At 37.2% G+C, this 72,089-nt stretch overlaps 1 protein-coding gene, 2 long non-coding RNA genes and 1 other non-coding gene across 5 annotated transcripts; all 4 read left to right on the forward strand.

The window, feature by feature from the left end:
* The first annotated feature begins 5,853 nt into the window (after window positions 1-5,853).
* On the forward strand, window positions 5,854-32,657 carry LOC141623833 (uncharacterized). The gene is made up of 3 exons (XR_012533668.1): window positions 5,854-6,217; window positions 32,170-32,224; window positions 32,627-32,657. It is a non-coding gene; the product is annotated as an uncharacterized LOC141623833 (long non-coding RNA).
* On the forward strand, window positions 28,042-28,148 carry LOC141624135 (small nucleolar RNA R71). The gene has a single exon (XR_012533946.1). It is a non-coding gene; the product is annotated as a small nucleolar RNA R71 (small nucleolar RNA).
* Window positions 32,658-32,671: 14 nt separating the features above from the next.
* LOC141623832 (uncharacterized) lies at window positions 32,672-36,174 on the forward strand. Of its 2 annotated transcripts, XR_012533667.1 has the most exons (3): window positions 32,672-32,710; window positions 35,686-35,771; window positions 35,869-36,174. It is a non-coding gene; the product is annotated as an uncharacterized LOC141623832 (long non-coding RNA). The 2 variants fall into 2 exon arrangements; XR_012533666.1 differs by lacking the exon at window positions 32,672-32,710 and having other exon boundaries at window positions 35,657-35,771.
* A 22,046-nt stretch (window positions 36,175-58,220) lies between these two features.
* Window positions 58,221-59,120, forward strand: LOC141619555 (uncharacterized). The gene has a single exon (XM_074436571.1). It carries the CDS (start codon window positions 58,221-58,223, stop codon window positions 59,118-59,120), a length of 900 nt encoding a protein of 299 aa, XP_074292672.1.
* Window positions 59,121-72,089: the final 12,969 nt, after the last annotated feature.

A 72,089-nucleotide genomic window follows, 5' to 3' on the forward strand; every position in this document is an offset into this window, starting at 1 on the left:
CTCAGCATTGTCCAGTTTTCGTAAAACAGTCATAACTCACTCATTTCTTGGTCGTTTTGGGCGTGTGACCTATCGTTAGAATCGTAAAAGAACAAGCTATCACCTCCAATTAGAATCATATTAAAATTATTTATGCATCTCAAGTTATAACAGTTTAAAGACAACTTTGCTTTAATCAAACGACATAGCTATTTGATTTTCTCTTTCAAACAACTTAAACATCAACGAGGTGAACAAAAGCGACTCGATATTTATAAAACCACCATCCATAACCACATGCTACTACCTACCAAAACTAAACAATAATATCTATCATGCTCATATAACATTCAACTTATCAAACATGTACTACCCGCATGCTTTAACTTTATAACTTTCATAACACAAATCATACCCATACATTACAAATCCTATTTCCATGTTACTAACACAACAATATTACAAATCCACTTCATCACATAAACATGTTCATAATCAAGGAATTCATATTCTCATGTAATTGCCACTTCATCTTTTCCAATCAATTCATCTAGTTCAATCACATTCTTTATCTAACAAGCGCATATGATACAACAAAGAGACAAGTATAAGAAATCATTATATAAAATTACACAAACAAAATTATGTATAATCATATCACATATGAACTACTTCCTTTTTCCACCACATTACTCATCATTCTCATACACTTTTCCAACGATTCCAACCAACATGTAAACCAACTATCATGCAACATGCTTTCAACCAACAACATAACAAAAATCACATCATCACCATCTTTCTTACATATTCCCCATTCTCCACACACATACATCCACCGATTTATACCACACTTTGCTACAAAGATACACAATTCATAAGATAAACACATAGCGATCCCAACTCATATCCCATGGTGACCGGTTCAAAATTGTAGGGCGAGTTCACGACTTTAGGACGTCTCCCAAGTCTTTGCATTAGCTCCTACAACTTCTACCCCGGGTTCATTTTATTTTGACTCCCTATGTTCATTAGGTTCATTGGTTACAGGTTTCAGGACCGTCTCTCTGATACCATTTTGTAACACCCCCATACTCCAAGTGCCTTACCAGGACCACTCAGGTATAAAAATGTTACCATCTCGGTTACCCGAGGCAATGAATATCATAAGACAATAAAGAAACGTACTTTAAAAGTAATTATAGTTTAAGTGATTACATGTTCAAAACCAAAACTGATAAAAGAAATACAAGTTCTCAAAACTATCTACTGTCAAAATACTAACAAGCGTCAGACACACGGAAGACTTCTAAACCGCAACGTGGTGACTCATCCCTATCCCATACGCATCATCTCATACCGCTCAATAACTCGCTCACCATCCCGAATGGATCACCACATTTTTAAAACATTAAACGGGGTCAGTACTAATCACACAATTTATATAAACCACCAACACAGTAAACAAGCAGCTCACACGGTCACTCACACAATCACACCCACTCCAATCAATCTCCGTCACCGACTGTCCACTGGACCAGCCCTGCCAGTAGGGGACTGCAGCCGTACCCACCAAATCCCCGCTCATCACACCGAGCGATAACCTTGTCCCATTAATGTGAACATCCCCTCCCGTGGCGGGTTCCACAGAGGGCGAAACTAGGGCGTGAAGCCACTACCGCAAGTGACTCCATTCAGCCGAGAACGCATCTCGAGAACCAGAGACAAACAATCACAACCATTAGACAACAATCAAAACCAACAACCGTCACAATACAAATACGATAATATTCAACAACCACAACACACCAACAACACATTATGGGACTAATACTAAGTAGGGAAACCCTACCTGGAAAGCAACACAATCAGACGGTCTCACAGCTGATATCAAAAGGCTTCTTCTATGAATCCTTCTCCTAACATACAAACATATAATCACTACCAATCACGAAATACAACAAAACCCCCAAATCCCAATATTAGGGTTTAACCAACTTTAACGAAATACTATAAAAATGGTACGTAGATCTTACCCTCGACGCAAGGATCACAAAGGTATAAAGAAAGGTAAAATCCGACCTTCGAAGCTCCGGGATTTGCCAACAATGCGATTGATGCGAAGAACGTAGTTTGTTTTCTCTTTTGAAAGCAATTAGGTTATAAAAGTGTTTAAAGAAAAGTGGCGGAAGTAATTATATACTTAATCGCATTATTAACAAAACCCGACAAATCATCACCTCAGAAACCTAATGCTTACTCGATCGAGTAGCTGAGGTACTCGATCGAGTGCCCCCTTACTCGATCGAGTATCAAGGTTACTCGATCGAGTACCCAACAGGTCAGAAACTATTTTTAAAATGCAACACACTCTTACTCGACAGAGTAAGGCCTACTCGATAGAGTACCCAGAGACTCATAAAACCGTAGTATTACAGTTTCTCAGGGTTATAGCGAAGCTAGTGCAACTTTGAAAATATGATTCAAGGTTAGAGCTGAAACTAGTACAACCTTGGGTTGTGACTCAAGTTATGGCTGAAACAGGTATAACCTTGAAAATATGAATCATAAATAAAGCCTTCACTTCTCCTCAATAACTCTTCCTCCACCATCTCAATGTTCACATCAAATGACACACCCTCATACTCATAAAGGCTAAGAGTATTTGGTTTACTCAACCTCATATCTTCTTCCTCAAAGACCACACTTTCGTACTCACAAGAGCTCAAGAAGATTGGCTCTTCCAACTTCACACACTACTACAAAAATAGGAATAAGTAACGGGTAATAGAGAACGGTCAAATTAGATAACCGTTCTATAGAAATTAAGAGAACGCTTTTCTTAGGTAAGCGTTATATAAAAAAAGAATAGAGAACGCCTTCCATATTAACCGTTCTCTACATTTATTAAAAAAAAATTCAGATTAAAACCCATCTGACTTACTTTATTCTTTATAATAATAATCTATATAATATAATAATACAAGAACCAAAAATTTTTTTTTTCCCGCCTAACTCCTTCCACACATAAAACGCAGCTTTTAGACATAAGCCCACATATGCAAAATGGCCCAAACTAAACTTTTACCACATCTCACTCAAAAGCCATAAAATATTACCCTAATTTTTACAATTTGTACGGCCTCCATCTTTAAATTTTTCTCTTCTTCCCAAATCTCAACCTTCACTCAACCGATTGACTCCACAACAAATAAAGACGATCAAATCTAAGCATCGCTCCTCTCGGGCACTCAGACTCCATAGTCGCTTTACTCATACGTATTGAAGTTACTCCGTATTATTTTAGTTAATTTACGTAATTCATATATTTGTTGTTGTTTTGATTGATTCCTTTGTTAGTGTCTCTTTTCCATAGGTTAATTAATTTAGGGGTATATCTGATTTCACTATTTTCGACTGGTTTATGTTTTCGAGTTTATTCTTCAAAATTATATCAATATTCATTGCAGAGATGAATTGGGAGTTTGGGACTTTGAAGGAGTAACTTTGTATGCTTATTTATACGAACGATTCATTGATTAAAATTTGATATAAACTCACACCAATGATTTCGGTGCAATGTTATTGTTTCCAATTTGGCTACAACCAGTTTGAATTCCACTTGCTGTAATTTCGTATAAAAACCAAAGATTGCAGAAATTTTAGTTTTCATCTTGCTTTTGTCTCTGCTTTTTCTCTTTTTTTTGTCACTTTGAAAGGCATGTATTCTTCTCTAATTGTGCGTGTCCAACAACCACACAAAATCTCACTTTAGAAGGACACTATCCGTCTGTCAAATATGTCACCACTTTCATAATAAGACAAACAACAAGTGAGATGGTGGCAACGCCAAAGCGTTTCATGCTTAATATAGAGTATTTCATTTGAGCAGTCACTGTACATCTACTTGACATAATTTGTCAAATGCTCTAGCCTTTATATTTAATTTATATCCATTAGTTCCCTCCATTCTGTTTTCATGGTAAATTTATACTATTGCTAACCATTAACGATTCAGATAAAATATCATGGCGGTATGTAGTTCCATCTCTACCCACATTTTTAAAACATCAGATTGATGACTCAAAGAAGAAATGAGTGAATTGAGGAATTGAGCAAATTGATGCGAATCCAATTAGCGAAGAAATTGATGAACTAAGGATAGTGAAGATTTGAAGAGACAGAGAGAGGAGACGTACCATAGAGTGAAGCGAGTAGATTGCAAGTGCCAGAAATTGAAATGGAAGAACCACGAAGAAACGCCTTATTAAACCCGCCAAACTACTCACACCTTATTTCTATTGAAAACTAATATTTCCTAAAATAACTCCTAAATTGAAGCAATAAATAAATAGAATTAAACTTAAGTTAGTTTCCTCATTTTCAAAAACCATACATTTTCGATATTTCTAAGATATTTTTTTAGAGTATAATATTTCTAAGTTATACTTGAGCAATTAAAGCATTAAACGATAATATGTAACTTGCGACTATTGCTTGCTTTTGACCTCCAGTATGTATTATATAACCTTACATAGTTATATGTACCATGCGGTAAGAAAAATAATTGAACGATAAGTTCATAATGGGAATTATGTTTATTGTAACATATACATGAAATTATTTTTATTCGCAATATCGTCTGTGAAATAAACCCAATTTTTGAGTCTCAGCATATAAATATTTTGAACGGATTCACTACATATTATTAGACTTACTTATTTTAAGTCATAGATTGAGTTTCGGCAGCTTACTACTGCTGAACTTTCTCAATATCCTATATTTAGTAGCCTTAACTATTATATATATAGTACAATGAAGAATATTTTTTTTTTGTCAAATGATCACGGGTGTACGAGCAAATTGGCCATTGTTTGTGTCATCAAACGAGGTTTTGTGAAAACGGGAAGCTATTTTTTTTATTTAGTCTTATTTTAAGACTATAAATGTAAAATGTTAAATACATACCACTATCTAAAAGGACATTAATTAACAAGTTTAATATACTTGACGAGTCATAATACGTGTCATGTTATATGGGTCAAAGACCCAACCAAAGTTAAAATACGAGTCATAACATTCTGACACCTTTTTTTAACATCGTCATTATAGTAAAAATATATATTTCAATTAAATCATATTTGATATCACTATTTTAATCATATTCATTTCTTATTGAAGTCATAGTTCCTACATTGAAAAATTATCATAACGAAATTTCTTTTAATAACTATTTTCTAATCATGTTTATGATTTAAAAAAGCAACTTAGTATGGTTATTATTTATTATTGCATTTTTTATACATAGAAATTAACTAATTTTATAAAAATATATACAATTAATTATTAATGTTTTAGTAATATTTAATATACATTTATCATAAATTTAATTTCAATACATTAGGTCGAACGTGTCGGGTTTGACCCTTAAATAACGGGTCATTAAGAGTTGTAGATCATTCGGATTGCATGTCATAATTTTGGGGACTTGAGCGTAAAACAGATCAAACGTTCGGGTTTAAGGAAGGGAAAGGTCGGGTTAAATTTTAACAGGTTTAATTATAATGAATGATTAATGCTTTCCACTAATTTTGTTATCTTAAGAACCTTTATTGGTGTAATTAACCGCCAAAGTCATTGAGTAAGAATATGATAAAGTTAGGTTCAAAAGGATTGATAGAAATGTTTAAAAATATTTTCTAAAGTAAGAAGTTTAAAGTGGATGGAGGAAATATTAATTTTGAAATAAATTTATAAATCAACTTTTTAAATTGTTTTATATATGCCCGTGCAACTTTGCACAGGTTTAAACAAGTAATAATAATAATAATAATAATGCTATTATAACCCCCCCCCCCCCCCCCCCCAATTTTTTTAAACTGAACCCCTTCAATCCTTCCTCTCATCTCCTTCACTCTCACTAACCTCCATCATCCGTCTTTTGTCGACTGTCGAGAACCACCGCCAACTGCCTTACATCGTCGATCGCATCGCCACTGTGCACCACCACTTTTCACCTCTTCATCTGGTCCGAGATTTATAGTGTTTGCTCACATTACTCCAAAATTTTGAGGATTTATTTTTGTTAGGATTCGAATTCTGCATATTAATCGAGAAACTTGTGTCTTTGAAAGTTGCAGGTTGGTTTTGCTAGTTTGAGGTCTTTACTTTAGTAAACCCTAGAAATTGGGGATTTTTACGTTAAAGAGGAAAATTGACGAAAATGGATAGAATCGAGGTTTACTTTAGTAAACCCTACACCGATAACTATTGAGTCTTACCACAATGTTTTTGACGATGTTTGCTTCAACAATGATTTCGACACTACTAGAGAACTTCATTTTGGGATAGGTTCGGATGGAAACCTAAACTTCATCACTTCTTCTAAACCTCCTCCTACTACTACAAGATCTCTTGTGAGCCGGTCTCAGGAAGACCGCCTCATAAAATCTATAGGATCTTTGTCTTTGGAAGAGAAAGATGCCAAAACTAGTGGGAGCTCAAGCAATCAAGTTCTTGCTTATAAGGGCAAAAGGTTCAAGAAGAAGGGAAAGAAAGGGAAAAACTTCAAGCAAGTTGAAGATGAGTGCCATTATTGCTATGACATGGGACATTGGCTTAGGAATTGTCCAGTATATTTGCGAAATATAAGGGAAGGAAACATCGTTCCAAAAGGTAAAATTCCTAAGGAAATTTATGTTATTGATGTAAATTATACTTCCACTACGACATGGGTACTGGATATCGGTTGTGGTTCTCACCTTTGTAATCATTTACAGGGGTTAAGAGACGTGAAGAGGCTTAGCAAAGGAGATGTGGATCTACGCCTTGGAAATGGAGCTCGAGTAGCGGCCGAATCCAAGGGAACTTATGTATTAGCTTTGCCTAATGGATTTGAGTTGTATTTACATAATTGTTTTTATGTGCCTACACTTTCTAAAAACATTATTTCTATCGCTATGTTAGACATGGACGGTTTTTGTTTTTTCATTAAGAACAATCGTTGTACTATTTCAAGGAACGAATTGGTTATAGGCCAAGCTCCTTCAATTAATGGCATTTACATTTTAGAAACCTCGAATCCGACTAATGACATCGAAAACATTTAATCAAAGAAACTCAATTCAAGTGATCCAAATGAATCGTCCATTTGGCATTGTCGATTAGGTCACATAAACGAGAATCGCATCAAAAGATTAATTTCGATTAATGTGATTACACCATTTGATTATCAATCATATGGAACATGCGAATAGTGCCTTCTTGGTAAAATGACTCGAAATCCTTTTAGTGGTAAAGGGACACGAGCAAGTGAACTATTGGGACTCATATATACCGATGTATGTGGACCAATGAGTATCACCGCTCGAGGAAATTATGACTACTTCATAACCTTCACCGATGACTTGAGTAGATATGGGTATATCTATTTAATGAAGCATAAAAGTGAAGCCTTTGAGAAATTCAAGGAATTTCAAAACGAAGTAGAGAACCAATTGAACAAAAGGATAAAGGCACTACGATCCGATCGTGGTGGAGAATATCTTAGCCTTGAATTCGATTCACACTTGAAAGGTTGTGGCATAATATCACAACTATCTCCACCCGGAACACCACAACTCAATGGTGTTGCCGAAAGGAGAAATCGAACCCTACTTGATATGGTTCGATCAATGATGAGTCAAACCGAGCTACCAAACTCGTTTTGGGGATTTGCGATTCAAACCGCAATTAGATCTTTGAATAGTAGTTCCACGAAGACAACCGAAAAGACTCCATATGAGATGTGGAAGGGAAGAGTTCTTAATATATCCTACATGAAAATTTGGGGATGTGATGCTTACGTCAAGGCAAAGACCGACAACAAGCTTGCCCCAAGATCCGAAAAATGCATCTTTGTAGGTTACCCCTTGACCTCTCGAGGATACTACTTCTACAAACCTCAAGAAAACAAAGTGTTTGTGTCTTGCGAGGCTGTCTTCTTAGAAAGACAATTTATTTCTAAGAGACAGAGTGGGAGAAATTTTGAACTTGATGAAGTTCAAGAACTTGATGAAGTTCAAGAGCCACAAACTGATGTAGAGACGCAAGAAGATGTTCCTTCGTCATCTAACGCGGTTGTCTCTCCTCCACTTAGAAAAACGGGCCGTGTTATTCGCCATCCCGATCGATATGTGGGACTTATCAAAGAAGATGGAACACTCGATGTGTTTCTTTTAGAAAGTGACGAGCCCGCCACCTACAAGGCCGCAATCTTTAGTCCAAATTCCTCCTTATGGCTTGAAGCCATGAAGTCCGAGATGGATTCTATGCATGAAAACCAAGTTTGGAACTTGGTGGATTTACCTAAAGGGGCAAGACCTCTTCATTTGCAAATGGATTTTCAAAGTCAAGAATGGCATAGAAAGACATAATGATGTCTACAAAGCTAGGCTAGTGGCAAAAGGATTTACCCAAGTCCAAGGTCTCCATTATGATGAAACCTTCGCCCCCGTAGCCATGCTTAGATCCATACGGATTTTGTTAGCGATTGCCGCATTTAATGATTATGAAATATGGAAAATGGATGTCAAAACCGCTTTTTTAAATGGGCATTTAGAAGAGGAGGTGTACATGATACAACCCGAAGGTTTTGTTGATTCTAAAAATCCTAACAAAGTGTGCAAGCTTAAGAGATCCATTTATGGTCTTAAGCAAGCATCTAGAAGTTGGAATCATCGATTCGATCATGTGATAAAAGAGAATGGTTTCACTCGAAGTGTTGATGAACCATGTTTATACATGAAATTTAGTGGGAGCAATGTTGTGTTCTTAATCTTGTATGTCGATGACATACTACTCATTGGAAATGACATTCAAATGTTGTCTTCTGTTAAGAAGTGGTTAGGTAACCATTTCCAAATGAAGGATTTAGGAGAGGCACAACGCATATTAGGTATCCGGATCTATAGAGATAGATCCAAGAGGATATTGGCACTAAGTCAAGAGTCTTATGTTGATAAGATTCTTCGACGTTTCAGCATAGACAAATCAAAAAGGGGATTGGTACCTATGGTAACTGGCACGATATTGAGCAAGTCTCAATCACCCTCCGAACCCCATGATGTTGAACGCATGAAGTTGATCCCTTATGCTTCCGCTGTTGGATCAATGATGTACGCCATGATATGCACACGTCCTGATGTCTCGTATGCCTTGAGCATGACGAGTAGATATCAAGGAAATCCAGGTGAGAGACACTGGATAGCCGTCAAGAACATCCTTAAGTACTTGAAAAGAACTAAGGATTCTATCTTAGTGTTTGGAGGAGACACCGAGCTCTGTGTTAATGGTTACACGGACTCAAGTTTCCAAATGGATAGAGATGACATGAAATCACAAGCTGGTTTCGTTTTCATGCTCAATGGTGGTGCCGTTATCGGAGAAGCTTCAAGGAAGTCAGTGATCATGATTCAACAACGGAGGCTGAGTACATTGCAACATCAGAAGCTGCCAAGGAAGCTGTGTGGATCAGGCAATTCACGGAAGGTCTAAGAGTAGTACCTACCGCCAATGATCCCATCACTCTCTATTGTGATAATAGTGGGACAATCTTTCAAGCTAAAGAGCCAAAGTCTAGTAATAGATCTAGATATGTACTTAGAAAATATCATGTAATTAGAGATTTCATTGAAAGAAAGGAAATTGCGATATGTAAGGTTGGGACAGATGATAACATAGCTGATCCACTCACCAAGCCCTTATCGCAGGCTAAGCATGATGGACATGTTGCGTCCATGAGACTTAAACGTGTACATTGTATGTGTTAGATTTTGAAATGAAATAAAAGTGTTGTTTTTGTTCATGTTCATAGTCACATTTGTCTTTTATCTTTTCTTTATACATTGTTACTTCCAAAAGGGTTGTAGTGACAATTGAACCCCGTTAAAGTGAACACGGATTAACATTGTATTCGCCCATAGTCACTTGTATAAGGTGACGTCTCGAAGTGACTAGAGTGTGATGCGATTGATGGCAAGTTCAAGTGCCATGGAGTCATATGAGAATGACTAGTCGATCATATAGGCAGACTGTTAGGAACACTTTGTCGGGCCTTATGACCACTTATAGAGTTCGCAAATTTATATAGCCCGGTCGTGGCGAGAGCTACTATAGTATTCTAATGAGTCGATTCTTTTGACTAAAGACTGTCGCCTAAGGTGGCACGTTTGATTAACTTTGATTTATGTTACTTCGACCTTCGTAAATGGGGTCAAATGGGCATATTTTGGGTTATGATGGGCGTGGCTAGTCGAAGGAATAAGTGCGATAGGAATTGTCCACCCCTTGTCAGGGTTATAACAATATCTCGGGCCACTCGAGGAGTAATGAATCGAAATGCGTGGCCACGCTTGGAAGGTATCTATGGTAGATAATTCCGGTCAATCAGTTATTCTCCAGATCGAGGAAACCACTCTCGATATGATCACTTGCAAGTACGACCTGAAAGACACCTTGCATTGAGTGGGAGATAGTAATAGGACAAGAGAATTGGTGACGCACACTTGTCGAGAACAAGTGGGAGATTGTTGGAATATGTGTCCTCCGACAATAATGCGATTACAACTGTCGATCATGATGATCACGTGTTTAAATCTCATTTTTAAGAATACATGTGGGATGTAATATTTTACAGTCAACTGGTCCACACATATTGGTAATGATTGGCTGACTAGAGTTTGACATTACTGTCGTGCGACGGTGGTGATCAGTTGATCCCCTTAGGTCATACATAAAGGGTAACACTCTTAATTGAATATTTAATTGATCGTATGACGATACGAGTTAATTAAATTACTTAAAATTGATGGATGATTTTGGAAGAAATATTTAAGTGTCTCATTGTAATTTGATTAAATAAGATACGGTCTAAGTGATTGAATTGTTTTATTACTTAGATGAAATTATTGTTTACGGAAACAATTGAAACTGAATGAATAATTAATTATAAATACAAGATGTTGTGATTTATAATTGGTAAACCGTTTTGGTACAAGTAATTATGAATTACTAAGTCGATATTGTACATGACGTATTTTTATTAATACGTTGATTTTAATATGTTAAAAATGCATGACAATTTTACATGACTTGTGACATGTGACAATTGATAAATTGACAAAGATAAAATGGAACCCATTTTATCTTATATGGACCGAAATAATGGAGGGAGTATGAGGATTAATATTGTGTTTTTATTTTAAATAGGAACATGATTATTACCTCTAGGGACTAGCCTTGCATGCCTATATTCTTGGTTAGAGAATCAAGCCCATGCATAGGGCACCCTTCCCACACCCACCGGTTTTTCCCTCTAAGAGAATCAAATGGGTTCTTTCATTATTCATTCATACAATTCTAATTTTCTAGTATAAGAAATAGAATTTTCTCTCAACGTCTTCTGAAAAACTAGAGAAATAAAATCTCCAAAATCCTTCTCTCTTGGCCGATTTTATTCAAGAGAACATACAAATTTTTGGGTCAATTTTAGTAAGATTAATATTGTTCTAGTTCAAATAATATTAGTCTTTTAAGAGGTTATCTTGGGTATTTATCTTTGGGAGGGATTCTAAGCTTGAATCTTTGTTCATCCATATAAGGAAAGCTCAAGAACAAGTAAGAAGGAGATCTTACTTGTGCCCTTTGATCCGAAATTTTATAGTAATGAAAACGATTTCTTCTCTATTCTTTTTCATGTTTGCATGCATAAGATCTAAATTTAATTTTATGACTAAACTAAATGTCACATATAAGAATATGTTAAATAATGAGATTAATATTTTCTAACAAGTGGTATCATGAGCCTTAGGTTGTTTGCATGCAAATCGGTTATTGTTTTTCCGAGTTATACGATTAACAAATAAAACTTATAAATTTGTGTTTATTATGAAATATCACGAAATTTATTTACATGTTAAAATTTCTGGTCCTAAAATATATTTAGGATATTTTGTTTTATTTATGGATTTTATTGTTCATTTTATATAATAATGGCATTAAAATGTGATTTTTTATGATAAAAATGTCATTTTTGGACTAAAAATAGCTAAACTTCGATTTTTCCAGTGGTTTTTGGATATGTTTTCACATATATTATCTACAAATGGCATGTAAATTTTCATAATAAAATGAGTTGTTATGCTCGAAATATGGATTTTTCAAGTTAAAATCATATTTAAATGGGACAATAGGTTAATATGAGTTACATTTCGAATCTGGTCATAGAAATTTAGTATGTTGTCACATGCAATTTTACAATATGTGTGTAAAATATTTGGCTATAATAAAGTCTTTCAGCATGATGTATGAATTTTTGATGAAAAATCACATAAATAGTGACTTTAATTAGTAAAAATTGCTAATACATACTTCATGACTAAGGAAAAACGTCACATGTTGCATTTTATCATATATTTCAGATCTAAATGTGAAAAGTTAATAAAAATAATTTTTCTCATTTTTTTATGGTTATAATTGATAAATCCGATAAACCGCAACATTGTTTTTCTCGATAAATTTTCGAAATTTTTAACCTATATTTTGAACATTATGAGTGTCATGGTATTTTTCCAGAATGTTCATGAGTTTAAATTTTAAATTTTGAAATTAATTAAAATTTTTATGATTTAATTTGAAGTTTATGGAATAATTTTGTTTTTGGGTCCATTTATGAACAATATTAAGACATTTAGGTTAATTATTGTCAAATGTTAGTGGAGACTAATTTTGAATCCTAAGATGGTTAGGATAATTAACTTGTACATAAATATGATTTATGTAATTATTGTGAGTTTTAAAGGGTTAAATCACGCAAATCCGTAAAAACCGATTAATATACGATATTGGCTCCTTAAAGGCGATTTAGCATAAAATTGGGCATGTTCATACATATTATAATGCTGCATTTTATTTATGATTGTCATATTTTCATTTTATGTAATTTTTAAATTATGTAATTTTACTTAGTATGGCCTTAGTTTTTAATTGATATTACCCGAAATGTATGGGAATATCGATTCGGTTGTAATTTATTGTGATCTCGTATCACCGTTTTGTAATTTAATAGTTTTATTTTATTTTATTAACAAATGTATAATAGAAAATTATGAAATTCATTTATAATTTTATTTATTACTTTGTAATTTCCCCGAGTTTCCATGAAGACGGTGTTATCTCGAGATGCGTGCCAAGACCGAAGTTCTAGGGACCAAAGGAGTTGGTTTTCGAATTTGTAATAGTTTATTAGATTTACTATTTTAGGAAGGTCATACTAGGAATTTATTTATGCTTTGCATTTTATTTATATGTTGCATGCATCGCTAAATCGCCATATAACTAAACATGCATTTTAATCGAGTTTATCGACCGTGTCAATTACAATTATCGTAGTTCACCGCTTTATTTCACTTAAAACGTGATAGATAATAAATTGACATGACCTCTCGCTAAAACAAACAATTGAGACTTAGCCTTACCAAAAAGTAGAAACCATGAAAACCTATTTCGTGAGGGAGTGCACTCGGCCACACCGGGGTACAAACCTTGTTACGTAGGGGAAGTGGGTGATAAATGTCTATCCACCGAATTCATGTTGATGAGGGATTTATCGGCCACATTGTGCCCAAGTTAATGTGGGTTTGGATCATGGACACATTTATTCGAAATTTGGATTGAGCTCAACGGAAGTATTCGTGACCGTAGTTGCATGTGTTCCGGGCTAAAGATAAATGTTAATGTAATTTTATCGACCAAGAGTTCTAAAAGTTGAATCGATTAAAGAGTTAATCCACCGAGTTATATTTATAAGGGATTTATCGGCCACACCGTGCCCAAGTTAGTATGAATTTTGATCTTGGAATCATTTATAATAGTTGGGTAGAGGTTACTATATAAGTGCTCATATCTTGTTAATTTATTTACAAATATGATATTAAAAAGACAAATGTTAATATTTCCTTTTCCTCCATACTTGTAGTTCATTACAATGAATCCATCAAACGCTACTACATCGATAACTATTGAGTCTTGCCACAATGTTTTTGACGACGTTTGCTTCAACAATGATTTCGACACTACTAGAGAACTTCATTTTGGGATAGGTTCGGATGGAAACCTAAACTTCATCACTTCTTCTAAACCTCCTACTACTACTACAAGATCTCTTGTGAGTCGGTCTCAGGAAGACCGCCTCATAAAATCTATAGGATCTTTGTCTTTGGAAGAGAAAGATGCCAAAAACTAGTGGGAGCTCAAGCAATCAAGTTCTTGCTTCTAAGGGCAAAAGGTTCAAGAAGAAGGGAAAGAAAGGGAAAAACTTCAAGCAAGTTAAAGATGAGTGCCATTATTGCTATGGCATGGGACATTGGCTTAGGAATTGTCCCGTATATTTGCGAAATATAAGGGAAGGAATCATCGTTCCAAAAGGGAAAATTCCTAAGGAAATTTATGTTATTGATGTAAATTATACTTCCACTACGACATGGGTACTGGATACCGGGTGTGGTTCTCACCTTTGTAATCATTTACAGGGGTTAAGAGACGTTAAGAGGCTTAGCAAAGGAGATGTGGATCTACGCCTTGGAAATGGAGCTCGAGTAGCGGCCGAATCCAAGGGAACTTATGTATTAGCTTTGCCTAATGGATTTGAGTTGTATTTACATAATTGTTTTTATGTGCCTACACTTTCTAAAAACATTATTTCTATTGCTATGTTAGACATGGACGGTTTTTGTTTTGTCATTAAGAACAATCGTTGTACTATTTCAAGGAACGACTTGGTTATAGGCCAAGTTCCTTCCATTAATGGCATTTACATTTTAGAAACCTCGAATCCGACTAATGACATCTACAACATTCAATCAAAGAAACTCAAATCAAGTGATCCAAATGAATCGTTCATTTGGCATTGTCGATTAGGTCACATAAATGAGAATCGCATCAAAAGATTAATTTCGACTAATGTGATTACACCATTTGATTATCAATCATATGGAACATGCGAATAGTGCCTTCTTGGTAAAATGACTCGTAATCCTTTTAGTGGTAAAGGGACACGAGCAAGTGAACTATTGGGACTCATATATACCGATGTATGTGGACCAATGAGTATCACCGCTCGAGGAAATTATGACTACTTCATAACCTTCACCGATGATTTGAGTAGATATGGGTATATCTATTTAATGAAGCATAAAAGTGAAGCCTTTGAGAAATTCAAGGAATTTCAAAACGAAGTAGAGAACCAATTGAACAAAAGGATAAAGGCACTACGATCCGATCGTGGTGGAGAATATCTTAGCCTTGAATTCGATTCACACTTGAAAGGTTGTGGCATAATATCACAACTATCTCCACCCGGAACACCACAACTCAATGGTGTTGCCGAAAGGAGAAATCGAACCCTACTTAATATGGTTCGATCAATGATGAGTCAAACCGAGCTACCAAACTCGTTTTGGGGATTTGCGATTCAAACCGCAATTAGATCTTTGAATAATAGTTCCACGAAGACAACCGAAAAGACTCCATATGAGATGTGGAAGGGAAGAGTTCTTAATATATCCTACATGAAAATTTGGGGATGTGATGCTTACGTCAAGGCAAAGACCGACAACAAGCTTGCCCCAAGATCCGAAAAATGCATCTTTGTAGGTTACCCCTTGACCTCTCGAGGATACTACTTCTACAAACCTCAAGAAAACAAAGTGTTTGTGTCTTGCGAGGCTGTCTTCTTAGAAAGACAATTTATTTCTAAGAGACAGAGTGGGAGAAATTTTGAACTTGATGAAGTTCAAGAACTTGATGAAGTTCAAGAGCCACAAACCGATGTAGAGACGCAAGAAGATGTTCCTTCGTCATCTAACGCGGTTGTCTCTCCTCCACTTAGAAAAACGGGCCGTGTTATTCGCCATCCCGATCGATATGTGGGACTTATCAAAGAAGATGGAACACTCGATGTGTTTCTTTTAGAAAGTGACGAGCCCGCCACCTACAAGGCCGCAATCTTTAGTCCAAATTCCTCCTTATGGCTTGAAGCCATGAAGTCCGAGATGGATTCTATGCATGAAAACCAAGTTTGGAACTTGGTTGATTTACCTAAAGGGGCAAGACCTCTTCATTTGCAAATGGATTTTCAAAGTCAAGAATGGCATAGAAAGACATAATGATGTCTACAAAGCTAGGCTAGTGGCAAAAGGATTTACCCAAGTCCAAGGTCTCCATTATGATGAAACCTTCGCCCCCGTAGCCATGCTTAGATCCATACGGATTTTGTTAGCGATTGCCGCATCTCATGATTATGAAATATGGCAAATGGATGTCAAAACCGCTTTTTTAAATGGGCATTTAGAAGAGGAGGTGTACATGATACAACCCGAAGGTTTTGTTGATTCTAAAAATCCTAACAAAGTGTGCAAGCTTAAGAGATCCATTTATGATCTTAAGCAAGCATCTAGAAGTTGGAATCATCGATTCGATCATGTTATAAAAGAGAATGGTTTCACTCGAAGTGTTGAGGAACCATATTTATACATGAAATTTAGTGGGAGCAATGTTGTGTTCCTAATCTTGTATGTCGATGACATACTACTCATTGGAAATGACATTCAAATGTTGTCTTCTGTTAAGAAGTGGTTAGGTAACCATTTCCAAATGAAGGATTTAGGAGAGGCACAACGTATATTAGGTATCCGGATCTATAGAGATAGATCCAAGAGGATATTGGCACTAAGTCAAGAGTCTTATGTTGATAAGATTCTTCGACGTTTCAGCATGGACAAATCAAAAAGGGGATTGGTACCTATGGTAACTGGCACGATATTGAGCAAGTCTCAATCACCCTCCGAACCCCATGATGTTGAACGCATGAAGTTGATCCCTTATGCTTCCGCTGTTGGATCAATCATGTACGCCATGATATGCACACGTCCTGATGTCTCGTATGCCTTGAGCATGACGAGTAGATATCAAGGAAATCCAGGTCAGAGTCACTGGATAGCCGTCAAGAACATCCTTAAGTACTTGAGAAGAACTAAGGATTCTATCTTAGTGTTTAGAGGAGACAACGAGCTCTGTGTTAATGGTTACACGGACTCAAGTTTCCAAACGGATAGAGATGACATGAAATCACAAGCTAGTTTCGTTTTCATGCTCAATGGTGGTGCCGTTAGCTGGAGAAGCTTCAAGGAAGCTGTGACTGCGGATTCAACAACGGAGGCTGAGTACATTGCAACATCAGAAGCTGCCAAGGAAGCTGTGTGGATCAGGCAATTCACGGAAGGTCTAAGAGTAGTACCTACCGCCAATGATCCCATCACTCTCTATTGTGATAATAGTGGGACAATCTTTCAAGCTAAAGAACCAAAGTCTAGTAATAGATCTAGATATATACTTAGAATATATCATGTAATTAGAGATTTCATTGAAAGAAAGGAAATTGCGATATGTAAGGTTGGGACGGATGATAACATAGATGATCCACTCACCAAGCCCTTATCGCAGGCTAAACATGATGGAGATGTTGCGTCCATGGGACTTAAACATGTACATTGTATGTGTTAGATTTTGAAATGAAATAAAAGTGTTGTTTTTGTTCATGTTCATAATCACATTTGTCTTTTATCTTTTCTTTATACATTGTTACATCCAAACAGGTTATAGTGACAATTGAACCCCGTTAAAGTGAACACGGATTAACATTGTATTCGCCCATAGTCACTTGTATGAGGTGACGTCTCGAAGTGACTAGAGTGTGATGCGATTGATGGCAAGTTCAAGTGCCATGGAGTCATATGAGAATGACTAGTCGATCACATGGGCAGACTGTTAGGAACACTTTGTCGGGCCTTATGACTACTTATAGAGTTCTGGAAAATTTATATAGCCTGGTCGTGGCGAGAGCTACTATAGTATTCTAATGAGTCGATTCTTTTGACTAAAGACTGTTCGCCTAAGGTGGCACAGTTTCAGATTAACTTTGATTTATGTTACTACGACCTTCGTAAATGGGGTCAAATGGGCATATTTTGGGTTATGATGGCTGTGGCTAGTCGAAGGGAATAAGTGCGATAGGAATTGTCCACCCCTTTGTCAGGGTTATAACAATATCTCAGGGCCACTCGAGGAGTCATGAACTGGAAATGCGTGGCCACGCTTGGAAGGTATCTATGGTAGATAATTCCGGTCAATCAGTTATTCTCCAGATCGAGGAAACCACTCTCGATATGATCACTTGCAAGTACGACCTGAAATACACCTTGCATTGAGTGGGAGATAGTAATAGGACAAGAAAATTGGTGACGCACACTTGTCGAGAACAAGTGGGAGATTGTTGGAATATGTGTCCTCCGACAATAATGCGATCACAACTGTCGATCATGATGATCACGTGTTTGAATCTCATTTTTAAGAATACATGTGGGATGTAATATTTTACAGTCAACTGGTCCACACATATCGGTAATGATTGGCTGACTAGAGTTTGACATTACTGTCGTGCGACGGTGGTGATCAGTTGATCCCCTTAGGTCATACCTAAAGGGTAACACTCTTAATTGAATATTTAATTGATCGTATGACGATACGAGTTAATTAAATTACTTAAAATTGAAAGATGATTTTGGAAGAAATATTTACGTGTCTCATTGTAATTTGATTAAATAAGATACGGTCTAAGTGATCGAATTGTTTTATTACTTAGATGAAATTATTGTTTACGGAAACAATTTAAACTGAATGAATAATTTATTATAAATACAAGATGTTGTGATTTATAATTGGTAAACCATTTTGGTACAAGTAATTATGAATTACTAAGTCGATTTTGTACATGACGTATTTTTATTAATACGTTGATTTTAATATGTTAAAAATGCATGACAATTTTACATGACTTGTGACATGTGACAATTGATAAATTGACAAAGATAAAATGGAACCCATTTTATCTTATATGGACCGAAATAATGGAGGGAGTATGAGGATTAATATTGTGTTTTTATTTTAAATAGGAACATGATTATTACCTCTAGGGACTAGCCTTGCATGCCTATATTCTTGGTTAGAGAATCAAGCCCATGGATAAGGCACCCTTCCCACACCCACCGGTTTTTCCCTCTAAGAGAATCAAATGGTTTCTTTCATTATTCATTCATACAATTCTAATTTTCTAGTGTAAGAAATAGAATTTTCTCTCAACATCTTATGAAAAACTAGAGAAATAAAATCTCCAAAATCCTTCTCTCTTGGCCGATTTTATTCAAGAGAACATACAAATGTTTGGGTCAATTTTAGTAAGATTAATAGTTCTAGTTCAAATAATATTAGTGTTTTAAGAGGTTATCTTGGGTATTCATCTTTGGGAGGGATGCTAAGCTTGAATCTTTGTTCATCCATATAAGGAAAGCTCAAGAACAAGTAAGAAGGAGATCTTACTTGTGCCCTTTGATCCGAAATTTTATAGTAAGTGGTCGGGTATTCGGATGCTATATTCTATTTTTCGGAACAATTGTCGTTGGAAGCACCTAGACCAAAACACAATTTATAACTTCACAAACAACTCTACAATTAGTAAAGAGGCAAGTAAAGGTCGGATCCCAAGGGACGGGAATTGAGATGAGATTTCTATTGAGACTAGTGGTGTCTTAGGGGTGTCATAATTTGGGTTGATGTAGAAGGTCACTAAACTAAATAGCAATGAAAGTAAATAAGCAAGATGAATTGAAAGGGTTGTAAACAATTGATAAAAAGCACTAGGGTGTCATGGGGTCATAGGGGATTCATGGGAATTGATCATACAAACATGTTCTCAAATTATAAGCAAGCAATTATTATTGTGATGGACTGAGTTGGGTTATATCTTACAATCCTAGGAAAGTTTGGGTCCCGGAGCCGAATAGATTAGATTGTACAACACCTAAAAGTCGACTTAGTCTTCCCTACTCAACAACATGCATGGTCTAATGAGACTCGAGTTGGTTTATGTCTTACAAGTCTTATTGAAAAGATAGGTTATGGGTAAAAAATGAAAGGATTCATAGGCTCGCATTTCATCAAACATAACATGTGCATGAGTTGAGATCAAAACAAGCAAGCAAATAAACCATGAAAGCATATTAATTTAAGCATGAATCATTCCCCATGTTGGTTTCCCCTAATTACCCATTAACCCTAGCTATGGAACTACTCACTCATTATCATGTTGAACATGCTAGCAAGGTTGTCAATCATACCAACAAAGTGAAACATGATGAACAAATGAAAGCAATTAGCAATAATTAAAAAGGGATTAAGAGAATTATACCTACTAATGATTCCAATAATAAAGCAAATAATAATAGAAGTACTTGATGCTTGATTGAGAGGTTGTCAATCTCCCAATAATAACCCAAATAATCTTCAATTACCCAAAATAAAGGATGAACAAAAGAGAGATTAAGGAAATAAAACTTGTATTAAAACTTGATTAATTATTGATTACAAAACTAAAGAGAGATTTGATTGATATTAACTACTCTAAGAATTGATAAGAAGAACATGCTCTTCTAATTAGACTAATGGGGTATTTATAGTGGAAATTAGGTGGATGCATTAGGGTTAACTAAGGGCTTAAATGACGATTAAGTCCCTACTTAGGGAAACGCCGGTATTTTCTGAAGGAAGGGCATCTTTCTTGAAGTTTGAAGAAACGCATTTGCGCTGTCTTGGAATCCGTGCGTCTTAGGCACGGGACGGCCGGATTCATGAGTCTCTGCCCGGGCGTCTTTGGGAGAAGACGGGCGTCTTAAAAGTCTTCTTTGCCCGGGCGTCTTTGATGGAAGACGCACGGATTGTGGTCCTGGGGACGGGCGTCTTCAGGTCAATCCGCACGGATTGCTGCTCAGCCGTGTTTCTTCTTCTTTTCTTCCCTTTTCTTCATAAAATCCTTGGGGATTTCCTTGGGGATGCAAGGATCTTTCCTCATCATTGCCCAACTACTATAATATGTACAAAGGCCTTCCAATATTGTCTCTCCTTGATGCTTGGTCATTGGATTCAATCAATTTAGTCTCATTTTGCCATGAAAATGCAAGGTTTGCACTCCTTTCCTACCAAGGACACAAAACCTCCAAGAATACGCAAAACAAAGAACTAAAGACAATAAATGACCCAAATATGCACTAAAAAGCATGGGAACAAGACTAATTCGGGGACTAAATGTGCGCTAATTATGGTCACATCAAATATCCCCAAACCGAACCTTTGCTCGTCCCGAGTAAAGAGGTGACAAAGACTAGGACCATTATTTAAACTAACCTAATAACATAGCCGACATGAGACAATTAGCGGGTCTCACTCCGCCCCTTCAACTCACAACAAGACAACCATGAGGTAGGATGCCTTCTTGCAAGGCAAGATGGGTCTTGCCAAAATGGCGACACATCCAAACATTAAGCACACAAAATCAAATAATGGATGCATCTACAAAAGGAATAGCCACTTCCTCATCAAGTGGCGGAGGCAACTAAAAGAGAACAAATTTAAGAGCATATATTCCGTCACAAATACTAGTTCAACAAATTACTAAGGCTAAGAGGATGGCACTAAATCACCTCCAAATGGTGTTAAACTAGACTACTTTCGTCCTCAATTTCCAAATACTTTCGTCAAGAGCGATCAGATAGTTATGGAATGATGATCCCCATGATGCTAGTAGCATATGACATGACAAGTCTCGAGTTCTCTACAAAAGTAAAGGTCATGGATCGTCCCAAGCTCGACAAAGTGGCTTGACAAAAAGGCTTTTTGGGAATGAAATGCTCAAATCGTTATAAACAAGGGTGGATATGACTAGTATTCAAAATTTGACCTCATTCAACTTTCACATTTCAAAAATTAGAGATGGGGTTTGTCCCTTCCGTGCTAATGTCCTTTGCTTTCGCCAATCGCTTATTAGGCAACTGGTTAACCTCTAGACAATAGCTTTTCGGGGTGATAGTCACTCTGTCTCTGGGCGGTTGAATTCACAACCGTGTGGGGGCCCAATTTAATGAATCCCTCTCCAAAGCACATCGAAGTGGTACGCCTCCATCAAAACAACTAAAATTCTCAATATTTCAACATTTCATAACATTTGAGGTTTCCTTGGCAATAAAACGTTTCCACATACAAAATATTTGAAATGAGCACTTCAAACTTATTGATAGAAAGTATTTTTGGGTTGCCGTACCACAAGGTCAATCAAGGTCACCTAGACAAGTTAACCAAGTCCACATCGCATCACGGGGTTGGATAGGTGACTCACATGCAAACCCTTGACTAGGCCTTGGGTCATGGGTCAAAAGACACTAGTATGACACTATCTAGGGTGTTTTACAACCATTCTAGTAGGCGAAGTCTTAAGTTGAAAAAGTATTTGTAATGGCTTAGTTGCTCTTGTCAAAGTTCTCAATTAGGCACTTTTCAAAATATTTCATCTAAATGCCATGATGCAACTATTATATACATCCTAATGCAAGTGATTCTACCAACTAATATGACATATAAACTAAATGCAAGTCCTAAGTTCACATTGTTATACCGCATCAATCAAAATAAAGCCACATAGTCATTAACATAAAGAGGAAAAAGGAGATTGGAAAGATCATACCATGCGGTCTTCAATATCCTCATGTCTCAGATGTGGCGTAGTCGATCAATATGAACAAGGATAGAACAAACACAATATATACAATAATATATACATGACTACACTACAAAGGAGAAGAACTTTGTTTTTGGTTTTTCAATTTTCAAATTTTTATGGTTTTTCGAATTTTTTCAATTTTTTTTTTTGGATTTTTGAATAAAAGTTAGGTTAGAATTCCCCATCCCCACACTAATATGGGCATTGTCCTCAATGGCCAAAATGATGAGAAATTATGCAAACATGATGCATGATTTCTACATTAAATGCAAGCTACACTAATCTACACTACATGATGCATGGTTTTTGTTTATGACGGAGAGGATAATTTAGATTACCTCCCGTTGTGTATTTATGTACTTCCCCAAACCGAGTTAGTCATTATTGCTAATGTCCTAAGGTTGGGTGTAGTTCATGCACACACTATGCAACGCATGAAACTAATTTTGTCATTTTGGATTTTTAAAATTGGGAACAATAAAATGAGAACACCTCAATGGGGCCGAGGTGTTAGTCCTCTATGGTGCTAGGACTACTCCAACAATGATCAAGATTAATAAAATACAACAAAGAGAGAAGTAGACAAACCTCAAGAGGGTAGGAGCCTCCATAGTTTGCTAATCATCCATCATATCATCACTATCATCATTTTCCTCACTAGAAGTGGACTCATCACCACTTCCCTCTTCACTTTCTTGTTCACTTTGTTCATCATCCTCTTCTTCTTCTTCACTAGCCTCTTCATCAATGTTATTATCAACAACCGCATCAACCACATCACCAACAACCTCATCATCACCCGGAATACCCCTAGATGCACTCGGAAAGAAGACTTCCATATCCGCCCAACTAGGCAAAGGACATGAAGGGTCAAGTAGTCCTTGCCTAGCTAAGTGAAGGAGGGGTGGATATTGGGCTAAGTAAGCATCTTCCCGGTCCTTGAAGGCTTGCTTGTGCATCTCTTGCATAAGAAGAGTCACATAATCTTTGCTTGCTTCAACACCTTCGGGCTTGAACTCTTGGTATTTGAAAGGATAGGGTGGTGTGACAATGTAAGAGGAGGGCATTTCAATTTCACCCTTTTTTTGTTTGATGATGTACTCGGCCTCTTTTGAGAGGGGAAGGAGATAGTTGGTCTGGTGGACACTTAAACGACAAATCTTCGAAGGCAAAGTAAAAGATCTAACCTCACTAGTGAGCCACCCATACTTGGTGTCAAGAGGGTTATGAGAGACCCACTTGTACTTGTTTATCATAGTATCAATATCAATGAGATGACCACCCTTCTTTGCCTCATACTTGCTATCCTTGTTGAAGTTCGGATCAAAGTATTTAGCCAAAAGAGTGACTAGACCTCCATTTACAATGATGGTAGTGCCTTGCTTCCCACAATCAACATTTAGCCATCTATCCACCAAAAGTCTTTGAGAGTTGAAAGGCTTGGTGAATTCCCTTCCAATGTTCAAGGCCGACTCAAGAAGAACAAAATCGAGTTTGGTGAAATGGTTGGTGTCTTTTCTTGCAATGATGGTGTTCCCTACAACCTTGTGCCACACTCTAATGCCCGGATGGTGGACTAATAGAGCGCGACTAGCATGAAAGCTCTTGAATTTCCTTCCGGAAATCGCCTCCCAAAGAGGGTCGGGGTCATATTTGCCAACATTCTTGAAGTAACTCGGTGAATCACTTAGACCCAAATAAAGCTTTACCCATTTCCTCAAAGGAGATGCGCCTACTAACATTAGCTAGGCGAAACTCGATGGTTTCCATAGTCTCAACCTTGTTAACTTTCAAAGAACTCAAAAATTCTAAGGTAAGGGAGGGGTATGTCAATTCTTTTGTTGTAAACAATTTCTCCAACCCCATGGCTTTAAAGAAGGCTCTAGTTTGCTCAAGGACACCCAACTTATCTAAGGCATCTTCACAAATAAACTTGGTGGACAGAAATGATTTACTAGCAAACTTGGCAAAAGTGTCCCTATGGGATTTGGAAATGAAAATTACCTCCGGATAATTCGAAAGTTGAGCAATTTCCGGAGTGGTAGATGTTGTTGCTTCCATGGGAGGTTGTTGTTATTGCAACTCCAAGTTTGGGCTAGATACCACCATAGCCAATGCTTTCTTTGCTTGAAGACTCTTTTGTCTTGATGAGAGTGCCTTTGCCTTTGTTGCTTTTGTTGCTCCCTTTGTCTTTACCATTGATGAATAAACCAAGAAAAGAGTGAAAAATCTTCAAATTCTAGTGCACCCAAATCGATTTAAAGATGAAAGGCTTTGCCTTTATGAATTCAAAAATCGACTCAAAGGTTGAAGATTTTGTGCTTGGTTTTGATTTTTGTTGAAAGAGGAGTGATTAATTTGTTGTTAAAAGGATGTTTTGATTTGATTTTGGTGAATGTTGTTGAGGAATCTTGTTTTTGTGATGGAGAGGATGAGGGTTTTGGAGTTATGGAGTTTATGGGTAGTGTTTTGAATGAAGGAATGAGGAAATAAATGTGGGATGGGGTTTATAATAAACCCGAAAAATTTGAAATGCAGGGGGAAGACGGGCGGCTTTCTTTCGGGACGCCCAAATTCTGCTTGTTCTGGGTTGGGAAATTCTCGCCTAAAGCCGGGCGGATTCTAGCAAAGACGGGCGGATTTGAAAACACGGGACGGGTGTCTTTCAGAGAAGACGGGCGGATTCCTTTCCAGGGATTTTTCTCGTTTTTTCTCAGCCAAAAGACGGGCGTCTTCCTTTCAGGACGGGCGTCTTTATGAAGACGGGCAGATTCTACTGTAGGACGCCCGGTTTCGTTAACAGTCACAAAATTTCAAAAATTCAGCTCAGACGGACGGGCGTCTTCTACCCAATATGCCCGGATTGTCTGAAGACGGGCGGATTCTCTTGAAACCGCTCGGATTCTACCCCTTTTTACCCGGATTCAGTTCCATCCGTGTACCTTGCAAATCCCTTGTCATTTTTCATTCTTCAAAATCTCGTGTTCTTCATTGTGAGGGCACTACTAAGGCATGAATAGCCTAGGCAATTGCTATCCCCACACTAAGCTAAAGCACTACACATCAATTGAAATTATTAGTCCCTCCCTCACTTCTCTCAAACATGATAATTATCTTGATCAAGGTATAAAAATCCAAAAATGACAAAAATGCAAATTAAGAATTAAAATGCGAGTTAGGGAGTTAGAAATATTTACAAATGGTGGTTTAGGGAGGACTCCACCAAACTCTCATTCTTGATGAGATGTCAAGGGGGCATGTCCAAGGTGTTGTTAATGTTGCTCAACACCTTGAAAAAGTAATCAAAAACTTGTTCATTGTCGTGATAAAGTTCTTCAATAGATCTTTGCCCTTGTTGTCGGTCTTGATCGATAGCATTACCAATGTAGGGTTTGAAAATCCCTTCAAACTCATCGTCCCAAAGACCAGAAACTTCATCTACTTGATCACTAAAGATCTCTTGAGTTGATAGAGACAACTCTCCCATTATCTTGTTTTGGCCAATGAGGCCATCTTCTTCTTTGCTTGACTTTGGTGAGCTTTGCAAGCTCTCTTTGTTACAATTCACTTGCTCTTTGAATGGAGCATCTTCAATTTTCTTCTTCCATTGGAGTTCCGACTTCTTCCTATCATCCTTCCGGCTATAATGATCGATCATAAAACATGGTTCATGTAAACGGGGAGCTCTCATAGTCTTGTTAAGATTGAAAGTTATACTCTCATCTCCCACTTCTAGAGTGAGCTCTCCATGTTTCACATCAATCACCGCACCCGCGGTGTGTAAGAAAGGTCTTCCTAGAATGATTGGAATGTTGGAATCTTCTTCCATATCAACAATGACAAAGTCCACCGGGATGAAAAATTTCCCAATTCGCACGGGAACATCTTCCCATATCCCTAATGGTGTCTTCGTCGATCTATCGGCCATTTGGAGTGTGATATTGGTTCATTTAAGCTCTCCCATTCCCAACCTTTTACTCACCGAGTACGGCATAACACTCACACTAGCCCGTAGATCACATAAGGCTTTGTTGATCGTGGTGTCGCCAATGGTACACGGTATTGAGAAGCTTCCCGGATCCTTGAGTTTTGGAGGTGAACTCCCTTGAAGTATTGCACTACTCACCTTAGTGAAGGCGATAGTCTCAAGCTTCCGGATCGACTTCTTCTTTGTGAGGATGTCTTTCATGTATTTCGCATAGGCCGGCTCCTGATTGATTAATTCCGTGAAAGGAATTGAGACTTCCAAATTCTTCACAATTTTCATAAACTTTCCAAGTTGGTCATCAAATTTGGGCTTGGCTTGACGACTTAGAAAAGGAAGTCTAATCACAATGGGCTTCTTCTCCTTGACCTTGTCTTCATTTTTCTTTGAAATTTCTTCTTTTGATTATTCTCTATCTTTGGAGTTTTGCACAATTTCTTCCTTATCACTAGCTTCCACAACTTCATCCTCAACTTGCTTCTTCGGTGCTTCATACCTTGTACCACTTCTCAAGTGAATGGCACTAACCATTTCATGTCTTGGGGGATTACTTTGAGGTGGTAATTGCCCCTTTTGTCTTTGTGAGCTTGAAGATGCTAGTTGAGTCAATTGGGTTTCTAAAATTTTGGTGTGAGTTAGGATGTTGTTGATGGTGGTTTCCTTTGCTTGACTATCTTTTTGCATTTGAGTGAAAAATTCTTGTTGATTCTTTTGCATTTGAAGGACCACTTTTTGAACATCAAAACCTTGGTCATTTTGTTGATTATATGGATTTTGATTTTGGTAACCTTGGTTTTGGTTGTAAAAGGGTCTTTGATTTTTGTTTCTCATGGGAGGTGGGGTGTATGTTGTTTGAGGGTTTTGAACATTTTGGCTTTTGTATGAGAGATTTGGATGGAATTTGGTATTTTCATTGTAATAGTTGGAATAAGGGGTACCACTCTTGTATGCTTGGAAAGCATTCACTTGTTCATTTGTTCCCCTACATTCAGTTGAGTCATATCCCAAAGTTCCACAATTCTCACATATCCCACTTGGGATTGATGAGGATGCCGTCATGGCATTAACATGATGCTTTGGTGATTTTGAGGCTTCTTCAAGTCTAGCCATAGGTTTTTCAAACTTCAAATTGATTGTATCAATGCGAGCACTAAGTTGAGCACCCAATTGAGTAACGGAGTCCACTTCATGCTTTCTTCCTCTAGTAGCCTTGCGAGGTCTACTATATTGTGAGTTATGGACCGCCATTTCCTCAATTTTGTTCCAAGTTTGATTGTCATCAACTTCGGTGAACATTCCATTTGATCCCATGTTGAGAATGTTCCTTGAATCTTCATATAGACCGTTCCAAAATTGTTGTACCAAGAACCACTCGCTAAGTCCATGGTGAGGACACGAGCGACAAATTCCCTTGAACCGCTCCCAAGCTTCATACAAAGATTCTTCATCCCTTTGCTTAAAACCCGTAATTTGAGCTCTTAGCATGTTAGTCTTTTCCGGTGGGTAGAATTTTTTGTAGAAAGCTAGAGCCAACTTTTTCCAAGAATCAATTCCGAGAGTGGCCTTATCAAGGCCCTTCAACCATTGTTTCGCGGTGCCAATTAGAGAAAAAGGAAATAAGACCCATCGAATTTGGTCTTGAGTTACACCGGTTCGAGAAATCGCATCACAATAGTCACAAAAGGTCTCCATATGAGAGTGAGGGTCTTCACTAGGCATCCCCCCAAATTGGCACCTTTCGACTAATTGGATAAATGCAGATTTGACAATGAAATTTCCGGTTAGATGTTGTGGTGTGGGAGTACCATTGGGTAGGTTCTCCTCGGTGGGTACGGAATGTGATGAAAACATAGGCATTGTGGGTTGATTTTGTGTTGTATTTTGTGTTGGGTTCTCCTCACCTTCTCTTGTAAAAGGGTTGATGAACTCAATAGTTGGTTGAATATCTACAACCTCACTAATACCTCTCAAATTTCTCCTAGCAAGTCTTCTATTGGTTGTCAAAGTTCTTTAAATTTCACGATCAAAAGGTAACAAATCACCTTGTGACCTTCTAGACATGCAAAATATCAAACAACTCGAAAACAATTAGAACAAACCTTGAGGAGTTTTACTTCCTCAAGGCAAATAAAGACACAACTAATAACAATATAAGAAAATCTAAATCAAGATAACACCGTCCCCGGCAACGGCGCCATTTTTGGTTGGGTATTCGGATGCTATATTCTATTTTTCGGAACAATTGTCGTTGGAAGCACCTAGACCAAAACACAATTTATAACTTCACAAACAACTCTACAATTAGTAAAGAGGCAAGTAAAGGTCGGATCCCATGGGACGGGAATTGAGATGAGATTTCTATTGAGACTAGTGGTGTCTTAGGGGTGTCACAATTTGGGTTGATGTAGAAAGTCACTAAACTAAATAGCAATGAAAATAAATAAGCAAGATGAATTAAAAGGGTTGTAAACAATTGATAAAAAGCACTAGGGTGTCATGGGGTCATAGGGGATTCATGGAAATTCATCATACAAACATGTTCTCAAATTATAAGCAAGCAATTATTGTTGTGATGGATTGAGTTGGGTTATATCTTACAATCCAAGGAAAGTTTCGGTCCCGGAGCCGAATCGATTAGATTGTACAACACCTAAAAGTCGACTTAGTCTTCCCTACTCAACAACATGCATGGTCTAATGAGACTCGAGTTGGTTTATGTCTTACAAGTCTCATTGAAAATATAGGTGATGGGTAAAAAATGCAAGGATTCATAGGCTCGCATTTCATCAAACATAACATGTGCATGAGTTGAGATCAAAACAAGCAAGCAAATAAACCATGAAAGCATATTAATTTAAGCATGAATCATTCCCCATGTTGGTTTCCCCTAATTACCCATTAACCCTAGCTATGGAACTACTCACTCATTATCATGTTGAACATGCTAGCAAGGTTGTCAATCATACCAACAAAGTGAAACATGATGAACAAATGAAAGCAATTAGCAATAATTAAAAAGGGATAAAGAGAATTATACCTACTAATGATTCCAATAATAAAGCAAAGAATAATAGAAGTACTTGATGCTTGATTGAGAGGTTGTCAATCTCCCAATAATAACCCAAATAATCTTCAATTACCCAAAATAAAGGATGAACAAAAGAGAGATTAAGGAAATAAAACTTGTATTAAAACTTGATTAATTGTTGATTACAAAACTAAAGAGAGATTTGATTGATATTAACTACTCTAAGAATTGATAAGAAGAACATGCTCTTCTAATTAGACTAATGGGGTATTTATAGTGGAAATTAGGTGGATGCATTAGGGTTAACTAAGGGCTTAAATGACGATTAAGTCCCTACTTAGGGAAACGCCGGTATTTTCTGAAGGAAGGGCATCTTTCTTGAAGTTTGAAGAAACGAATTTGCGCTGTCTTGGAATCCGTGCGTCTTAGGCACGGGACGGCCAGATTCATGAGTCTCTGCCCGGGCGTCTTTGGGAGAAGACGCGTGTCTTCTGGGTGCTGCTGCCCGGGCGTCTTTGATGGAAGACGCACGGATTGTGGTCCTGGGGACGGGCGTCTTCAGGTCAATCCGCACGGATTGCTGCTCAGCCGTGTTTCTTCTTCTTTTCTTCCCTTTTCTTCATAAAATCCTTGGGGATTTCCTTGGGGATGCAAGGATCTTTCCTCATCATTGCCCAACTACTATAATATGTACAAAGGCCTTCTAATCTTGTCTCTCCTTGATGCTTGGTCATTGGATTCAATCAATTTAGTCTCATTTTGCCATGAAAATGCAAGGTTTGCACTCCTTTCCTACCAAGGACACAAAAACCTCAAAGAATACGCAAAACAAAGAACTAAAGACAATAAATGACCCAAATATGCACTAAAAAGCATGGGAACAAGGCTAATTCGGGGACTAAATGTGCGCTAATTATGGTCACATCAGTAAGGAAAACGATTTCTTCTCTATTCTTTTTCATGTTTGCATGCATAAGATCTAAATTTAATTTTATGACTAAATTAAATGTCACATATATGAATATGTTAAATAATGAGATTAATATTTTCTAACAGTCACAACCAGGATCAACCAAGGTAGCGTTCTGTTTTTCTTTTCATTATTTGATAGATGTTTGATTCTTTGGTATTAAAACGACTATAACTATCCTTGAAGCTCTTGTATTGTACTATGATTCTATGAACAACTAAAATGATTATTGGGCTAAACTTAATTGTAGTATGATAATTATACTAAACAAACTCAATGCCTTCCTTGATTTATGCTTTAGTCGAACGAGTAGCCTCGTTGATAAGTTAATAAGTTATATATGGTGTGTGTGTGTGTCATGTTTGTTGAAAGTCAAATTTTTTGTTATAATTGTGATTTGAAACTCTAGGGGCTGATGGAGGCTGGTCTCACTTCTCTCTGTTATGAGCATTATTGAAACACAAAGGACCTAATCACATGTATCATGTTTTATTCCATATTCTCTACTCTACATTATATTCGTTCTTATTATTAAACCTTGATATATATGCGTGCTTTATTTTAGTTGGTCCTGCTTATTAAAGTAAGCCAATAGATTTGCTTGGCCAAAAAGTTAATATTTTTTTTGGGTGATAAGACTGATATGTTGTGCTATGGTATAGGGAGTAATCGACTATATATGATTCTCCATCCTGGTTGCTGTAAAGTTCTCATTTTGGGTGTTAATGTTGTGTTGTGTTATGAGGAGTAGTATTCGGCCATCATCTTACATGTTCGTGGAATTTAAGACTAATAAAATGTTGGAATGTAAGCCGTAATCTGCCTTTTTACTTATTCAAAATTTTATATGTGGCTGAGCAAGCAAGTTTGGTAGATTACTTATGATTCTAACTCTTGTATCCTTTGTTTCGTTTTTTGTTTGCTGCTTCTTGATACTTGAATCACCTTGGTTCCCTCATCTAATAGGACTCTCACATGGGCATATAGAACCCCTTGGTTCCCTCATTCAATGTGATTCCGGTGTAGATTGAAACACTGATGAGTTCTTTAAATTTTTTAAAAAGGCGCCATGGCAAAAGAGTGTACTTTTGCCAAACTGTGCGCAGTCTGAAGATTCTACGAGTTTAGTTTGATCTTAAAACCATGCGTTTTAGAATTCTGTCCAAGAGTGATACTCTTGATAAATATCGGTCTTTCTCTTCTTATACCGATACACCAAAAGCTATTCTTATACCAGTAAAACCCCAACATAATTTGTGGTATTTGTATACATTAGCGTTCTTTCATAGTTTATTCTCTAGTTTTATTTGTGTTTTTCTTGACAGAAGATTTGTAGGAATATCTTTATGAAGATTACTGAAGATTAAATGTGGCAGCAACCCTACAATGCATGTAGGCCATGTACACTGTATTAGTGTACAGATATAAACGGAGAGTCATGTAGCAATTGTTTAAGCTCCCTTCATCACACTTACATGGTTTCCTAATAAGTTGCTTTTATATTTCAGGCTGTGTTTTATTATTTGGGGGATTGCTAGCTTATACTAATGATTCAAATCAGAGGTAGGTAATACTAGAGTTTTTGTATGGTTTTATCTTAATTTGCTTATGACTGTTATAGTAATTTTCTTGTACTCTCTCAATTTAATCATGTTTTATAATTTGACAAGATTTACAACGTTATAAGCCGACATGTGGTTCCTTTTAGGTTATTCCGCATCTTAATCATGTTAATTCATCCCGTTGGCGATTTGGTATAAATTTCCTCGGTAAATCGTTCCTAATTTTTATTCGTTTCCTATCGAACTGTTATCATTTCATTTATTTTCTCCTTTTAGTTTTCTCCTTGAAAGTGCAGCAATGCTCACTGACATTGTTTTTCGGTTTATTGATGCCTAATGTATGTGTTTTGATCAACCGCCAATTATTATTTCACGATTTAAAAGTTGTTTTTCTCCTCTATAGTTGGGAGCAAACGCTATCCCGGTCGTTTCCCATTGCTTTGTTGCAAAAAGTGGAGCCCAGGTCAAGAAAATTCCATTGTACAAGGTATGTTTTTTCCCTCTATGTCGTGGGTTACGTTTTTTGGAACTCTAGTGGTTTAAATAATTCTGATATGTATTCGTTTTGATACATCAACTAGTTTAAACCCGTGCAAAGTTGCACGGACATATATAAAACAATTTAAAAAGTTGACTTATAAATTTATTTCAAAATTAATATTTCCTCCATCCACTTTAAACTTCTTACTTTAGAAAATATTTTTAAACATTTCTATCAATCCTTTTGAACCTAACTTTATCATATTCTTACTCAATGACTTTGGCGGTTAATTACACCAATAAAGGTTCTTAAGATAACAAAATTAGTGGAAAGCATTAATCATGCATTGCAATTAAACCTATTAAAATTTAACCCGACCTTTCCCTTCCTTAAACCCGAACGTTTGATCCGTTTTACGCTCAAGTCCCCTAAATTATGACATGCAATCCGAATGATCTACAACTCTTAATGACCCATTATTTAAGGGTCAAACCCGACACGTTCGACCTGATGTATTGAAATTAAATTTATGATAAATGTATGTTTAATATTACTAAAACATTAATAATTAATTGTATATATTTTTATAAAATTAGTTAATTTCTATGTATAAAAAATGCAATAATAAATAATAACCATACTAAGTTGCTTTTTTAAATCATAAACATGATTAGAAAATAGTTATTAAAAGAAATTTCGTTATGATAATTTTTCAATGTAGGAACTATGACTTCAATAAGAAATGAATATGATTAAAATAGTGATATCAAATATGATTTAATGGAAATATATATTTTTACTGTAATGACGATGTTAAAAAAAGGTGTCAGAATGTTATGACTCGTATTTTAACTTTGGTTGGGTCTTTGACCCATATAACATGACACGTATTATGACTCGTCAAGTATATTAAACTTGTTAATTAATGTCCTTTTAGATAATGGTATGTATTTAACATTTTACATTTATAGTCTTAAAATAAGACTAAATAAAAAAATAGCTTCCCGTTTTCACAAAACCTCGTTTGATGACACAAACAATGGTCAATTTGCTCGTACACCCGTGATCATTTGACAAAAAAAAAATATTCTTCATTGTACTATATATATGATAGTTAAGGCTACTAAATATAGGATATTGAGAAAGTTCAGCAGTAGTAAGCTGCCGAAACTCAATCTATGACTTAAAATAAGTAAGTCTAATAATGTGTAGCGAATCCGTTCAAAATATTTATATGCTGAGACTCAAAAATTGGGTTTATTTCACAGACGATATTGCGAATAAAAATAATTTCATGTATATGTTACAATAAACATAATTCCCATTATGAACTTATCGTTCAATTATTTTTCTTACCGCATGGTACATATAACTATGTAAGGTTATATAATACATACTGGAGGTCAAAAGCAAGCAATAGTCGCAAGTTACATATTATCGTTTAATGCTTTAATTGCTCAAGTATAACTTAGAAATATTATACACTAAAAAAACATCTTAGAAATATTGAAAATGTATGGTTTTTGAAAATGAGGAAACTAACTTAAGTTTAATTCTATTTATTTATTGCTTCAATTTAGGAGTTATTTTAGGAAATATAAGTTTTCAATAGAAATAAGGTGTGAGTAGTTTGGCGGGTTAATAAGGCGTTTCTTCGTGGTTCTTCCATTTCAATTTCTGGCACTTGCGATCTACTCGCTTCACTCTACGGTACGTCTCCTCTCTCTGTCTCTTTAAATCTTCACTATCCTTAGTTCATCAATTTCTTCGCTAATTGGATTCGCATCAATTTGCTCAATTCCTCAATTCACTCATTTCTTCTTTGAGTCATCAATCTGATGTTTTAAAAATGTGGATAGAGATGGAACTACATACCACCATGATAATTTATCTGAATCGTTAATGGTTAGCAATAGTATAAATTTACCATGAAAACAGAATGGAGGGAACTAATGGATATAAATTAAATATAGAGGCTAGAGCATTTGACAAATTATGTTAAGTAGATGTACAGTGACGGCTCAAAATAAATACTCCGTATTAAGCATGAAACGCTTTGGCGTTGCCACCATCTCACTTGTTGTTTGTCTTATTATGAAAGTGGTGACATATTTGACAGACGGATAGTGTCCGTCTAATGTGAGATTTTGTGTGGTGGTTGGACACACACAATTAGAGAAGAATACATGCCTTTCAAAGTGACAAAAAAAGAAGAGAAAAAGCAGAGACAAAAGCAAGATGAAAACTAAAATTTCTGCAATCTTTGGTTTTTATACGAAATTACAGCAAGTGGAATTCAAACTGGTTGTAGCCAAATTGGAAACAATAACATTGCACCGAAATCATTGGTGTGAGTTTATATCAAATTGTAATCAATGAATCGTTCGTATAAATAAGCATACAAAGTTACTCCCTCAAAGTCCCAAACTCCCAATTTATCTCTGCAATGAATATTGATATAATTTGAAGAATGAACTCGAAAACATAAACCAGTCAAAAATAGTGAAATCAGATATACCCCTAAATTAATTAACCTATGGGAAAGAGACACTAACAAAGGAATCAATCAAAACAACAACAAATATATGAATTACGTAAATTAACTAAAATAATACGAAGTAACTTCAATACGTATGAGTAAAGCGACTATGGAGCCTGAGTGCCCGAGAGGAGCTATGCTTAGATTTGATCGTCTTTATTTGTTGTGGAGTCAATCGGTTGAGTGAAGGTTGAGATTTGGGAAGAAGAGAAAAAGTTAAAGATGGAGGCCGTAGAAATTGTAAAAATTAGGGTAATATTTTATGGCTTTTGAGTGAGATGTGGTAAAAGTTTAATTTGGGCCATTTTGCATATGTGGGCTTATGTCTAAAAGCTGCGTTTTATGTGTGGAAGGAGTTAGGCGGGAAAAAAAAAATCTTTTGGTTCTTGTATTATTATATTATATAGATGCTGAGCTTATTTTTACATGTTCTCTATCGCAGGTGGTTATTGGGATGGATGTTGCTGCATCTGAGTTCTACAAGGAGGACAACTAGACAAGTCATATGACTTAAACTTCGAGGAAGAGGTATGCTTTAGTTGCCTTTCAAATTGGTTAAGATCGATTTTGTTTGATCGCGACAGAATGTTTACTTATTGGACTTCACCGACTGCGATGTTTGCAGAACAACGATGGGTCACAAAGGATTTCTGGTGAGGCCCTCAAGGATCTCTACAAGTTAATTGTGGCTGAGTACCCCATTGTGTCAATTGAAGATCCTTTTGACCAAGATGACTGGGAGCACTATGCTAAGATGACCGCAGAAATCGGAGACAAAGTACAAAATGTTGGAGATGATCTCTTGGTGACCGCAGAAATCGGACTTAGTTAGTTTGCTCGCTGTTTTGGCTCTGGCTATGAAACAAGTGTATTGGTATTGGACTATTGGTATTTGATTTTAATGAGAATAAATATATTAATTTTATCCAAATATCATCAATAGTTTTTTTTTTGAAAAGCCAAGAGGGATAGAGAACTGTTAGCTTACCCAACCATTCTCTTTTACTAGGAAAAGAGAACGCTTATCAGGTGTTCTCTAAAGCTCATTTCAGCCGTTCTCTATGATTATGAATACAAAACGCCTCTTCTAACAGTTCTCTAAGCTTTAGAGAACGCTGAGTTGGAGAACGCCTCTAAAGCGTTCTCTAATGGTAATTCCAACAGTTCTCTAAGCCTATTTCTGTACTAGTGACATCTTCCACATCAAAGGTTATTCCTTCATATTCCCATTCATGATCAATGCTTAAGAGTCCGTGAGGAGTGGTTGGTTAGGTTGCCTTCATTTGGGCAAGTCGAATTGCCAACTCTTCACCTTGAGTAACAATGTTTTGGAGAACATTGTTCCTATTTTGGCTCTCTTCACTACAACAAATTGGCACTTGGGCCACGAATTATGCCACGGAAATTTGTAATTCGTGGCAAAAATTTGCATTGCCACGGGAAAAATATGCCACGGGAATGGGTATGAAAAACTAAGTCACGGGAAATATATGTCCGTGGCAAATAATTATTTTTAGCCACGAATTAAGCCACGGTTGTGGCTATAATTGCTTTTAGCCACGCATTAAGCCACAACCGTGACTAATAATTGCTTTAGCCACGAACCAAGCCACTTCCGTGGCAAATAATTGTGTTTAGCCAAGTCTGTGGCTAGTTATTTTATTCTTCCAAAAATTAAATGACATCGTGCCTAATTATTGCTTGTAGTCATGATTTAAAATTATCGTCATGGTTAATAATTTTCATTATTTATTACATGTGAAAATACAAAAAAAATTCAAATTAGTAAAGTCACTATTAGAGTCGCCTTCACATTGACGCTTAATTTTAATGGTCGGATGAATATTTCAATATTAGAGTGCATAGTTTTGCTTAAGTGAATCATGAATTTATTTATCTTATTTAAAATCATTGAAATTTTTGACGGGAAAGTATTACATGGTAACGCTGATGCTTACATCTTTTTACGCGGTACTAAATCTGGCAAATGGCTCATTCGGGTCAGGTTCGGGTCGCGTCACTCCAGTTTGGGTCATTTAGGGTCACTTCGAGTCAGGATTTTGTTTAAAATAAATCATTTCGGGTCCATTGGGTCATTTCGTGTATTTTAAGTCGGGTTAATTCAGGTAGATCGAATTCGTTCGGGTCAGTTTCGGGTAAAATATTGGGAGGGAGTATCAACCATCATATATAATGTCTTGAATTCACTATATGAGAACTCGAAACTAACGAAGGCCTCTATAAAAATCTGCATGTTCCCTATTCAAATTAATTGTACATAAAACTAAGAGAGATGCCACACATGATCAACATTATTAAGCCGTTGAGTTGATATTAAATCTAAGAGAGAGAAAGGTAGAGAGAGAAACCCCTAAAAAACAAAACTAAAAACCTAAAACAGCCCCTCTTTGATCCGCCGCCGCCTCCCTTCCTCCCACCACCACTCCCTTCCCGCGATATATCTCGGACGCCGGAGATCTGGCCGTTCAGTGGCCAATCTCCGGCGACTCAAATCTCGACCCCAAAATTTTCAATCCTTTCCGTTTTAGCCCACTTCTTCTTTCTTTTTAATTAGGAATCCGGTCCATCCTTCACTCTGTTAGTAATTATTAATCTCATATTTTGACATATTCATATATGTTACAATTTAATTTAGTCATAAAATTAAATATTGATCTTATGCATGCAAACATAATTAGAAAAGGGAAGAAATCGTCATTCTTACATTGAGTATTCGGATATATGGGCACAAAAGAGTTCTCCTACTCACTTGTTCTTGAGCTTTCCTTACTAATGGAAGAACAAGGATTCAAGGATATAATCCCTCCCAAAGATGAATACCCAAGATAACCTCTTAAAAATAAATATTATTTTAATCTAGAACAATATTTATCTTACTAAAAATTGACCGAAAATATTGTTTTGTGATGTGGGGTGATGTCGTCGGGTCACATCCAATCAAACACATTTATAATACTCAACAAACAACTAGTTAGTGGTAAGTCGAGGTCGATCCATGGGATGGTGGTTACTCAAATTATTCAATCTAATTATGGTTGTGCTTGGGGTTGTCACAATTATAATGGGTTGATGATTCTAATCTAATAAAAGCAATAAACAAGCAACAAAAGGAAAGATGTATACAATTGATTAAAAATGCTAGGATATCATGGGTTCATAAGGGATTCATGGGAGTTGATCATACAAATATGTTTCCTACTAGATGCAAGCAATTATTGTTATGATGGATCAAGTTGGTTTATATCTTTCAATCCTAGGAAGGTTTGGGTCCCGGACCCGAATCGATTAGATTGTACAACACATACAAGTCGACTTAATCCTCCCTATCCAACTATATGCATGGTCTAATGAGACTCGAGTTGGTTTATGTCTTACAAGTCTCATTGAAAAGATAAGAGATGGTTGTAAATGCAAGGATTCATAGGCTTAGCATTTCATCAAACATAACATGTGCATAACTTGAGATCACAACAAGCAAGCAATTAAACTATGAAAACATATTAATTTAAGCATGAATCATCCCCCATGTTGGTTTCCCCTAATTACCCATGAATCCTAGCTAAGTAACTACTCACTCATGATCAAGTTTAACATGTTAATAAGGTTGTCAATCATACTAACAAAGCCAAACATGATGAACAAGTAAGAAAGATAAACAATAATTAAAACAAAGATTAAGAGAATTATACCTATGGAGATTCCAAAATAATAATGCCAAGAATAATAGAAGAACTTGATGATTGATGAAAGGTTGTCAATCTCCCAATAAACCCAATAATCTTCTAATTACCCAATAATAAACTTGAACAATAATTAAGGAAAGATTAATGTGTAATTTGTGGAAAGATTAAATGATAATCTATTCTAATCTACTCCTAATATAATCTAAGGAAGGATTGATTTAACCTAATGAAAACTTGATCGTTTGATTATTACAAATGGGGTATATATAGTAGAGCATCATTAGGTTAAGCAAGGTAAAATAGTAAATTAACAATGCTAATTGTTGGTAGGGAATCGCCGGTCTCAAAAGAGAGACTCCGGTCTCTTTTTGCTAGTCTCTCAAGAAATATGCGCGGATTATGGTTCACGTAGCAAGGGAAGACTTTCTGTCCAGGAATACGCTCGTCCCGAGCTGAAAACGAGCTTCCAGAGCTTCAACCCGAGCGGGTTGAAATTGACCCGAGCGGGTTCATCAGTATCCTGCTCCAGATAGTCTTGACCCGCGCGGGTTGAGCTGCTATTCCCTTTCTTTTTGCTTCTAAGCCTAAGTTGCCTCTATATAATCTTTATCTCTTCTTCCTTGGTCATCATTCTTGCCTCCTCTTCATACTTAGTCCATCAAATATCGTCAACAAGCTTCCAAATATGCACGAAAGACGGGAATTTCAGCCTTATTATCTCCTTTCCTACAAAACATATAAAATGCACTAGGAAAGCAAATAAGAAGGATTTGACGGATAAAATGGTCATGAAATGTTATAAAAGTATGCCAAATAGGTTCAATTAGGGGACTAAATGTGCGCATTTAATGTTCACATCATTTTGTCCTCTTGAAATTTTCGGCCAAGAGAGGATAAATTTTGGAGTTTTTATTTCTCTTTCTAAACTTCTCTAAGTTGTTTTTGGATGAACAAAAATAATGCACACACTAGTAATGATATTATGTGCATTATAGTGATTATAAAGGGTAAAAACCCTTTGTTTGCATGGTTGGGAAACCGGGTATGGGGAAGGGGCTATGGCCAATGCATGAGCTTCAATTCTTCCCAAGAATTATAGGCATGCAAGGCTATGTATTAGGTCTTATGATTATGCCTTCCACTTAACATAATTAACATAAATAAGCTTCATACTCCCTCCTTATTTTCGGCACATGTTGTGTAAAATGAAAAGTCCATTTTACACATTATTTTGTCAATTTGTCACATGTAACATGTTCCAAGACATTATGTGTATAAAATGTATTTTTAACAATTAAAAATCAACATATTAATAAAATATGTCACTTATAAAATTAACCTAGTAATTCATAATTACTTGTACCAAAAAGTGTTTCCGAATTATAAACTACAATACTCTGTATTTATAATAATTTATTCATTCCGTTTTAATTGTTTCCGTAAACAAAAATTACATCTAAGTAATAAAACAATTCGATTACTTAGACCGCATCTAATTTAATCAAATTATAATGAGACACGTAAATATTACTTTCAAAATCGTCCGTCAATTTTAAGTAATTTAACTAACCCATATCGTTATACGATCAATTAAATAATCAATTAAGAGTGTTACCCTTTAGGTATGACCTAACGGGATCAACTGATCACCACCGTCGCACGACAGTAATGTCAAACTCTAGTCAGCCAATCATTACCGATATGTGTGTGTTGGAATATGTGTCCTCCGACAATAATGCGATCACAACTGTTGATCATGATGATCACATGTTTAAGTCTCATTATAAAGAATACAATTGGGAAGTAATATTTTACTGTCAACTGGTCCGCACCTATCGGTAATGATTGGCTGACTAGAGTTTGACATTACTGTCGTGAGACGGTGGTGACCAGTTGATCCCCTTAGGTCATACCTAAAGGGTAACATTCTTAATTGATCATTTAATTGATCGTATGACGATACGGGTCAATTAAATTACTTAAAATTGACGGACGATTTTGGAAGTAATATTTACGTGTCTCATTGTAATTTGATTAAATAAGATACGGTCTAAGTAATCGAATTGTTTTATTACTTAGATGAAAATATTGTTTAAAGAAACAATTGCATTTGAATGAATAAATTATTATAAATACAAGATGTTGTGATTTATATTTGGTAAAATATTTTGGTACAAGTAATTATGAATTACTAAGTCGATTTTGTATATGACGTATTTTTATTAATGCGTTGATTTTTAATATGTTAAAAATACATAACAATTTTATGTGACATGTGACATGTGACAAATTGACAAAAATAAAATGGAGTCCATTTTATCTATATGTACCGAAATTAAGGGGAAGATTAGGAATATATTGTGTTGATTATGTTAGTGGTAAACATAATCATTTCCTTCTAAACCTAGCCATGCAACCCTACTTAATCTTGTGAAGACCACCTTTTGCATGCATTGGTCCCTTCCTCCCCATGCCACCCGGTTTTTCAAAGAGGAGAACACAATGGGTTTTCTCCTTATTTTTACCTATTATACACCACCTAAAGAGTTTAGTGCATTTATTCATTCATTCATCTAAAAATTAGAATTTTAGAGAGATAAAATCTCCCTTCTCTTCCCTCTCTCTTAACCGAAATAATTGAGAGACCAAATAATATTTTTGGTCAATTTTTATACAAAATTGATATTGTTCTAGTAATAATAATATTAATTTTATTAAGTTGTTATCTTGGGTATAAAACCTTAGGAGGGATTGTCTACTTGAATCCTTGTTCATCCAATTAAGGAGAGCTCAAGAACAAGAGAGTAGGAGAACTCTCTTGTGCCCTTTGATCCGAAATATCAATGTAAGAATGAAGATTTCTTCCTTATTTTACTTATAGTTTGCATGCATAAGATCATCTTTTAATTTTATGACTAAATTAAAATCAATACATATATGAATATGTTAAGTATAGAGATAATGATTTCTAACAAGCGGTATCAAGAGCTTTGGTTGTTTGCATGCAAATCGGTTATAGTTTTTCCGAGTTATACGATTAACATATAAAACTTGTAAATTTGTGTTATTATGATGTATCACGAAATAAAATTATGCATGTTAAAGTTTCTGGTCCTAAAATGTTTTTAGGATATTTTGGTTAATTTATGGATTTTTATTGTTCATCTTATATAATAATGGCATTAAAAATGTGATTTCATGATTAAAATGTCATTTTCGGACTAAAATTAGCTAAACTTCGAATTTTTCAGTGATTTTTGGATATGTTATCACATGCTTTATTTTGAGATAACCTGTAAATTTTCAGAATTTTTGGAGTTTTTATGCTCGGAATATGGATTTTTCATGATAAAAATCGGATTTAGATGAAAAATAGGTTAATATAAGAAATATTTCGAATCTGGTCATAGAAATTTAGTATGTTGTCACATGAAATTTTACAAGATGTGTGTAAAATAATAGACTATATTGAAGTCTTTATGCATGATTTATGAATTTTTGATGAAAAATAGTATAAATAGTGACTTAATTAGTGAATAATTGCTAAAACATACTCCATGACTAAGGAAAAAACGTTATATGTTGCATTTTATTATCTTTTTCAGATCTAAAATTGAAAAGTTGATGAATATATATTTTCCTCATGTTTTATGATTATAATTGATAAATCCAATAAACCGCAACATAGTTTTTCCGGAAAATTTCAAAATTTTAACCTAAGTTTTTGAACATTATGAGTGTCATGGTATTTTTCCAGAATGTTAATAAGTTTAAATTTCAAATTTCAAATTTATTTGAAATTTTTGTGATTTATTTGAAGTTTATAGCATTTTATTTTATTTTTGGGTCCATTAATGAACAATTTTAAGAAATATGAGTTAATTATAGTCAAATAGTTAGTGGAGACTAATTTTGAGTCCTAAGAGTTTAGGGTAATTAACTTGTACATAAATATGATTTTATGTAATTTATTGTGATTTTGAAAGGTTGAATCACGCAAACCCGTAAAAACCGTTAAATATACGATATTGGCTTCAAAAGGCGATTTAGCATAAAATTGGGCATGTTCATACATATTATAATGCTGCATTTTATTTATGATTGTCATAATTTTATTTTATGTAATTTTTGAATTATGTAATTTTTACTTAGTATGGCCTTAGTTTTAATTGGTATTACCCGAAATGTAAGGGAATATCGATTCGGTTGTAATTTATTGTGATCTCGTATCACCGTTTTGTAATTTAATAGATTTATTTTATTTTAATTACAAATGTATAATAGGAAATTATGTAATTTGTTATGTAATTTATTTATTCCGGAGTTCCTTGGAGACGGTGTCATTCAAGAAGGCGATACATAAAGACGGTGTCACCTCGAGATGCGTGCCAAAACCAAAGTTCAAGGGACCAATGGAGTTGGTTTCCGAATATGTAATAGTTAATTAGGTTTTCTATTTTAGGAAGGCCATACTAGGATTTATTTTATGCTTTGCATTTTATTTATATGTCGCATGCATCGCTAAATCGCCATAACTAAAACATGCATTATCATTTAATCGAGTTTATCGACCGTGTCAATTATAATTATCGTAGTTCACCGCTTTAGTTCGCTTAAAACGTGTTATATAATAAATTGACATGACCTCTCGCTAAAAATAATCAATTGAGACATAGCCTTACCAAAAAGTAGAAACCATGAAAACCTATTTCGTGAGGGAGTGCACTCGGCCACACCGGGGTACAAACCTTGTTACGTAGGGGAAGTGGGTGATAAATGTCTATCCACCGAATTTATGTTAATGAGGGGTATTTCGGCACACCGTGCCCTAAGTTGATATGAGTTTGGATCATGGACACATTTATTCGAAATTTGGGTTGTACTCAACGAATGTATTCACGACGATTTCCGGATGTGTTTCGGGCTAAAGATAAATATTAATGTAAATTTTATCGACCAAGAGTTCTAAAAGTAGAATCGATTAAAAGGTTAATCCACCAAGTTATGTTAATAAAGAGTATTTCGGCACACTGTGCCCTAAGTTAATATGAATTTGGGTCTTGGAATCATTTATCAAGTTGGGTAGAGGTCACTAGATAAATGCAATAAAACTTGTTTAATTTATTTTACGAGTATTATTACATTAAAAACGACATATGTTTTATTTCTTCTATATTTTGTTTTGTAGACCGCTCTTATTTCTCATAACAAATGGCAAATCCAAACACCAACGCCACGCCTCTCACTAATACTTCATGGCTCCGATCCTTCATGGATCGTTGTAAACTTGAAAAGAATGGGTAAAATTTCTCCGATTGGGATGCCCAACTCAAACTAGCCGCCCAAGGTGACGACAAGCTTCGTTACCTCACCGAGGCTTCTCCACCCGAACCTAATACTAGGTCGACCGCCGCCACTAGGGAAGCATATGAGGCTTACCATAAGTAGTCCGCCGCAATGAAAAATGTGTTGATCTTTGCGATGGAGGCGGATCTCCAAAGGAGAGCCTTTAAAATGGGCACCGCTAATGAAATCTATTCCAAGCTTGTGACAATGTTTTCACAAACTCCGCGGATCGTCCAATATGAGGCGGCCGCGGCATTATTTGATCTCGACTTCAAAGAGGGCCAAAAGGTTAGCCCTCATGTGCTCAAATTAATGGAGCTAGTCGAGACCTTGAAGATTCAAAAGGTTGAAATCCTCAAAGAACTCATTGTAGATAGGATTCTACACTCCTTATCCAAGGTCAAAGTGTATGTTCAATTCCGGGTGAATTTTAACATGCAAGACAAGGACGTGTCTCTTGAAGAGTTGCACAAGTTACTTGTGCAAGCCGAAAGAGACATGGGGTTAAATGTTAACCCACCTAAGGATGTGCTTAACATTAGCACCAAAAGCAAGGGGAAGTTCAAGAAGAATGGGAAGAAGGGTAAGAAGCAAGCTCCCACTTTCACCAAAGCTAAGACTTATGAAGCTAGCACCTCCAAGATCAAGAAGGGTCCTCTTGATAAATGCCATTATTGTAATGGTGTTGGACATTGGAAAAGAAATTGTTCCAAATACCTTGGTGATATTAAGGCTGGAAAGATCACTCCAGTAGGTAAATGACTATCCTTTCTTTTATGTTTCTAATTCAACTATGGTATTGTGATACAAAGTTGTGATAATGTATCCCCTTTTTATTGTAAATAGGGCCTCCACAAAGCAAGGACAAGGGAAAAGAAAAGCAAGCTTGAGAAACCATCGAGAAGCTAGGAATAGCTTCCATGAAGCTTCGCTTTTTATTGTCTTATATTAATTATGTTTCAGATTTTAGAACCTTTTGATTTCCGTGTTCGACATGGAAATGTATTTTGGATAATGGTTGTATTTTGGATAATGGTGGCTTGGTTTGCAACCCAAGTCACCCGTTTTATCGTTTTTATCCTTGTTCTAAAATTCGTCTTTATCCGCTTGCTCATAGAAACATATGATTATTCACTTAAAGTGATCTAATAGGCAACTATAATGATGGGATTCATTATATGTCCACAAGCTTAAGGCTTGTGTATGATCATTTATAAAGTGATATTGAGTTAATGAACTCTCTTAAAGGAATGTCAATCACCAAGTACACTTACAAAATCTAAAACAATTAGTCAAACTATGAGATAGTTCTCCTTATACTTCAAAAATCATTATTTGTGTCTCATATGCTATCTTTGAATCTCTAGTGTATTCATTCTAAAGATAGAGTGGGAGAAAAATGAGGACACAAAGACACAAATAACACCAAAATAAATTTGTGTACTTGTGTAAATGAGATCTACGCAAGGAAGAATGATTTGAATAAAGGTATATCTATTTATATGGTATACACGAATAGATGAGATCTATGGTCTCGAATAGATCTACATGACAAAAGAGACCAAGTGAAGTAATCAAAAGAATATGTTCTCAAGATAACTACACGAGGAGACCAAAAGAAAGTTTTGGAATAAGAATGACTAATATAAAGTCTTAACAAGAGTTTTGACTAGTTTATGATAAATTTTGACCAATAGTTTCATCATTGATATTTACTTAAGAGCCTAAATGAATCAAAGTTACATCCTAGAAAATAAATGAGATTTATGACTAGAAGTTGCAAGGATTGATATACCGATATCCTCAATAGCTAAGTTAAGTATTAACCACGCTAATGTCATTACTTAACCTCATTATGAAAATGAATTGGTTAAACCTCCTTCCGAAAAGGGTATTTTGAAGGACGTGTATTAGATATTATTCATATTTAAATAATGACATTGCTTCACATCATTATGATATGAATGAGTTAGAGATTAAAATCTCTTTCCATAAGGTTAAGATGAGACCTCTTCAAAATAGGTATTTTGAATGGATATAATGGGAACATATATGGTTTTATCTTAATAACTTAGCAAAGCAATATATTTCAATTCTTGAAATGTTTCAATTAAGTAGTCAATTACGAAACATCTGGAATTAAGTGGGAGTTTTGAAATTATCATGTGAAGACATGGAATTTAGTGGGAGCAATCATCCTGTAAAGGTTTATAACTCATTACTCATTGGGAATGACGAGCTAATACTATTCTTTCACAAATAAGTATTTGAGTTTTCAATTCTGGATGAAAAATGCACTATGATGAATCCAATCACATCATGAGATGTTGGATAAGTATTGAGATATACGCATCAAATCAACAAGAAACGTAGGTTATTCATATCGATGAAAATGGAATTACCATAAGCAGTCATGGTCATTCATTGAACCTAAGTATAGTTGATGACATGATTAAAAGTTACTAATGTTTCCGCCATTAGAATAATCATGCACATGTCCAATAATAAATCATATGTATAAGAGCATGATGATTCATTGGCAAGCCATAAAAAAATCGTCGTGTATTCTCGAGGAGAATCCGATGAGCGATTTCAGTGTTGGACTGAACACTCTGTTATATGTCAAGAGGTTTCACATATTAAAGAAAATCCGAACACGCGTAAAGATTTATGATAATCCTAAGCTTTTCAGCTAAAAGGAGAAATTAGAATTTTGGAAAAGTACTTAGTTGAAGTAAGAAGTTACTCAAAACTAGTATTTCCTAATATGCTAGGACTTGTGAGAAGTGCTAGGCTAATCTTCTTGACAATTTGTTGCAAGACTCTGCAAAACATTTACCTAGTGCATTATTAGTGGATGAAGTACTTGATCAGTGCAAGTTGAATCATTCACCGCAAATTCATTGGTTATAATCGACAGGAAAGGTCTTTCAAGATAAAGAACCCAAACTAAGGTTGGGAACCTATATGTGTACTTGGTAGGGTTCATGCTATGAAAGATAACATGAACGTAAAGGAAAATGCGATTAAAAGAAGTTTGAACACATGGTATGTTAAACTTCTATTGCAATCAACAAGTGTTTACACACTTACAATATGCATCACAAGGTTGTAATACGGTATTGACTACCCGAGTGTGATGTCGACATTTGTCGTTTGAGTTATTATTAACTCACCTTATACTTTGTTACATCCAAAGGGTTGTAGAGACAATTGAACCCCGTTTAAGTGAACAAGGATTAGCATTGTATTCGCCCATAGTTACTTACATGAGGTGACGTCTCGAAGTGACTAGAATGTGATGCGATTGATGGCAAGTTCAAGTGCCATGGAGTCATATGAGAATGACTAGTCGATCACATAGGCAGACTGTTAGGAACATTTTGTCGGGCCTTATGACCGCTTATAGAGTTCTGGCAAATTTATATAGCCTGGTCGTGGCGAGAGCTACTATAGTATTCTAATGAGTCGATTCTTTTGACTAAAGCCTATTCGCCTAAGATGGCATAGTTTCAGATTAACTTTGATTTGTGTTACTACGACCTTCGTAAATGGGGTCAAATGGACATATTTTGGGTTATGATGGCTGTGGCTAGTCGAAGGGAATGAGTGCGATAGGAATTGTCCACCCCTTGTCAGGGTTATAACAATATCTCAGGGCCACTCGAGGAGTAATGAACTGGAAATGCGTGGCCACGCTTGGAAGATATCTATGGTAAATAAATCCGGTCAATCAGTTATTCTCCAGATCGAGGAAACCACTCTCGATATGATCACTTGCAAGTACGACCTGAAAGACACCTTACATTGAGTGGGAGATAGTAATAGGACAAGAGAATTGGTGACGCACACTTGTCGAGGACAAGTGGGAGATTGTTGGAATATGTGTCCTCCGACAATAATGCGATCACAACTGTTGATCATGATGATCACATGTTTAAGTCTTATTTTAAAGAATACAATTGGGAAGTAATATTTTACTGTCAACTGGTCCGCACCTATCGGTAATGATTGGCTGACTAGAGTTTGACATTACTGTCGTGAGACGGTGGTGACCAGTTGATCCCCTTAGGTCATACCTAAAGGGTAACATTCTTAATTGATCATTTAATTGATTGTATGACGATACGGGTCAATTAAATTACTTAAAATTGACGGACGATTTTGGAAGTAATATTTATGTGTCTCATTGTAATTTGATTAAATAAGATACGGTCTAAGTAATCGAATTGTTTTATTACTTAGATGAAATTATTGTTTAAAGAAACAATTGCATTTGAATGAATAAATTATTATAAATACAAGATGTTGTGATTTATATTTGGTAAAATATTTTGGTACAAGTAATTATGAATTACTAAGTCGATTTTGTATATGACGTATTTTTATTAATGCGTTGATTTTTAATATGTTAAAAATACATAACAATTTTATGTGACATGTGACATGTGACATGTGACATGTGACAAATTGACAAATTGACAAAAATAAAATGGAGTCCATTTTATCTATATGTACCGAAATTACGGGGAGGATTAGGAATATATTGTGTTTATTATGTTAGTGGTAAACATAATCATTTCCTTCTAAACCTAGCCATGCAACCCTACTTAATCTTGTGAAGATCACCTTTTGCATGCATTGGTCCCTTCTTCCCCATGCCACCCGGTGTTTCAAAGAGGAGAACACAATGGTTTTTCTCCTTATTTTTACCTATTATACACTACCTAAAGAGTTTAGTGCATTTATTCATTTATTCATCTAAAAATTAGAATTTTAGAGATATAAAATCTTCCTTCTCTTCCCTCTCTCTTAACCGAAATAATTGAGAGACCAAATAATATTTTGGGTCAATTTTTATACAAAATTAATATTGTTGTAGTAATAATAATATTAATTTTATTAAGTTGTTATCTTGGGTATAAAACCTTGGGAGGGATTATCTACTTGAATCCTTGTTCATCCAATTAAGGAGAGCTCAAGAACAAGAGAGTAGGAGAACTCTCTTGTGCCCTTTGATCCGAAATATCAATGTAAGAATGAAGATTTCTTCCTTATTTTACTTATAGTTTGCATGCATAAGATCATCTTTTAATTTTATGACTAAATTAAAATCAATACATATATGAATATGTCAAGTATAGATATAATGATTTCTAACAGTGTGGACTAGTTGACAGTAAAAATATTTCCTCCCACATGTATTCTGAAAATGAGACTTAAACATGTGATCATCATGATCGACAGTTGTGATCGCATTATTGTCGGAGGACACATATTCCAACAATCTCCCACTTGCCCTCGACAAGTGTGCGTCACCAATTCTCTTGTCCTCTTACTATCTCCTACTCAATGCAAGGTGTCTTTCAGGTCGTACTTGCAAGTGATCATATCGAGAGTGGTTTCCTCGATCTGGAGAATAACTGATTGACCGGATTCATCTACCATAGATACCTTCCGAGCGTGGCCACGCATTTCCAGTTCATTACTCCTCGAGTGGCCCTGAGATATTGTTATAACCCTGACAAAGGGGTGGACAATTCCTATCGCACTTATTCCCTTCGACTAGCCCCAACCATCATAACCCAAAATATGCCCATTTGACCCCATTTACGAAGGTCGTAGTAACATAAATAAAAGTTAATCTGAAACTGTGCCACCTTAGGCGAACAGTATTTAGTCAAAAGAATCGACTCATTAGAATACTATAGTAGCTCTCGCCACGACCAGGCTATATAAATTTGCCAGAACTCTATAAGCGGTCATAAGGCCTGACAAAGTGTTCCTAACAGTCTGCCTATGTGATCGACTAGTCATCACACATGACTCCATGGCACTTGAACTTGCCATCAATCGCATCACACTTTAGTCACTTCGAGACGTCACCTCATGTAAGTGAGTATGGGCGAATACAATGCTAATTCGTGTTCACTTTAACGGGGTTCAATTGTCTCTACAACCCGTTTGGATGTAACAAAGTATAAGGTGAGTTATTAACAACTCAAACGACGAATGTCGACATCACATTCGGATAGTCAAGAGCATATTACAACCTTGTGATGTATATCGAAGTGTGCAAACACTAGTCGTTTGCAACATGAGTTTAACATACCATGTGTCCATGTGTTCAAACTCTTGAATTTCATATTCCTCTATTTTCATGTTTGTCTCACATAGCATGAACCTTACCAAGTACACATCTAGGTTCCCAACCTAGGTTTAGGTTCTTTATATTGAAAGAACTTTCTTGTTGTTTATCACATAACCAACGAATTGTGGTGGATGATATAACTTGCACTGGTCAAGTGTTCTACCAACTCGCAATGCACTAGGTATACGTTTTGTAGGATCTTGCAACAATTGTCAAGATGATTAGCCTAGCACTTCTCAAAAGTCCTAGCATATTGTGAAATATAATTTTGAGTAACTTCTTACCATGACTAAGTATCTTTCCAACTTCTTATTTCTCCTTTTAGCTTGAATAGCCTAGGATTTTCATAAATCCTTACGCGTTTTCGAACTTCAATATGTGCAACTTCTTGTCACATAACAGAGTGTTCTGTCAAACACTAGAATAGCTCATTAGTTCTCCTCTAGAATTCATGACGATTCTTCTATGGCTTGCCAATGACCCATCATGCTCTTAAGCATATGATTCATTATTGGATATGTACATTGTTTGGGCTAAAAATAGCATAATAAGGAAGGCCCACTTAATGAAATAAAAGGTTATGGGAGGAGTAATAAGGAGAAAGGAAGCCCGTAATAGGAAAAGGGGAAACGGGCTGAGAGAAGATCAGGGGCATATCGTAGAAGGCGTCCGGATTAAGGAAAGAGAAGTCAGGGAGAAGTTAGGGAGAAGTTAGGGAGAAGTTAGGGAGATCAGGGAGAATTGGGAAAGGCGGCCGAGTTTGGAAAGAGTTCTTATGGAAATTATATTCCCTTTCCATAATCAAAGTAGGACATATCTAGGGTTCTCACCCTATAAATAGCCAAGGAAGCAAATCAAGAAGGACATTCAACAACACATTCACACATTCACACATTCACATTCAAGAACACATCCACACCACGACATTAGCATATTATTATACTCAAATATACATCCGTCCAAGATCTTGCAGGCCTGACGCCTAGCGCCAGCAGGATTAGCTTTACGCCTCAATTGTAATCATCCTCCTATTCAAGTAGTGCAATATTTGGCAGGGTACCGTCCCTCCCGCGGTTGTTCCCACATTGGGTTTTCCACGTCACCAAATCTCACGTGTCAATTTACATTACGTACTTATTTTTCTATTTACTTATCAACATACGAACAATCATACAATTAACCAACGAGTAAGACTGCATTGACCCTAATCAATCAACTTGGTAAAAAATACTTAAACAGTTTGGTGCCCACCGTGGGGCATTGTGGTCGTCAATCGTTGATACTCTAGATACACAATGGATAAGCAAGCATCAGACGCCGTGTCAGAGAGCAGACAACCATCGCCACCACCACCCTCTACTCAAAATCCGGCATCAACAGTGGCTACACAGGCTCCCGGACACATCTCAAGAATTATACCTACAACAAAAACCTCTCTACCTCCTAGGACTCCTGCTGTCACGACCCAAGCCAGACCAGATAAGGGAGCAGCAAGTTCAGGCCTCACCCCGCCACCTAGTCCCACACAAATCTTACTCACTGACGTAGAAAATATTCAGAAAGCCATGGAAAACATGAGAGAAGACCAGAAGAAAGCTGAAGCTGAAGCAAGAAAAAGGGACAGAGAGCTCTGGGCACAGATAGACATCCTGAAACAACAGTCTGCCACCCCAGCAAGCAGGGCAGACGTGGGAAAGTCTCCTCTAGTAGATCTAACGCAGGGGGCATCAGGCAGCAGGAATCCACTTCGACAGATACCGGCTGAACTGATAACCAGATTGGATCTATCCACAATACCATCAGATGGAAGAATAACCCCACAAGGGCTGGGATACCTCACGCCGGGTAACTGGCCCGCGGCTAGCTGTGTGGAGGCACGAGCAGGTGGCATCCCCGTCAGTAGCCCCGCCACGATCGATCAGACACCTGGAGTAGGATCCGAGTCAAACCAACAAATGGACTGGTAGCAGGGGACACTCATTACAACAACTCCTCTAGCAGCTGGAACACATCAGAATCTTCAAGAGCTCGGATCAAGAGGCAATATATTGAACCAGCAGGTAGCCGACAAAGCGGACCCCGTTTTAAGCAAAGATAACAAATCAAAGAGATTGGAGTTAAAAGAAATACTGAGCAGGGTCCCAGGATTGCCACCCCAACTCGAGAAAGCAGCATTAGACAGCTATGCCGACTCACCATTCGTGGACACCATATCCATCACTGCCATGCCAAAGGGATTTACAAATCCGAATATGCCCCTCTTCGACGGCACAGCAGATCCCTTTGATCATATAAGCCAGTACAAGCAGAAAATGATGACAGTAACAGCTGTAGGGAAAGTCAAGGAGGCTTGCATGTGCAAAGGGTTTGGGTCCACCCTAACAGGACCGGCACTTCGATGGTTTGTGAGCCCGCCCAATAGGTCGATATCTATATTTGCTGAATTGGTGAACGCATTTACTCAACAGTTCGCAAGCAGCAGAAAACCACAAAAGCACGCAGGAGATTTGTACAGAATCGTCCAGGGGGCAGGAGAGAGCATTGGAGAATACAATACTAGGTTCAACAATGAGAAGGTAGCAGTACGAGAGTGCGATGTCTCAACAAAGCAGAGAAGCCTTGAAGAGGCCTCCACCACGACTCCGACCTATACAAGCGGCTAACTATGCATCCCCTGCCATAGTTTCGAGGCGATGCGAGAGAGAAGGCATTGCCGCCGCAATCGATTGGAGGAAGATATCCTAGCGAGCGCTTACTAAGCACGCCAACTATTTCTAGTACCTCGGTAGTGGAGAAATCGGAAGAAAGCAAACCACCAAAGAAGAAGGATGAGAGGTACGGACCATATGGAAGGGGAGTCAACGAGATCGAGGAAAATCGGAACTCCCCACTCTAGCGGTATGGATTTACTACAGGTATCGGGGGAATCTTGAAGGCACTCAGGCAGATGGGAGATGGAGTCAGGTGGCCCAACCCACCAGTAGGAGAACAAGCATGGAGAAAGGATATCAAGAAGAAGTGTGAGTTCCACCGTGATATCGGGCACTACACTGAGGATTGCTACACATTACGAAGAGAGATCAAGCGCCTATACGAACAAGGAAAGCTGAGCCACCTATTACCACGTGGGGGCAAGCGAAGATAAGGTAGGCTTCGCCAAGCCCGCGCACCCACCCACATGCACCAAAATCATAAACGTGATAACAAAGCGCTCGGACTTAAGCGGGCTGACATACTCAGCAGCTAAAAGACGTGCCACCGAGACCAAAGGAGACAGGCCAGCCAATTCTTGCAGAATTTCTCACAGTGACATACCAACGGTCAGCTTTGATGAAGGAGATATATACGACGAGCGAGAACATCACGACGCACTTATTATCACCTTACCAATGGCCAATTGCACAGTCAGGAAGGTCTTGGTAGATACGAAGCTCGGTCAACCTAATCATGCTTTGAAAACTATAGAAAACATGGGATTCAAAAAAGGATTTGCGAAGAAGAAGACTATTCCGCTAGTAGGCTTCGGCGGAGAAACAACCAAAATCGTTCAAGCGAGATAGTCATCCCAACCTATGTGGGAGGAGTCAACAAGCAAGTCGGTACCTGGTTATAGACGGCCCCTCCACCTACAACGTCATCTTGGGAAGACCATGGTTGCACCAGATAAAAGCAGTCCCCTCAACATATCACCAGTGCATAAAGTTCCCCACACCATAGGGAGTAGAAACAATAAGAGGAGATCAGGAGGAAGCTAGAGGTCGCTATAAGAAGGCACTTAAGTGCACCGCCACCCTCCCGCATAGCAATTACTGATGTACGACCTATCCAGGACGAATACATCGAACCCCCGGGAGAAGAGCCGGATCAAATCAACCTGGACAAGCCGCACCCGAAAAAGAACCGTGCTCATTGGAGCAGGATGCACAGGAAGCTTGAGACAACAACTAATCAAGTTCCTACAGGATAACATGGATTGTTTTGCATGTTCACATGATGACATGATAGGAATATATCCGTCCATCATAACGCATAAGCTTAGTGTGTACCCAAAGTGTAAACCCATCCAGCAGAGAAAAAGAAAGTTTGCAGCGGAAAGAAACAAAGTGATCAACCAAGAGGTAGATAGCACTTTGGGGCAAAGAAAGAAAATAAGAGAAGTAAAATATCCGAATGGTCATCTAACGTAGTGGTGGTGCCAAAGAAGAATGGAAAGTGGAGAGTATGTGTGAACTTCACCGACCTCAACAAAGCATGCCCTAAAGATCCATTCCCGCCGCCTCATATTGATGCAATGGTGGACGCAACAAATGGGACATGAGATGCGACATTCCCGGACGCATGGAGTGGATACAATCAGATTAAGATGGATCCTGTAGATCAAGAGAAGACGGCATTCATGTCCGAAAGAGGAATATATTGCTACAACGTCATGCCATTCGGCCTAAAGAATGCGAGCTCCACATATCAAAGGTCAAGTTAACCGAATGTTCAAAGAGCAGATAGGAAGAACAATGGAGGTGTATATTGATGACATGGTGGTGAAATCGAGAGAAGGCCAAAGATCACATGCGGCATCCGGCGAAACATTCAAAGACCCTCATGGAATACAAAATGAAGCTAAATCCATCTAAATGCACCTTCGGAGTATCTTCCGGCAAATTCTTAGGCTATATTGTAACTCAAAGAGGGATAGAGGCCAAAGATCGAGCGATCAAAGCTGTCTTACAACTAGAATCACCTGAAAAGCCTAAGGATGTTCAAAGACTAGCTGGAAAGGTAGCAGCCCTGAACAGGTTCATTTCAAGATCTTCAGACAAATGCAGGCTGTTTTACGACATACTAAGGAAAAGCCAGAAGTTTGAATGGACCTCGGATCACGAGCAAGCCTTCAGAGAGCTGAAACACTACCTCAGCATCCCGCCGCTGCTGTCGAACCGCAGCCAGGGGAACCACTATTCCTATACCAGGCCGTCACAGAGGTGGCAGTGAGTGCTGTCCTGGTCAGAGAGCAGGAAAAAGAGCAGAAGCCAGTATACTACGTAAGCAAGTCTCTGCTGCCGGCAGAGACCAGGTACACATCTCTTGAAAAATTAGTACTAGCATTGGTAGTAGCATCTCGCAAACTGCGCCCCTATTTTGAGTCCCACATCATACATGTCGTGACCAACTACCCGCTAAAATCTATCATGAGGAAGCCTGAACTATCAGGCAGAATGTCAAAATGGTCTGTACACCTCAGTGGGTACGATATCTAGTATGACCCCAGAACAACAATCAAATCGCAAGCACTGGCCGACTTCGTATCAGACTTCAGCCCAGCCATCCAGAATCTGGCAGATACGGAGATCCTGACCTTAGAAGGAAGCGAGGAGTCAGAAGTCTGGCAGATGCATATTGACGGAGCCTCCAACCAAAGGGGGACAGGTGTGGGATTAATCCTGCGATCACCATAGGGAGACCTGATAGCAAAAGCAGTAAGATGTGAATTCAAGGCAACCAACAATGAAACAGAATACGAGGCATTGATATTGGGAAAGAAGCTAGCTCTGGAGTTAGGGGTCAGGCACCTGCACAGATCCAGTGACTCTTTGCTAATAGTCAACCATGTAAATGATGAGTTCATAGCCAGAGACTCAAAGATGATTGCATACATGAAAATAGCGAAGGAATTAAAACAAAAATTCGCAACTTGCAAGCTTAGGGAGATTCCTAGAGATCAGAATGTGGAAGCGGACGCCTTGGCAACTCTGGGGGCAACATTTAGACCAACAGAGCTATCCAGCATTCCAATAGCACACATGCTGGAGCCTTCTATATAGAAGGCAGATGAAGTAGACAAAGGAGAACTGGAGGATCCATAGAATGGAGAAGGAGCCCAGACAATTACAGAGGAAGGTGAGAGCTCACAGTCACCTGATCAAACATCTGAGCAGGCAGATGACTGGGATTGGCGTACACCTTACCTAGACTGGCTGCGTCATAACAAGCTGCCAGACGACAAGAAAGAAGTGAGAGCTTTCAGAGTGAAGGCCTCCAGGTTCATACTCATTGATGATATATTATTCAGAAAATCACTGGCAGGCCCCTACTTACGGTGCCTGGACAAAGAAGAACCACAGACTGTGTTACATGCTCTCCACAGTGGCGAACGTGGAAACCATGCAGGGGGCAGGAGTTTGGAAAATAAAGCCCTTAGGCAAGGATACTACTGGCCTACAATGAAGGCAGATGCAGCAGAGTATGCACGCAAATGTGACGCCTGCCAGCGTTCAGCACCAATGATCCATCAGCCAGCAGAGCCCTTGCACCCTATCATTTCTCCCTGGCCATTCATGACATGGGGCATGGACATAGTAGGACCTCTGCCACGAGCCACATGAAACAGAACCTGGATGTTAGCAATGACAGATTACTTCTCCAAGTGGATAGAGGCAGAAGCATTCACAGAAGTAAAAGATAAACAGGTCATTTCGTTTATAAAACGAAACATCATTTGCAGGTTTGGTATCCCATCAGAAATCATATATGACAATGGCTCACAATTCATCTCCAACGACACCGAGGGATACTGTGCCAGGTGGAATATCACCCTAAAAAAAGTCAGCACCCAGGACCCCGAAGTCAAACGGGCAAGCTGAATCCAGCAACAAAATCATCATGGACAATCTGAGAAGGAGGTTACAGGAGTTAGGAGGAAAGTGGGCAGATGATTTTCTACTAGTATTATGGTCGGACAGAATGACACCAAAGATAGCAACAGGTCAAACTCCCTTCAGCCTGGTGTTTGGCACGGAAGAAGTCATTCAGTCAGAAGTTCTAGTTCCCACTCACAGGTATGAAAATATGACAGGGAACTGAACAATGCAGAGATGATCAGAAGCCTGGACACAATTGACGAGCTGCGAGCAAGCGCAAAAAATTCGCCCGGTCGCCTACAAACAAACAAAGGCCAGGAGTTATAACAAGAATGTGAATGTCAGGCTCCTGGAGGTAGGAGACCTGGTTCTCCGAGAGGTGTTTCAAAACAACAAGAATCGAAAAGCAGGCAAATTCGCCTATAAATGGGAAGGACCATACCAGATAGAAGGAGTTGTTGGCCATGGTGCATACAGACTGATGACTATGGACGGTCAAATCATACAACGCCCATGGAACATACTTCACCTGAAGAGATATTACTTTTAATAATAAGTAGACTTTAGCTTTCAGAATGATGTACTATGAAAAGCCAAATCATTTTTTTAAAGTTAAAATAAAAATCCGGTAGTAGGCATACTGCCAATTTCACTTTTATTTCTGGTGTCTCTAACTCTTTTAAAACTTTAAACTACTATTAGATGGTGTGGTCTGGCAGCGTCCTGGGACCACAATTGCTCTGGTACCCCATGAGATGGCGACAGGTACTTCACATCATTTTAATAGATTTTCTTATTTTCAGGCTTCTCTAAGTACATCACTTTGAATCCTAGTGTCTATGGTACTTTGAAAGGATGTCTAGCAGGACTGTCAACTGCCAACGCGGGGTGACAAGGCACATGACACTCCAACATGCCTAACCTATTTTCTCCACAAGGAGCACCCTCACCAGGCGGACTGTGGAACATACGAAAGGGAGCCTGGTTGACAGCTAAAAACGCTTACCCAGCTACCCCTGATACCACCCCCTGGACGTAGCTCGCACTAATCGCAATTAATCAGGGCCCCAGCATGCATGCACACGAATTTTTTGTGCCACTATCTTATTGGGCCACTATCTTTTTGATCCCTAGTAGCATTATGAATAGAATTACAGCTATTTGCAGAAATTTTTTGTGGGGAGCTTCCTCTGATTACAAGAATCCTCCTAATATTAGCTGGGGCATTTGTTGCATGCCCAAGGATGAAGGGGGTCTTGGTATTAAAGAAGCTAAAACTTGGAACAAAGCTTTGTTGGGAAAATATGTTTGGTGGCTTGCTAATAAAAAAGATCATCTTTGGGTACGTTGGGTGAATCATGTTTATATGAAAAACAGTCCTTGGACTGACTACAAAGCTCCCTCTGATTGTAGTTGGTCTTGGAAGAAGATTGTTTTTATCATGTCCCTTTTCAAGCAAGCCTATGTTAATCACCATTGGTTAAATTCTTCTCATGAGTATACTGTTAAAGCTGGGTATGACTGGCTTAGAGGTTCTCATCCTAAGGTTACTTGGTATCATGTCTTTTGGAATCGTTTGAATTTGCCTAAGTCCTCTTTTATCTGCTGGGAGTATATGCATAAACGCTTGCCTACCAGAGATAGACTGCTCAGAATGGGATGCCCCATTGATCCTGTATGTTCAACTTGCTGTCAAGCTGATGAGACTCACTCCCATCTTGTCTGTGAATGTCCCTATGCAATAGAGTGTTTCAGGATCCTTCATTGCAGGCTACATGTTAATTTTCGTGTACAGGACTTAATATCCTGGTTCTCTACTGTTCGAAGGATTTCTAAGTTTCAGAAGCGTTTTATTGGTGCGTGTCATGTGGCCCTTATTTACTGGATTTGGAGAGTTAGAAATGAAGCAAAGATGAATGCTGTTTTGAGGAGACCTGAGGTGCTCGTTCTGCAAGTAATTCATGATCTTAAAGCTAGAGTCTTAACACTTAATTCTGCTCCTTTTGTTCCTAGAGATTATGCATGGTTACAGAATGTATAATTTTTTGATAGCTTAGTTTTTTGTTCCCTGATTTCCTTGTACATTCTATATGGAAAGTTGTAACACCTTTTTTTGATGATGAAATATATATACTTACCTTTCCCAAAAAAAAAAAGAACATGGAACGTAGGGATATCTGCGCTACCAGAATCCTGCAGCGTCCCATTGGTCCTAGAATGACGATAAACTTGCCTAAATTACGCCCCTGTTGGCTTAAAGTGTGATGAACACACCTTGCGTCATGAACAAGGTTAAGTAGTCCAAAACTGCGGCATACGCCTAAATCAGCCATCAGGCTGACACGACAGATAGCTTAGTTTGGATCAGCCTTTTCAAGCTGACCAGGCTGGTCTAAATCAGCCTCTTAGGTTGACACGGCCACTCCTCCTTATATTGCGGCATATGCCTAAATCAGCCATCAGGCCAACACGACAGCTAGCTAAGTCAGAACGTCAGCCTTTTCAGGATGACAGGACTCGCCTAAATCAGTCAAGCAAGCTGACACGGCAAACTTCCCAAACTAGGGAAAATAAATAACAAGCATACGATATGTAGGCTAAAACCTTGCCAAACTATGACAAGGGGCATTCCAAAACATGGCCCAAAATACGGCCCAAAGTTTAACCGTCACCTTGGCGGAGCAACCACAAAAGAGAGTTTTAAAAACTTACAAGTCTGCCACCTCTGGGCCAGACTGCCAAAAATTCATCAAAACAACAACAACTTAATTATCGGTCACATTAATGACCTCCACCTTTGGCATCTCCTCTGCCTGCTGACCTCCCGTTTCAGGTACCGCACCAGCTTGCACATCCTCATCTGCCATAGCTTCCTGAGCTTCGTCAGCAGCGTCCTGGGACATTCCAGCGTCACCCCCAGCTTGCTCAGCCAATGCAGGAGAATTCACCTCCCCAACTTCAGGCATCATCGCACTCAGATCAGGTTGGGTGGGGTAGAGCATCTCCAGTTGCTTCTGCTCCTCCTCTAAAGCTTGCTGGGTGGGAGCCTCCTCAAGAGCAGCACGCATCCCGCTGATTTTTCCCGCCAGGTAGCATATGCAACAACATTGGTGGCCAGGGAGATCAGCTCGCTGATCTTCTCATCAGAGCGCTTGAGGGAATTAGAGAAAGTGTTGCACATCGCTTGAGTGCAAGCCAGCTGATCAGCCCCCTCCTTCAGCTTCTTCTTGGTGACAGCAAGCTTAGTCTTCAACTCCACCACACGCTCCTTCAGATTAGCCCGCTGTTGCGCCAAATCGGCAATAGTCCCCTTCAGCTCCTGGTTTTTGACGTTGGTAGCACGGCTGGTGGTCTGCACTATGTTGATCATCTTCCTATTGTAGAGTGCAGACTGGAGGGTCTGGGGCAAGAAAGTCAGAAGTCAGTAAGAGGAATCCAAACAAAAGCAAATAAACAGGTATAAAATGAAGAGTATTTACCATGAAGGCATTGTGCACGTCGTTCTCAGCCATCTCCTCTAGGGAGAACTCTGAAAATGTCTTCTTCAGAGGAGGGAAGAGCAGCTGGTCGATCTCCGGCCAGTATGGAACCTTGTCCACATTCCCAAAACCCTCTGGGAAATAAGCGGTAATGCCTCCGCTGGATGAAGCACGAGGACTGGCAGGAGGAGTAGGCGGATGACGAGACAACGGGTCAACCTCCAAGGGCTCGGGTGCAGCAAAACTGGAAAACGTAGGAGGAGTTTGGAAGGAAGCAGCAGGAGCACTCCTCTTGGAGATAGAGGCCACATCAGGGCTGACATAAGGTCTCTTCCTTTTGGCGCTTTGGAGGATGATTTCTAAAGGATCAACTTTTGAACCTGCAAGCAGATGTAGTCTCAGACGACAGGATACTTAGAACATCAGGAGGAACCGTGTGCAAATTGAGACGGTTCTGGAAGTCTTACCAGAAGACATACTATGAGCCGACTGAGGAGGGTTGGAGGAGGAAGCAGGTGAAAAACCAGGGAGCAGGTCTGGGAACTTTTTCTCAAATTCAGAGATACTGAACAATTTGCTGCAGGCAGGGATCTTGGAACCAATGCGGGTCAGGTCACAGGGGCCTACATGAAGACGATGAAGTAAGCTAGTAAGCGGCGAAATAAAATAAATCAGGTGACAAGAAGGCTACTTACTCGAAGTTAGAACCCATTTCTCGAAGATGTAATCAGCAGGAGGTTGGATGGAGTCCTTCCTCACAAAGAAGAAGTCCTCAAACCATTTCTCATCACGGGATTTGGACACGTGTCTGAAGGGAGCTTCTCCACGACCCCGGAAGGAGAATTGACCCCTACCCAGGGACCTGATATTGTACATATGGGCTAGATCGCCCAGAGTGACAGGTTTACCAGTGTTCTGACCGGCGGCCAAAGAGTAAAGAAGAACCCTCCAGATGGCAGGAGAAATTTGTGCCATGGCAAAGTTGTTGGTGAAGATGAAGTCTTGAATGAGTTTAGGAAAAGGAAAACGGAGGTCGTATCTAAATGGGTACAGATAAAAACCAACCCACCCCGGACGAAGGGCGTCAGCTTTCCGTCCCGGTTCAGGGATGGCATAGTCCACCCCATCACCAAGACCAAGCAGACTCTTGATCATATGAATGTCGGCCGGAGTCAAAGCGGAGTCACAGTCGTGGGGATGTTTAAAGAGCCCCCGAGAAGGAAAGGTTGGGTCAAGATTACGGTCAGCGGGTGTGGAGGTTAATGAAGATTCTCGAGTTTTACCCATGGCGAAGAAAGAGAAAATGGAAATCAAAGAAGAAAAAGAGGAAGAATACCTGATGAGAGTATTAATGGAGGGTGGAACAGTGAAGCCGGCGGGGTAGAAGAAAAGGAAGGTTGAGGGTTTAGAGGGAAGGAGATTTTTTGAAATGATTTGAAGTTAATGAAAAGTGAAAGGTGGAGGTTGGGGTTATAAAGAAGAGAGAGGGAAAAGGGGTGCGAGAAAAGAGGAATAGGGCGGCTGACGTGATGGATTGCATGAGAAGGAGTGAAAATGACGGCTTAGGGTTTTGGCATTCGATTACGTAAATTTCTTGCTCGACACCTTAAAGCGTACTTCACAAGAATTTTGGGGCAAACTGTTTGGGCTAAAAATAGCATAATAAGGAAGGCCCACTTAATGAAATAAAAGGTTATGGGAGGAGTAATAAGGAGGAAGGAAGCCCGTAATGGGAAAAGGGGAAACGGGCTGAGAGAAGATCAGGGGCCCATCGTAGAAGGCGTCCGGATTAAGGAAAGAGAAGTCAGGGAGAAGTTAGGGAGATCAGGGAGAATTGGGAAAAGCGGCCGAGTTTGGAAAGAGTTCTTATGGAAATTATATTCCCTTTCCATAATCAAAGTAGGACATATCTAGGGTTCTCACCCTATAAATAGCAAAGGAAGCAAATCAAGAAGGACATTCAACAACACATTCACACATTCAAATTCAAGAACACATCCACACCACGGCATTAGCATATTATTATACTCAAATATACATCCGTCCAAGATCTTGCAGGCCTGACGCCTAGCGCCAGCAGGATTAGCTTTACGCCTCAATTGTAATCATCCACCTATTCAAGTAGTGCAATATTTGGCAGGGTACCGTCCCTCCCGCGGTTGTTCCCACATTGGGTTTTCCGCGTCACCAAATCTCACGTGTCAATTTACATTACGTACTTACTTTTCTATTTACTTATCAACATACGAACAATCATACAATCAACCAACGAGTAAGACTGCATTGACCCTAATCAATCAACTTGGTAAAAAATACCTAAACATACATGATTATTCTAATGGCAGAAACATTAGTAATTTTTAATCATGTGATCAACCATTTCTAGGTTCAATGAATGACCATGACTGCTTATGGTAATTCCATTTTCATCGATATGAATAACCTACGTTTCTCGTTGATTTGATGTGTATATCTCAATACTTATCCAAAATCCCATGATGTGATTGGATTCATCATAGTCCATTTTCATCCAGAATTGAAAACTCAAATACTTCTTTGTGAAAGATAGTACTAGCTCGTCATTCTCAATGAGTAATGAGTTATAAATTTTACATGATGATTGCTCCCACTAAATTCCATGTCTTCACATGATAATTTCAAACTCCCACTCTATTCCACATGTTTCGAAATTGACTACTCAATCGAAACATTTCAAGAATTGAAATACATTTTGCTTTGCCAAGTTATTAAGATTAAAACCATATATGTTCCCAGCATATCCTTTCAAAATACCTATTTTGAAAAGGTTTCAGCCTTAAACTTATGGAAAGAGATTTTGATCTCTAACTCGTTCATTTTATAATGATGCGTAGCAATGTCATTATTTAAATGTGAATTTCATTTAATACACGTCCTTCTCAAAATACCCTTTTCCGGAAGGAGGTTAAGTAATGACACTAGTATGGTTAACAATTAACTTAGCTCTTATAGATATCGGCATATCTTTCTTTGCAACTTTTAGTTATAAATCTCATTTATTTTCAAGGATGCAACTTTCTTTCATTTAAGCTCTTAAGTAAATATCAATGTTGAAACTCTTGGTCAAATGTTGTTCATAAACTAGCCAAATCTCTTGTTAAGTCTTTTCATTAGTCATTTTCTTCCAAACTTTCTTTTGGTCTCCTCGTGTAGTTATCTTAAGAACATATTCTTTTGATTACTTCACTTGGTCTCTTTTGTCATGTAGATCTCATCTATTCGAGTACCATAGATCTCATCTATTCATGTATACCTTTTATTTAGGTATACAAATCATTCTTTGTACTCAAGCATACCAATCATTCTTTGTATTCTTTGTGTCTTTATTTTTCTCTCACTCTATCTTTAGAATAAATACACTAAATATTCAAAGGTAGTTTATGAGACACAAGTGATGATTTTTGAAGTAAAAGGAGGACTATCTCATAGATTGACTAATAGTTTTAGATTTGATGAGTGTACTTGGTGATTGACATTCCTTTAGGAGAGTTCATCAACTCAACATCACTTTATAATTGATCATACATAAGCCTTAAGCTTGTGGACATATAATGAATCCCATCATTATAGTTGTCTATTAGATCACTTTAAGTGGATGATCATATGTTTCTATGTGCAAGCATATAAAGACGATTTTTTAGAACAAGGAAATACGATAAAAGGGGTGACTTGGGTTGCAAACCAAGCCACCAATATCCAAAATACAACAATTTTTTAGAAAGGATCAACTATTTCCATGTCGAACACGGAAATCAAAATAGTTCTAAAAATCCGAAACATAACTTAAAATAAGACAATAAAAAAGCCAAGCTTCATTGGAAACTACTCCTAGCTCCTTGATGATTTCTCAAGCTTGCTTTTCATTTCCCTTGTCTTTGCTTGGAGGTCCTATTTACAATAAAAAGGGGATACATTATCACAACTTTGTATCAAAATACCATAGTTGAATTAGAAACATAAAAGAAAGGATAGTCATTTACCTACTGGAGTGATCTTTCCAGCTTTAATGCCACCAAGGTACTTGGAACAATTCCTTTTCCAATGTCCAACACCATTACAATAATGGAATTTATCAAGAGGACCCTTCTTGGTCTTGGAAGTGCTAGATTCAAAAGTCTTAGCCTTGGTGGACATGGGAGCTTGCCTCTTATCCTTTTTCCAATTCTTCTTGAACTTCCCCTTACTCTTGGTGCTTATGTTAAGCACATCCTTAGGTGGGTTAACATTTAACCCCATGTCTCTTTCGGCTTGCACAAGTAACTTGTGCAACTCTTCAAGAGACACGTCCTTATCTTGCATGTTAAAATTCACCCGGAATTAAACATATGCTTTGACTTTGGATAAGGAGTGTAGAATCCTATCTACAATGAGTTCTTTGGGGATTTCAACTTTTTGAATCTACAAAGTCTCAACTAGCTCCAACAATTTGAGCACGTAAGGGCTAACCTGTTGGCCCTCCTTGAAATCGAGATCAAAGAATGCCGTGGCCGCCTCATATTGGACGATCCTCGGAGTTTGTGAAAACATTGTCACAAGCTTGGAATAGATTTCATTAGCGGTGCCCATTTTAAAGGCTCTCCTTTGGATATCCGCCTTCATCACAAAAATCAACACATTTTTCCTTGCGGCGGACTCTTTGTGGTAAGCCTCATATGCTTCCCTAGTGGCGGCACTCGACCTAGCATTAGGTACGAGTGGAGAGGCCTCGGTGAGGTAATGAAACTTGTCGTCACCTTGGGCGGCTAATTTGAGTTGGGCATCCCAATCGGAGAAATTTGACCCATTCTTTTCAAGTTTACAACGATCCATGAAGGATCGGAGCCATGAAGCATTAGTGAGAGGTCCGGCATTGGTGTTTGGTGCGACCATTTGTTATGAGAAATAAAAGTGGTCTACAAAACGAAAAATAGAAGAAATAAAACATTTGTCGTTTTCACAATAATAATAATACTTGTAAATTTAATTTAAACAAGTTTTATTGCATTTATCTAGTGACCTCTATCCAACTTGATAAATGATTCCAAGACCCAAATTCATATCAACTTAGGGCACGGTGTGCCGAAATACCCTTTATTAACATAACTTGGTTGATTAACCTTTTAATCGATTCTACTTTTAGAACTCTTGGTTGATAAAATTACATTAATATTTATCTCTAGCCCGAAACACATCCGGAAATCGTCGTGAATACTTTCGTTGAGTTCAACCCAAATTTCGAATAAATGTGTCCATGATCCAAATTTATATTAACTTAAGGCACGGTGTGCCGAAATACCCTTTATTAACATAAATTCGATGGATAGACATTTATCACCCACTTCCCCTACGTAACAAGGTTTGTACTCCGGTGTGGCCGAGTGCACTCCTTCACGAAATAGGTTTTCATGGTTTCTACTTTTTGGTAAGGCTAAATCTCAATTGTTTGTTTTAGCGAGAGGTCATGTCAATTTATTATCTATCACGTTTTAAGTGAACTAAAGCGGTGAACTACGATAATTGTAATTGACACGGTCGATAAACTCGATTAAAATGACAATGCATGTTTTTAGTTATGGTGATTTAGCGATGCATGCAACATATAAAATAAAATGCAAAGCATAAATAAAATCCTAGTATGGCCTTCATAAAATAGTAAATCTAATTAACTATTACATATTCGGAAACCAACTCCTTTGGTCCCTTGAACTTCGGTCTTGGCAGCATCTCGAGGTAACACCGTCTTCATGGAAACTTCGGGAAATTACAAAGTAATAAATAAAATTGTAAATGAATTACATAATTTCCTATTATACAATTGTAATTAAAATTGAAATCTATTAAATTACAAAACGGTGATACGAGATCACAATAAATTACAACCGAATCGATATTTCCATACATTTCGGGTAATACCAATTAAAAACTAAGGCCATACTAAGTAAAATTACATAATTCAAAATTACAAAAAATTTAAACTAAAATTATGACAATCATAAATAAAATGCAGCATTATAATATGTATGAACATGCCCAATTTTATGCTAAATCGCCTTTAAGGAGCCAATTCGTATATTAATCGGTTTTTACGGATTTGCGTGATTTAACCTTTTATAATCACAATAATTACATAAATTCATATTTATGTACAAGTTAATTACCCTAACTAACCTAGGACTCAAAATTAGTCTCCACTAACATATCGACTATAATTAACTTATATTTCTTAAAATTGTTCATAAATGGACTCAAAAATACAATATTATATCATAAACTTCAAATAAATCATAAAAATTTCAAATAAATTCAAAATTCAAAATTTAAACTCATGAACATTCTGGAAAAAAAATACCATGACACTCATAATGTTCAAAACTTAGGTTAAAAATTTCGAAAATTTATCGAGAAAAACAATGTTGCGGTTTATCAGATTTATCAATTATTACCATAAAAATATGAGAAAAATTAGTTTTATTAACTTTTCACTTTTAGATCTGAAATATATGATAAAATGCAACATGTGACGTTTTTCCTTAGTCATGAAGTATGTTTTAGCAATTTTTACTAATTAAAGTCAATATTTATGTGATGTTTCATCAAAAATTCATAAATCATGCATTAAGACTTCATTATAGCCAAATATTTTATGCACATCTTGTAAAATTGCATGTGACAACATACTAAAGTTTTATGACCAGATTCGAAATATAACTCATATTAACCTAATTTACCATTTAAATATGATTTTAACTTGAAAAATCCATATTTCGAGCATAACAACTCATATTATTATGAAAATTTACATCCCATCTGTATATAATATATGTGAAAACATATCCAAAAACCACTGGAAAAATCGAAGTTTAGCTATTTTTAGTCCAAAAATGACATTTTAATCATAAAAATCACATTTTAATGCCATTATTAATAAAAATGAACAATAAAATCCATAAATAAACCAAAATATCCTAAAAACATTTTAGGATGAGAAACATTAACATGCATAATAAATTTCATGATATATCACAATAAACACAAATTTATAAGTTTTATTTGTTAATCGTATAACTCGGAAAAACAATAACCGATTTGCATGCAAACAACCTAAGGCTCTTGATACCGCTTTTTATTAATTATTAATCTCATATTTTGACATATTCATATATGTTACAATTTAGTTTAGTCACAAAATTAAATATTGATCTTATGCATGCAAACATAATTAGAAAAGGGAAGAAATCGTCATTCTTACATTGAGTATTCGGATATATGGGCACAAATGAGTTCTCCTACTCACTTGTTCTTGAGCTTTCCTTACTAATGGAAGACCAAGGATTCAAAGATAGAATCCCTCCCAAAGATGAATACCCAAGATAACTTCTTAAAAATAAATATTATTTGAATCTAGAACAATATTTATCTTACTAAAAATTGACCCAAAATATTGTTTTATCCTCTTGAAATTTTCGGCCAAGAGAGGATGAATTTTGGAGTTTTTATTTCTCTTTCTAAACTTCTCTAAGTTGTTTTTGGATGAACAAAAATAATGCACACACACTAGTAATGATATTATGTGCATTATAGTGATTATAAAGGGTAAAAACCCTTTGCTTGCATGGTTGGGAAACCAGGTATGGGGAAGGGGCTATGGCCAATGCATGAGCTTCAATTCTTTCCAAGAATTATAGGCATGCAAGGCTATGTATTAGGTCTTATGATTATGCCTTCCACTTAACATAATTAACATAAATAAGCTTAATACTCCCTCATTATTTTCGGCACATATTGTGTAAAATGGAAAGTCCATTTCACACATTATTTTGTCAATTTGTCACAGGTAACATGTTCCAAGACATTATGTGTATAAAATGTATTTTTAACAATTAAAAATCAACATATTAATAAAATATGTCACTTATAAAAGTAACCTAGTAATTCATAATTACTTGTACAAAAAAGTGTTTTCGAATTATAAACTAAAACGGAATGAATAAATATTCATTCCGTTTTAATTGTTTCCGTAAACAAAAATTTCATCTAAGTAATAAAACAATTCGATTACTTAGACCACATCTAATTTAATCAAATTATAATGAGACACGTAAATATTACTTCCAAAATCGTCCGTCAATTTTAAGTAATTTAATTAACCCGTATCGTTATACGATCAATTAAATAATCAATTAAGAGTGTTACCCTTTAGGTATGACCTAAGGGGATCAACTGATCACCACCGTCGCACGACAGTAATGTCAAACTCTAGTCAGCCAATCATTACCGATATGTGTGGACCAGTTGACAGTAAAAATATTACATCCCACATGTATTCTGAAAATGAGACTTAAACATGTGATCATCATGATCGACAGTTGTGATCGCATTATTGTCGGAGGGCACATATTCCAACACACTCTTGCTTTGTCGTTTTGTCAATCAGTTGTTTGTTTTGTTGTTCTTCTGTCCGACGACCTATATTTTGGTCCAGATCGACCGTTACATGCCTTGCATGCAGTTGAATAAGGTGTTCCCCCCTTCCCCCCACCTTCTCCGGTAAGTGACATAATGAAAATTTGATTTTTTTATTAATACAACAAAACTTTTATGGACGGTGGTTGAGGGCCCGACACGGTGTTCCCCCTTCCCCTCGCCCCTTTCCCCACCTGTTCTGTCCTTGACTATCGTGCATAAATGGCTTTCAAAACGGTTTTCATCGTGTTCTTCCCTGCATGCATTTCTGAATTTCGGTGATCTTGTATCAGTATGGCTCAGTCGGATTTTTTATTATCTAGTGTGTCTTGTTTTGTTGGCTTTCTGGGTGAAATCAGTTTGATGTGAAGGGTGGATAATCGGATTCCGTAGTGCTTGTTTGTGGGCTCTAATGGTTTTTGATCTTTTTGGTGGTTGCGATTTGGACGAGATTGTTTGCGTGGGAGTTGGTTGTGACGATGGAGGGGTAGGCTGTGGTGGTCTTCACTTTTTAAATATATGATGTTTGTTTTCACTTTATTTATATTGTTCTCGTTTTTAAACTCCTATAATGGGAGTCTATATTTAAGTCGTTTAGTCAGTTTTCTGTTTTTTTAAAATTAATTCTACTTGCGGTCTAAACCCATGTTGGTGGTTAAGGGTGTCCTGTCCTTTAATCTTTTTTCTTTTGCTTCAACCTGGGTACTGCTTATGGTCTTTGTGGATGGACTTCTGCTTAATCGTGAAGGTGATTTCCGCTTTGGGTTGTGTTGGGTTTTTCATAGAACGGATCTCTACGATGATTTGGATAATGGGATTGGTTGATGGGTGCACCTCTTTCGTGTATATCAAATGGTTGGCCTTCTTGATCTGTTGGTCCATTGACTACCTTGTTCGATTTCCAAGATGTAAGGGATCTTTCTCCATCGGAGGCGGTCTTTGTCGGCTTGCATTCCAGCAAAAATTTCTACGTTTTTAAGCGTAAGTGCATCTTGTTCTCGTCGCCACGGAGTTCAATTGTTTCAATGGTCTCTTGAAGTTACCATCCTTGTTGATGCTGCGGATGCTGATTCTCGTTCCCAGTCTCCCGTTCTCTGCCAGCACGCCGTGGATACCCGAAGATGTCATCTCTTTTATTATAGTTTATTTCTAAGAATTTGTAATTCGTTGTTTTATGTTAAAGTTTATAGGTATGGTATAGTGAACCATACCACTATAATGTAAAACTTGAATCTTTCCATCTGTAAAAAAAAAAAACATTATTAAGCCACTAACTTTTTTTATGTCAAAACTAAAATATAGTGAAAAACACAAGGAGAAAAAAGTATAAATTAACCCTACGATAACTACTACTTATACAAATATAACCATCAGCCAAAAATTATGGATCAAACAACCAAATTATTATATTAAAAAAAGAACAGTTAGTCTCTCTTGTGACGGTTACAAATTGCGATGGCTCAAAATGTGACCATATTAAGATAAAAAGCAACCACTTATAAAAATGTTACGGAGTAATACTTTCTTGAGACAAATTGATCATGGTATTCCTTGCTATGTTTTCCGACATGATGGATGCAATCTGGTTTATGTTTAATTGCAGAGCCAAACACCAGCTCCCCATTGAACACACAAGCTGGAGTTCTCTGGAGAAATCAAGGTAACAGTTTAATATGACAAGTCATATTAGACAGTAATAAATCTTTTAAAAGATAATGTTTAGTTATCGTTGTCGACTTATCGTTATCGTTATCATTGTTTTTATTTTTATTGTATGCAATGAGTGGTGGTCATTCGAAAACAATTCTCTTGATTAGTCGCAACCAGTTCACATTAATGTAGCATCTTTAATTTGCGATTAATTGCAAAGTTTTTGTTTGGTAGCGAACTTAGGTAAAATTCATAAAAATGTTGAACCAATGTGACTTTAAGACTAAGATTAGGTCGTTTAAGCTTAATACTTCGTCATTATTTGTTCATTTTATTCAATGATTATTTTTTTTACGGATAAGCTTCTTAATAATTTTTACAAGCTTCTGACGGTCACAAGCAAGAATAGCGGTCGAACTTGTGAGCTCTATATAAATAAAGTCAAAGAGTTTCTTGATATTATGGTGCATATATGTGTACACTTTGCGTCAGCTCCGGAAGTCTCTTGGTATACAATATTCGTGGCTTGTTCTCTATTGTTGATGTTATATATAATATCTACATCGTAATGAATTATATCCTTGTTCTCTATTTGGTATATATAGAGAGATCGAAGAAATACTCCAAAGAAGAACGAGGTGACTCGATGAATCTAGTGAACTCCTAATTTCAGGTACTAGTATACATACCAAGTTAATTCAACTCTTCACCTTTAAATTTCAGGTATTTGTGTACATACTAAGTCATCAACTTAATGTTTCTCATTTTTTTTTATGAAACCAGTAATAAAGGAGAGCAAGTTAGTTCAAAACACGCCGCACTATACTGATTTCAATAGTTAATTGTTTTATTTGTTGTAATTGCAGAAGGAAAGGATTTGGATTTGGAGGTTGTTCCTGAGTTGATGTTCAATTAACAACTCGTAAAAGGGAATTGAAGAAACCTGTCGATTTTTTATCTCTTGATAGTATATTTTTGGAAGACATTGTATTTGTTTATACGCAAATGTTTAATTTGCTCTTGATTGATTGTACTAGAAAGAAGAATGTTGCACTTTGATAATTAGTTATAAAAAAATATTATTTTCCTAGATATTTATTTTATTTTTGGTTGAGACTTGTTTGTCACAAAGCATAGTCTTAGATTTTCAATAAAAAACGACGGAAAATAATTAGTCATGCCAGTAAATACTCCATGCTAATGTGATAGTCACGGGAAATAAAAATCTTGCCACGTTATAATTTTGTGGCTAGATATGAGTAGCCACGGGATTATTTTTTTTGGCCATGTGGCTAATCATTTTTAGCCACGGGAATTTTTATATTTGGCCACGATATAAGTTGTGTCTAATTATTGTTTTAGCCACGGGAAAATATGTTTAGCCACAATATTTTAGCCAC

The sequence above is a fragment of the Silene latifolia genome, chromosome X, assembly GCF_048544455.1.
Source record: "Silene latifolia isolate original U9 population chromosome X, ASM4854445v1, whole genome shotgun sequence".
NCBI lineage: Eukaryota > Viridiplantae > Streptophyta > Magnoliopsida > Caryophyllales > Caryophyllaceae > Silene > Silene latifolia.

Excerpts from the sequence above, each read along its gene's own strand:
- LOC141619555 (XM_074436571.1), top strand. The coding sequence starts at position 58,221 with ATGAATAGAATTACAGCTATTTGCAGAAATTTTTTGTGGGGAGCTTCC.